Here is a 71,589-nt window from a genome sequence, read left to right as displayed (position 1 = left end):
GCATGTGAAGGTCACCTTGAAGTAATGATGTACCTCAGCACACTAGACCACACTAGTCTCAATGTTAAGAAAAGTGTTGGTTACACACCATTACACTGGGCTGCACGTGGAGGTCGCTTTGAAGTAGTGAAGTACCTCACCACACTAGACCCCACTAGTCTCAATGCTAAGACTAATAGTTGCATAGCTCTGACCCTTGCCAAACGGAGGGGGGAAGGCACCATGAGGTGGTACGCTTCCTAGAGCAGTGCTCATTGAATAAGTAAGTTACTTGAACACACAAGAGTAATCTAGCGTGTCTCCCTCTATCTGTAGTACGATCCCTACCTGCGCCTTGGAGGTGAGAAGGAGCCCTTCCTCCTCTCACGAGATTCAGTGTTACAACAGTGAGGGATCCTGCCGGTAACAAAGAACTCTGTGTTGTGTAGTTGCCTGGAAGCGAATGGTATTCTGTGCTAAGGCTTGTACCAATGTAAATAAATTGTTTCAATGTAATAAAACTGTTAAATATGAGTTAGTGTTGGCCCCAGAACCATCTTCCTTGTGATTAAATTAGCAGCTCTCTGCCTCCTTTGTTACTAAGGGTTGCAGACCATATGACGCTCTCTAATTGGGAGTTGAGTAGAGCAATATACTTGCACAGTATCGTCGAATTAAGTGGTTGAAGCCGGTCTACAAGCTGAGAACAGTGTGGATAGTCAGCACCATAGAACATCCAGGTATGTGACCTCGAGGAACGTTTCCGTTAAAGACACTGGCATCCAAGTATATAGCTTGATCTCACTTAGGTGTTTAACATTTCAAAGGTTAGCGATGCAAGATGGCGGATGACAGCTGTCAAAAAAGCACGTGGATTTGTTTACCGATTCAAATCTTGCGCTAGTAAGGTTAAGTTGGCAGCACTGAGGTTTAGGCCCGTTAAGATGGCAGCACTGAGGTTAGCGATGCGTTGTTGTCGAAGACAGCTATCAAATAGCACGTGGCTGTCAAAAAAGCACGTGGCTTTGTTTACAAACAAGAGCACGTGGCTTTGTTTACTAACAATAGCACGTGGTGATGACGTCATAGTCACGTGACCGGAGTCAATGATCTCAGGGTCAATGACCTCGGTGCTGACTCAGCAAAAATAATGCTGACGAGGTGGATTTTGACGCCCACAGCTCCCCTACTTCTACTGACTGATAAAATACAATATAAACATAGACTATCAAGCTGGAAACGTGTTGAAATCTTGTTCTAACGCCAGCTTGGAAGATTTCCAGAAGTTTACTATCATTCTAAATGATGATAAACTTTTATAAAATTAATTAATTAATTATCACATTACTAATTCATCTTACATTTGACAATGCCTTAATTGTTATCTCGATCATCATTGATGTAAAGTGCATTACAATAGTTTAATAACCACCATTTAAATGTTTATTACTGACAATTAGTGTCACCAATTATTGCATTATAATAAACTAGCAAATGTACCCGTGCTTCGCTACGATATTCTACATTGTACACGGATATCGACGTAAAGACTGTGCGTGCAGCAAATGAGATTGTTTTAAAATTGCATGTCTCTTAGCCTTATCCGAGAAATAGCATGGGGAGGTCCACATACGTTGTTTCCAATGTAAAGTGAGGGTTGCGGAGTTGTGATGATAACGGCAGGCTCACTTGCCTACTGCCATTCACAATCGAGTTGGCAAGTTTACATTATAATTGCAGGCCCCAATGCCTACTGCGCGGTCACAATCGATTTGGGGAGTTTTAGTTACAATGGCAGACCCATTTCCTACTTTCAGACAGGTTACAGTTGAGGAGTTTTTATTATAATACCAGGCAACTTCCCTACCACCAGTCAAAATTGAGTTGTGCAGTTATCATTATAGTGAATTAGTGAGTTTCCATGAAAATAGCAGGCCACTATGCCTAATGCTGGTCAAGTTTTAGATTGGAACATTTGTTTATAATGGCGGGCACCCTGGCCTAGAGAAAAACACAATATAATAGGGGACTTTCGAACAAAACTGCATGATCCCTTGCCTTCTGCAAGACAAATCGAAAAGTGAATTATTCATTAAAGTGGTAGGGCCTCCTTACTAATGCCAGTTACACAGGAGTTGGAGAAGGACCCAGCAGTCAAAGCGGTGTAGGGAGTACTGATTACAATAGCAGACACATCCTTTCTCGATCGCTACAAATCAATGAATATATACAGATGGACATACGAAAGTATATGAATGTTTACAATATTGCAGACCTTCATTTACAGATTAACTGCTGCTAAACGGTACGTCATATCGACAAAGGATTGTACCGTAAGGCGCAGTATTTAGCGATCTAAATGGATGGTCCTATGATATTTTCTCGCATCTAATCTATTCATGGGTCAGATTGAATCAGAAATGTTGAATGGGTTGAAATTTGTGTAAGATTATCTTACATTGCATTACTTTTCGGATAATTATGTGACATAGCATTTGGCTCACATATGGGTACTGGGTGGGCCAAGGTTCGTATAGAGTTTGATCATACTATCTTTCCTGTAAGTGATTGAAATGATGCACATGAGAAGAAAAGGTTTAGAAATTAATTTCCATTAAGGCAGGTAGATTTCCATTAAGTTTGGTTGTGTGTATTTTGAGGGAGTGTAAAATCACGGTTTCGGTTTCGCATAAACCCCCAATTAGTTCAGGGATTTAGAAACAATATTTGCCCTAAAACCTCCCCAAAGGATAGGTGGATTCTAAATATGAAGTTTGGTGGAAATATCTCCAGTAGTTTTCAAGTTAGAGAAAGACAAACAGACCAAACAAACAAACAAAGAAACAAACAAACAAACAAACTAACTAACTAACAGACACCAAGGAAACCTACCCTTGGACAGATGGATGCTATATATAAAATTTGGTTCAAATATCTTGTTAGTTTTCAAGTTTGTAAGAAGTACGCTTTACACGCACCCGCTCTTGCGGTAAGTCCGCTGGGATTTGTACCGAAAAACAGTCCGTTAATGATATCTCCCTTACTAAATCCTGTTATCGAAATGATGCACATGAGAAAAAAAGGTTTAGAAATTAATTTTCATTAAGGCAGGTTGATTTCCATTAAGTTCGGTTGTGTATACTTTGAGGGAGTGCAAAATCACGGTTTCGGTTTCGTAAAAATCCCCACTTAGTTCAGGGATTTAGAAACGATATTTGCGCTGAAACCTACCCAAGGAGAGGTGGATTCTAAATATGAAGTTTGGAGGAAATATATATTTAGTAGTTTTCAAGTTATAGAAGGACAGACAAACAGACAAAGAAACTAACAGACAAACAAACAGACAAACAGACACCAAAGCTAAAAATGATGCAGATGGTCACTATTAGACCTGAAACGGATAACTATACGGAAATTTCGCCAAACTAATCAATGTACAGACACACAGTCGTTACGATTTTTTTTTTCGCTAAAACCTACCCAAGGACAGGTGGATTCTAAATATGAAGTTTGGTGGAAATATATCCAGTAGTTTTCAAGTTATAGAAGGACAGACAAACAGACAAACAAACAGACACCAAAGCTAAAAATGATGCAGATGGTCATTATTACACCTGAAACGGATAACTGTACGGAAATTTCGCCAAATTAATCAATGTACAGACACACGGTCGTTACGATTTTATTTATATAGTTGACGGATAAACATGAGCACGTTGAAAAGTGCAGACTTCCACTTCGAGATTCATAACTCCTAAACGGTTTATGATATTAAGAAACGGTTTGCGCCATCAGACGCCTCATTTATCGCTCTACATGTTTGTTTCTAAACCATATCCTCGTATCTCCCATATTAAGGGGGTATATAGAGTTTAAGTTTTGAAAAGGGTGAAATTTGGGTGCATTTTTAAAATTTTACATTACTTTTGCTTACTTATGTATAAGCTAGAATAATAAAATTTGGTACACATATGTCCCGTAATCGTGCCAATGTGCGCACACAACGTGATGATCCTATCATTCCTACAAGTGTGTCAAACAATGAAATATACTTGTAAAAATCACCTAATATACCAACAATCCAGATATACGGCCAAATTTAACGTATAAGGGAGAGAGATACGACAAAATGTCACAGGACCAAAGTTGTAGATCACTCCGAATTGAAGCGACATTGTGCAATCCGTTTTGTGATACGACTTACCGTTTAGCCAAAAAATAGCTCAAAAGGAATGTCCGCACAGTCATTAAAATTGCCTCAATATTTCGATATCTTTGGGGATAAAAGGTGAAAAATTTGAACATCTTGGAATTTTCCCGTCGGTTAGGGACCAAAAGCTATAATTTCACCAATTTTTCAATTGTCTACCTCGTCTCGCAGGTTGTGCCGCCATCTTGTTTTGGGGGGATGGGGGATAAAAATGAGGATATTCCCGAAAATTTTTAAGCCCACGAAACCTATAGGTTATCGTTTTGGATATACTATACGACTGTGTTCTTACACTGAGCCCAAAATTTGAGCCCCCCCAGCGTGCCCCCTTGAGGGAATTTTGAGAATTTCCGATTTTTCTAGGGATCCTGGGGTCATCAGTTTCCCTCGTACCAAGTTTCAAATTTCTGAGATTTCTGGAAGTGCCTCATTAATTCACGTCTTTTTTCATTTTTAAATATTTATATATACATCGCTCCAGCCCGACTTGCTTTTATATATATAGATGACGGATAAGCATGAGCACGTTGAAAAGTGCAGACTTCCACTTCGAGATTCATATCTCCTAAAGGGTTTATGATATTAAGAAACAGTTTGCGCCATCAGACGCCTCATTTATCGCTCTACATGCTTGTTTCTAAACCATTTCCTCGTATATCCCATATTAAGGGGGTAAATTGAGATCAAACTGTGAATAGGGTGAAATTTGGGTGCATTTTTAACATTTTACATTACTTTTTGCCTACTTATGTATAAGCTAGAATCATGAAATTTGGTACACATATGTCCCTTAATCGTGCCAATGTGCTCACACAACGTGATGATCCTATCATTCTTATAAGTGTGTCAAACAATGAAATATACTTGTAAAAATCACCAAATTTACGAACAATCCAGAAATACGGCCAAATTTAACGTATAAGGGAGAGAGATACGACAAAATGTCACAGGACCAAAGTTGTAGATCACTCCGAATTGAAGCGACATTGTGCAATCCGTTTTGTGATACGACTTACCGTTTAGCCAAGAAATAGCTCAAAAGGAATGTCTGCACAGTCATTAAAATTGCCTCAATATTTCGATATCTTTGGGGGTAAAAGGAGAAAAATTTGAACATCTTGGAATTTTCCCGTCGGTTAGGGACCAAAAGCTATAATTTCACCAAATTTCAATTGTCTACCTCGTCTCGCAGGTTGTGCCGCCATCTTGTTTTGGGGGGATGGGGGATAAAAATGAGGAAATTCCCGAAAATTTTTAAGCCCACGAAACCTATAGGTTATCGTTTTGGATATACTATACGACTGCGTTCTAACAATGAGCCCAAAATTTGAGCCCCCCCCCAGCGTGCCCCCTTGAGGGAATTTTGAGAATTTCCGATTTTTCTAGGGATCCTGGGGTCATCAGTTTCCCTCGTACCAAGTTTCAAATTTCTGAGATTTCTGGAAGTACCTCATTAATTCACGTCTTTTTTTCATTTTTAAATATTTATATATACATCGCCCCAGCCCGACTTGCTTTTATATATATAGATAGATGACGGATAAGCATGAGCACGTTGAAAAGTGCAGACTTCCACTTCGAGATTCATATCTCCTAAACGGTTTATGATATTAAGAAACGGTTTGCGCCATCAGACGCCTCATTTATCGCTCTACATGCTTGTTTCTAAACCATTTCCTCGTATATCCCATATTAAGGGGGTAAATTGAGATCAAACTGTGAATAGGGTGAAATTTGGGTGCATTTTTAACATTTTACATTACTTTTTGCCTACTTATGTATAAGCTAGAATCATGAAATTTAGTACACATATGTCCCTTAATCGTGCCAATGTGCGCACACAACGTGATGATCCTATCATTCTTATAAGTGTGTCAAACAATGAAATATACTTGTAAAAATCACCAAATTTACGAACAATCCAGAAATACGGCCAAATTTAACGTATAAGGGAGAGAGATACGACAAAATGTCACAGGACCAAAGTTGTAGATCACTCCGAATTGAAGAGACATTGTGCCATCCGTTTTATGATACGACTTACCGTTTAGCCAAAAAATAGCTCAAAAGGAATGTCTGCACAGTCATTAAAATTGCCTCAATATTTCGATATCTTTGGGACTAAAAGGTGAAAAAATTTGAACATCTTGGAATTTTCCCGTCGGTTAGGGACCAAAAGCTATAATTTCACCAAATTTCAATTGTCTACCTCGTCTCGCAGGTTCTGCCGCCATCTTGTTTTGGGGGGATGGGGGATAAAAATGAGGAAATTCCCGAAAATTTTTAAGCCCACGAAACCTATAGGTTATCGTTTTGGATATACTATACGACTGTGTTCTTACACTGAGCCCAAAATTTGAGCCCCCCAGCGTGCCCCCTTGAGGGAATTTTGAGAATTTCCGATTTTTCTAGGGATCCTGGGGTCATCAGTTTCCCTCGCACCAAATTTCAAATTTCTGAGATTTCTGGAAGTGCCTCATTAATTCACGTCTTTTTTATTTTTAAATATTTATATATACATCGCTCCAGCCCGACTTGCTTTTATATATATAGATTATAATTTTACATCATGGGTTATTAACTTTATATTTTCTTGGAACATTCCAATATAGCGGTTCCATTATTGTATCGTGGTTGCAAAGTTGATCACTGAATTTGAAATAATTCTGACGGCTTGGGTTGGAATATTTCGGACTGAGTGACGTGGTTGAGAAATGGCGGCAATACTGATTGTCCCGTGTTTCACTCTATTAACTGTCGGCCACACATCTAATAAATTTTCTTCCTCCACTATTTACGCTTTATAAATCGGAGTGTTATTCCCACAAAATTATCTGTAACTTCTGATTGATAGCCTATAGTGACTAATAAAACTGAGCGCTAACACTGAAATACTTAGAATGGCGAATTTTCATTGGCTGAGGTATTTTGATGATTGTCTGTCTGGACGATTTCACTTCATTTTTAGGGGTTTCAGAAAGGTATTTCCAACTTCTCTCTTCGTTGCTCCGTGGTTCCTTGTCTCGCAACCAGCGGAAAATTCCCACACGTCTGTCTGGGTTGTCCTACTTTCTACGCTATCTAGAAAGTAGAAAGTGAGCTGTTTTACGCCGAGATAATTGTTTTATTGCCCAAAACAGAACGTGATTTTAAGAAACTTGAGTGACTTAAGGATATTTTTTGGCGGTCTTTGTCAAAATACTGCTGTAAGAGCACTGAATTTCGCTCATGTACAACCAGTGCCAATTGAACTAGTGTATTGTGTATTTTCCGACTGATGATAAGTGAACCTGTTTATCTTTTGCTCCTGAGAGTTCATCTGGTGGCGCTGTACGCTACTCGTGTAGCTGTGTTTGCGCATTGCTTGGTGTAGATATACTTCAGTACACCAAGAATGGTAAATACAGTTTCTACAGCTGTTTGTGAAAGTTATGAAGTGTTTATTTTAGATGTCATTCTCATTAATATTTAAAATTAGGCTACATTTCCTTATGAAGAACTTTCAAATGTTACCCTCAACCATTAATCCGAACTTTCAAATGTTACCCTCAACCATTAATCCGAATAATATGATGCGGTAATTGGAAAAAATAAATGTCCCTTATATTATAATAAATAATTGACATTAAACAACAAATACTTACAAAAATACGATCATAATGAGATTGTAATCTATGGTAGGTCACCTTCAGGAAGGACTTCCGCTGTAAATATCCATTTATGTCCACGGTTTTCATTGTAATTTACGCTTAACCAGAGCAGCTAAGTAAGTACCTCCCATGTTCCGAATTCATGACCTTTTCGAATGCCACTGTTTGACAATTAACCATATATCCCCTCGGAACCTATTTCGAATCCCCGATGATCTGATAATGATATTGGCCTCACGCTGCAACATTCACTCTGTGTATTAATGCTCTGAAGGTAGCATTGAAGTATAATTCTAGGTGATTCGCCGATGATTGAAGTTTAAGAATAATATCGCCTTGTCCACAAAGTGAGATAATGTTCAATTTACAATATTTTATACAAAAAGTCATGAAATATGTGTACCGGTGGGTACACCTGCCCCGCTCATTTAAATCATGCGCATTGTAGAACGACATCTTAAATTGAAGATGGCAACAATTAGTGCAATAAATTTGGACTTCTCCCTATAGATGTCTCTATTAAAAAAGAACTACTAAAATTCTGAAGATATTTGTTTTTCCTAGGTTTCCTAAACTGAGTTGATTATGTTTTGTGTTGTTATGTTCAATGGTTTACTACACTTCTGTCTCAGACCGCCGACTTCCAATATTGACCAATAGGAAATTTATATATTTATTTCAACCAGTAGGGATTTTCATGTACCTATGAAAATTACCCAAAAAGAATTGGGGGGTGTCGGGATTTACCCCAGTGTTTTCGGGAACCTTCTTCTTGAGTGTATAAGCTACCCATTTATCGTGCCGCTTTGTTTTGCTAATCGCTCTGGTCTAGTGGGTGTGTGTGTACAAAGGAGGCGGGCCTCGCCCATTGTCGAGTCGTCGAGCATCTACAGGTAATGACAGTCGATCCGTATTAAGTGAAAGCTTACTGGAGGGGAAGGTTTCCGAATTGAACGATGTAACATAAATTGTTAAGTTCTACTTCTACAGGTAATTTCTAACAGCTGTATATAACTTAAACTTCATTAGGGAATAGAGAATGAGTTACTCTCTCGACTTCCCTCTCATGTTGATTTTGAGGTGACTAGAATTATGTAACCTTTTCAATCTTTAAATTCTGTGACGTAAAGATTTTCTCCAGCTAGTCACTTCAGTAGTCAGCCTCTGTATCGTCGGGCCACGAGCCCAACTAGTGTTTTCAAGGAGTTCGATTGTTCGCTTAAACTTCACTTTGATTTTGGGATCATAACGTTAACCTGATGTGTAACTCAAGTAACTGTACAGGCTGGGATGTGAAGTATGTATTGAATGCCAGACAAAGTTAGTAGGTAAACGAGCATGCACTGACGTAAGGTATGGATCGATGGCCAGAAAATATTACTTATTAACTATTAAGCGTGAATGTGGCATTTTGCTATATCATTCAAATAACATATTTCATTTCAGATGAATGTTCGAAGGTTATGGGAAGCAGTGACTTGATAGTGCCCATTTGATGATTATTTCATTAATGCTGCAAGACCTAACATTCCAGTGGTCGCGTGAATCACAATGGTGATCCAGCCGTTTAGTTCTTTTCGCTACTGTTTGTTGGTATCACTGTTGACCTTGAGCATCTGTGTACCTTCCTCACACCTCGACCCCTCTCTGACACGCAGCAGTCTGCTAACCCTTGACTGATGGCCGTTGCGTTATAAAACAATTTATTCTTGTGGATCACAACTGTGATCAGTGCGACCACTAGCGTGACTTCTTTTGACTTTGTTCGTTTCTTATTACGGTGTCTAATCTCAGTTCCTGTGCTTTTATAAGCACCGTGTCATGAGTTTATTGGTATATAGGAGCAAATTGGATGACTGTGAGAAAATAAATCTATGAACCAGACATTGAGGAAGGTAATGGAGGGAGTAAGTGAGACAAATCACAATGCCAGTAATTTTTCAGGTGTCTCTTATAAATTCACACATAATAATATTAGACTGTACAGAAAATAGAGTTCTTTTCACAATGCACAATCGTATTCATTGAATAAGTAGCACAAAACAGCCTCATATCACAAAGAAAGTATGGATCGCAATTGTGATCCGCGCGACTACTGACGTTACTTTCCTTCGCGCGACCACAGGAGAGTTAATTCCAAGTATTAATAATAAATATGATAATAATAAACATATGTATCGTGTTAGCTGAAGATGGAGTTGTTTACCTTTAAAAATTATATTCGTACTTCCTTTGGACATAAATGTCTTATGGCCGGAGATCATCAGAAATAAGTCGACAAATGCGTAACTCTAGCAACTGTACAGGCTGCGATGTGAAGTATTGGTGGCTGGGCGGGAAATGCTTCCAGGAAACAGTACAGGCTGTAACGTGAAGTACGGATGGATTGCAAGACAATGTTACCTAGCAAACTTGCAGGCTGTGATGTGGGGTATGGATTGATGGCATAAAGTGTTACCTACTAACCGTGCAGACTGTGATGTGAGGTATGGATGGAGGGCCGCAAAATGTCACCTGGCAAACAATAAGGATGTGATTTTAACTATGGGTTGATGGCCAGACATAGTTATCAGTAACTGCGCAGGCTGTGATGTGAAGTATGTTCGGATGGCCAGATGATTTTATCCAGTAACAATTCTGGCTGTGATGTAAGGTATAGATGCATGGCCAGGAAGTATTACCTACAAAATCGAAGGTTGTGATGTGAAGTATGCGTTGATGTCCCGAGAATGTAACGTGGTAACCGTGGAAGCTATGGTATGAAGGATGGACGAATGGCCAGAAATTGTTACCTACAAGACAATTTTACCTGGGAACAGCGCAGACTGTAATGTAAAGTGTGGATGGATGGCCATCCAATGTTACATGGCAAGCTTGCAGGCTGTGATGCAAGGTATGGATGGATGGCCAGACAATATGCAGTAGTAACTGTGCAGGCTGTGTTGTGAAGTATGAATGCATGACCAGACTATGTTACCCAGAAACTGTACAGGCTGTGTTGTGAAGTATGAATGAATGGACAGACAATGTTACCTAGAAATTGTTCAGGCTGTGTTGTGAAGTATGAATGAATGGACAGACAATGTTACCCAGAAATAGTTCACCACAGGGGGTGCGATCCAACTAGGCCGTTAATTCTGCCATTTGACTATTGCTATGCCAATGAATGGGCAGACAATGTTACAGAGAAACTGTGCAGGCTGTGTTGTGAAGTATGAATGAATGGATAGACAATGTTACCCAGAAATTGTACGGGCTTTGTTGTGAAGTATGAATGCATGGACAGACAATGTTACCTAGAAATTATACAGGCTGTGTTGTGAAGTATGAATGCATGGCCAGACAATGTTACAAAGAAACAGTGCAGGCTGTGATGTGGAGTATGGTGGATGACCGGACAATGTTTCCAAACAACCGTGCACGCTGTGGTATTACGATGAATGGATGGCCAGAAAATGTTAAGTAGCAAATATTAAGGCCGTGATGTGAAGTATAGGGGATGGCCAGACAATAATACCTAGCCACCATGCTGGATGTGATGTGAAGTATGGGTGGTTGGCCAGAAAAGGTTACCAAGAATCTCTACAGGCAGTGATGTGAAGTATGGATGGATGGCCAGACAATGTTGTCTACTAACGGTACAGGCTGTGATGTTAGTTATGGAAGTATGGCCAGAAAATATTACCTACCAAACGTGAAGACTGTGATGTGGAGTATCGATGGATGGCCAGAAAATATTACCTACCAAACTCGAGGGCTATAATGTGAATTATGGTCAGGAAATGTTACATAATAACAGTACAGCCTGTGAGGTAAACTACGGATAGACGGCCAGAAAATGTTACCTAGTGTAATACAGGCTGTGTTATGAAGTATGGATGGATGGCTGGACAACGTTGCCTAACAAACGTGCGGGCTGAGAATTGATGAGCAGAAGATGTTACCTACCAAGCATTAAATCTGTGATATGAAGTGTGGGTTGATCGCCCGTAACTGTGCAGGTTCTGATCTGAAGTATGGGTGGATGGCCGGACAAGGTTACCTGGCAACCGTGCAGGCTCTGGTGTAAGGTATCCATGGATGGCCAGAATATATTAAATACTAAACATGAAAGCTGTGATGTGAAGTATTGTTTGATGGCCACAAAATGTTATCAAGAAACTGCATGGGCTGTGATGTGGAATATGGGTGGATGGCCAGAGAATGTTGCCTAGTAACTGTGTAGGCCGTCATGTGGAGTATGGATGGATGGCCAGACAATGTCACCTAGCAACCATGCAGGATTTGATGTGAAGTATGGATGCATGGCCAGATAATGTTACCAAGTAATTGTACTGCCTGTGATGTGGAATATGTGTTGATGGCCAGAAAATTTTACCAAGAAACTGTATTGGCTGTGGTATGGAGTATGCATGGATGGCCTGAAAATGTTACCTGGCAAAAGTGCAGTCTGTGATATAAGGTATGGATGGATGGTCACAAAATGTTACCTAGCCACCGTACAGGCTGTGATGTGAAGTATGGTTTGATGGCAGGAATATGCTACCAAGGAAATGTACAAGCTCTGATATGAAGTTTGAATGGATGGCCACACATTGTTACCTCGCAATCGCGCAGGCTCTGATATAAGATGTGGATGGACGGCCAGACAATATTACCTAGAAACTGTGCGGACTCATAAATGTGAAGTATGTTTGAATGGCCAGAAAGTTTTACAGAGGAACTGTACAAGCTCTGATACGGAGTATGGTGGATGGTCAGTCAATGTTACCTACTAAGTGTACAGGCTTTGATACGAAGTATGAATTGATGGCCGGAAAATGTTACCTAGTAAACGTGCAAGCTCTTATGTTCAGTATGAATAGATGGCCAGAAAATGTTACATAGTAAACATGAGGCTGTGACGAGAAGTACTTCTGGATGGCTATAAATAGTTATCTGGTTACTTTGAACGCTCTGTTGCAATATGCGGATGGAAGCCACAAAGTGCCATCTATTAATCTTTCAGGCTGTGATGTGAAGTATGAATGGATGACCAGAGAGTGTTACAAAGAAACTGTACCGCCTGTGATGTAGAGTATGGTGGATGACCAAAAATTCTCACCTAGCAAATGTGCCGGCAGTGACATGAAGTTCGGATGGATGGCCAGAAGATGTCACGTAGCAACCGTGCAGGTTGTGATGTGAAGTATGGGTGGATGCCAGCCAACTTTACATAGTAATTGTACAGGCTGTGATGTAAGATGTGGATGGACGGCCAGACATTGTTACCAAGAAACTGTACAGGCTGTGATGTGGAGATAAGATGGATCGTCAGACAATGTTTACATACAACCGTGCAGTCTGCGATGTAAGATTAGAATGGATGGTCGGAATATGTTACCTGTCCACAGTGCAGATGTCAATGTCAATACTGGTAAGTATGGGTTTTAAGGACCACTCTACCGCCCACACGTCGCACAATACACGGACACCTTACACACCACACCTCAATACGGTAGCATAACAGCCTTCCTCTCAGGCCTACGAGCAAGTGTTCAACGCCTCACCGCTAGAACATTGATCTTAGTCTGTCATGAGACCGATGATGGACGGCCGTGACTGAGAGACGTACAGAGCGAAACTTTGATTTTCCTACAGAGAAACGTGACACCAGTTTTAAACAATTTACAGGCGGAAAGCTCAAGACATGTGTACTTCATTACAAACTGAGCTGTTATTAGTTCTGAGGAGATGTGTTGCTTGCAGAGGAATCTCGCAGAAAGTACCGTTTGCTATTTAGCGAAAAAGCAACTTTGAAAGTATTTAGGACCTGTCTGCTGTGTATACATTCTCTGTTACTGCGACGCACAAGGTTGGATTCATAAAAATTAATTGTTTCCCTTTAAATAGAAATATGTAACAATTCATCACAGCGACACAAAGACCCCAGATGTCAGAGATTATCTTGTGAAAAACGAAAATGAATTCTAAAGATCGAGACCGCAGCCCTGAGGAGCTGCTCTGTTATCCGGCTCACCAGACCGCCACCAATAGTCGCACAGTAGATCCATGCAATTTTTCTCTCTTCAGAATATCGCAGTTGTTTCTGGGGTCGCTGTTTGCTCTTGGCTGGAAGTTGATCCTGTTGCTCCACAAAGCAAGATCATCTGCTTGTCTTCAACTAGGAGCTGGATCTAGACCTGCAATATTATAGACGATCCCGCTAGAAAACAGCTGTGTTCCACTGAGAGTAATAAAATCCTCGGTTTCCATGAGACTAATGGTTCAGGGCGTAGCGCTAATATCACCCCCTGTGTCATGTAATGTGTCGTCTTTGCTGGGAATGCTGAAAACTGCACACTCGGACAAAATCGGACATTCCAGAAACTGAAAAGGCACGACGTGACTGTAAATACATTAGAAACTGCTTCCGAAAACAATGATGTGCTTCAGATAGAAGTCACTGCCTTCGGACACGTTAAGCAGATGTTAAAGTGAAATATCCGTCAGAACCGAGTTTTGTGGCTGGTTAAACCTCTGTCCGGAATGTGTCTCTGATCACAGTTCCCCGCAAAACCACCGTAAAGCTCTACTTCGGCATCTGCTCAAGATGAACCATTTCCAGAAGAGCTAAGTAACATTCAGGTTCACTAATTCTTCAGTGACAATCCGACAGAAAGTCAGTGCTGAAGTAGAAGACGTTGGTTTTACTTTTGTTACAATAACGACACACAACAATCCTCCATCTGTGCTAAGCGTGGAAACTCTGCTTCATGGGGTGGTGGTGGTAGTGGTGGTGGTGGAGGAGGAGGAGGTTGTGGTGTTGGACGTGGTGGTGGTCGTGGTGGAGGTAGTTATAATTTAACCACCCTCTATTAACACTAAACAGAAGTTAAACTGATAATGTAGAGAAATGAAGGTATCAGCGAAAGAAAGACACGGGCCACGAAGCCTTGAAAATGAAAGATACCGCTGGCTCCGATACCTAATACCTAAGGGGTCAGAAAATAACTAGTGTTGGCCAAGGAAGGTGGGTATGACAGATGAAAGTGAGGAGAGCTCCTAAAGTAAGTTGAAGCAGTGCTAGAACTCAGCTAAGTGTACAATGGTCGTCAACCAGCGATCCCAAATCAAGAACCTCTAGGGCTCCTTTTAGTCGTCTCTTACGAAAGGTAGGATTAACTTGGTTGTTATCAATCGCCTCCACCCACAGGGGGTGTGACACAACGAGGCCGTTAATTCTGCCATTTGACTATTGCTATGCCAATAAAAATTGATGAGTGTCCTTTTAGTGTCAGACGTACATTGCCCCGCAGAAGCTCAAGAGGCTGTAGCAAAGCTGCAAAGTGGAAGTCTGTCAGCTTAATGATAGAGAACCATCCTAAACCCAGCAATGTTCAACGTCAAAAAGACGGTACAAAATTCTTCTAACGAGAACATTGCGAGAGTTCAGTCAGTGGAACTGTGCATCTCAGCACCGGCTTACTCAAGCCTAAACACATCAACCCAAAAAGGAAATATAATTCTCCCGCATGACCACTGTCTACCTGAAGGTCAAGGAAAGGCTTCCTCAGGTTCCTCAAGGCTCCATGGAACCAACTGAGTCAGTAAGTGGCAGGAAAACGGAATGACAAGACCAACAGTTCTAACTTAGTTTTAAGTAGAAAAGTAAAATAATTTCATCTTTTTCATCATTGAAGAGCCCTCACTTTGGGAGTCCTGCAGATTTCAGTGATGCAAGCAAATGATTAGGCAATTTGCTGAATTTAGGTTGTGCTACTTTTGACTTGAAACCTGAAGTACGTAATTCGTCTTGGATCCCCCGTAGTTACACTGGAGAACTTTCCAGTTGCGTTCTTTCTCTAGCTCTTCAATGTAACGCAAACTCAGATAACATCACCATAGCAAATGGATCGTGACCATTTGGCGATAACAAAGACAGTCCGAAGTGTCGAAACACGGCCTGCCTCATGGGAAAACTGGCCGTAATTTTCCAAACGCCAAGTGATTGCGGGTCTGTTGAAAACAACGCTGGATTTCTTACAATGGGAATTGCAACTGCGGCAGAGCAAACAAGTGTTTCATCCTCCGGCATCTCTCGCAATTAGTCAGATGACCAAACATATAGCAATTAAACACCTACGGCCTAAAGGATTCGAGATGGCAGGTATAGTATGTGTCTTCCGTGACGGCACATTCTCCATCATCGCAAGTGTGGGCAGAACTCCCGCGTATCGTCGGAGTACACAATTCACCTACTCATCTCCATCTCCCGTCACTTTCGGCAGGTATGTTCAGTTTTGGCTATAAAGCGCGAGGTTGTGGCACACCATCTCAGGCGCCCTTCATGGAGATGGACTTGAGGAGTGCAGCAAAGCGTCTCCTGGGCCGTACAAAATCATAACCATTTGAGTGACTGATCAACAGCATATGGCGTAAGGGCACTGGGATTCCAATTGCCAAGCCAGGTAAAGATTATGCCCAACAAATGGCCTCTGAAAGCTGCCTGTAGGGATGGATAATGGGAGACTTTTGCGGGCCTTCGATGAGCGAGGTTTCTTGACGTGTGTGACGGTCTGCCGTGGATCACAATTCAGGGGGCTGCTCCTCGGCAGTAGCACTTAGTCGCCGTGTTTTATTTTTACCTGGGAATGTCTCAGAACGGTACCTGGTGGTATTTTCACCATAAAACAGGGGGGATTGCGGGGACTTCATGTCCCTCATGCGTTTTCCGGTTCGTATATTACGTTCAAAATCATGGAGATCTTTACTGAATGCCGCTCTGTTCGCAGTCGTTCCATCGCTGTACGTAAACTGTCAGCTCTACATTTGAGCTCCAGAATGATGACGGTCCCTGAGTAAAGTGTCGAACGAGTCGAGAGACAGTAGAGAAAACCGCAGTTGCACACTTCTATCAACAATGGCGTGAAACCTCAATGCCCAATACATATGCCAGATGGTCTTGTATTTTTAAAAGAAGGTAACCGATAACATGTCTCATAACTTTGTTGTTTTAAGGGAAAGCTGAACGTTACGTGTCTGATGACCTTACTGAGTTTCAGGGAAGGTAGAACATCATGTGTCTGGTGACCATGTTGTTTTTAAAGGTTGGTAGAGCATTACATTTCTGATGACCTTGTTGTTTTTAAGGGAAGGTAGAAGATTACATGTCTCATAACTTTGTCGTTTTAAGGGAAGGCTAAAAATTACGTGTCTAGTGACCTTGTTGTTTTAAAGGAAGGAAGAACATTATGTGTGTGATGACCTTGTTGTTTTTAAGGGACGTAGATAATTGCATGCCTGATGACATTGTTGTATTTAAGGGATGGAAGAACTTTAGATGTCCCATGACCTTGTTGTTTCTAACATAATATAGAACATCACATGTCTGATGGCCTTTTTGTTTTTAAGCGAAGGTAGAAAATTACATGTCTCATGACATTGTTGTTTCTAACGGAATATAGAACATGTCATGTCTGGTGACCTTGTTGTTTTTAAAGGAAGGCAGAACATTACATATCTGATGACCTTGCTGTTTTTAAAGGAAGGCAGAATAGTACATGTCTGGTGACCTTGTATCTTTTGAGGGAATGTAGAACATTACATGTCCGATGACCTTGATTTTTTTAAGGAAAGGTAGATTATTTGATGTCTGATTACCTTATTGTTTTTAGAGGAACTTAGAACATACACGACTGATGACCTCGCTGTTCTGTAAAGTTTCCCTGTAGTTAGTGTTGAAACAGGGGAAAGAACTTCACGACTTATTAACAAGTATCTTTATTGTACACCAACACTGTACATGTTCACAGCGGGATCTCGCAGATGAAGGGCTGGAGTTGTGCACAATCGGTGTTCGCCAGCAGACCTGTCTCGTAAGCAACGGCGCACTTCCTACCAGCACTGTTATCCGGTTCACCAGGATACCACCAACTGCTGAGAGCAGACTCATCTGAAACACAGGACATAAGTGTCGTACACTCGATCCATAACACTTTATCTTTCTTCAGGTTATCCCATTTATTTCCGAGGTCACTGGAACACCCCAGGCTCATTTTGGTTTTCGCCTCAGATTTACGGCCAGATGGACTTCCTGACAACACGCGCATTTCTGGATGAAAATATCAACCCAGTATAGAGCGGGATTCGAACCTCAGCCTTCAGGACCCCCAGTGGATTTGGGAGTTAGAAGAGCATCGACGTTATCCCCTGTTTGTCGTAAGAGGACACTAAAAGGTCAACCACTGGATCTCACTTGAGACCGTGGTTTGACGACCACGGTTCCTCTAGCTGAGCCTGGCATTTTCCCCACTAAATTCTTATCAGGCTCCTCTCTCTTATCTTTCTTGTGCGACCTCTCTGGGTCAACACTTGTTCTAGTCCGACACCGATGGCCTTGGGAGTCTTTCATAATCACGACCGTCGTGGGGCTTCTCTATCTTTCCGGTACCTTCAATTTTTAGAAGTGCCGGACCGCTTCTCATTGGTGTTAATAGAGGATGGTCTCCCAGTGGTATTCCTATTAAAACAATATTCACTGATCTACTTGACTGCACTGTTAAGCCACCAGTAATCTTATTCTAAAAATAATTTCTATTGATGGCAACAACTTACCACGTGAGCGGTTCGTCAAACTGGTATTACATATTGCTATCATGAAGTCAACCAGGTCCGTGTAAATGAGATCGGAATATGTTCACAGATCCACGAATTGGAGCAATGTCAATTTTATGTACGCTTTTCACAGGCAGCTGAAGCACTTTGTGGAAATTTATAAAGAAGTCTTGGATGTTATCTCGTGCTCCAGTTTTCAATCCGATAACTTTGATGTTACGAAGCTGGTACTTCATGTCGATACGCCGTGTGCTGCCAGTCAACTTCTTCCTGCACCTGGACTCTATTACGTGCATTTCCACATTCTGTTCCGCTCTTCTATATTGAATTGTATTCCCTATCATTACGCACCGCGGTATTTCAATTCTGATTTGATGTACTTATTCTTACAATTCTATTAATAAATAGTCTGTCCCTTATAAGACACAGTCATCGCTTTCGGTATATTTTCAACATTTTCAAGTTTCGTAATTCTTATTCGTGTGTCTTGGGGTTGCGACAACATTGTTGTTTTATTTTCCCGATAAGTACGACCCCGTGCGTAGAGACCATAGAATACATCCATGGTATTCAATGCCAATCGTAAGGGGATAACAAAATGCGCCCAATGAGCTCTTCATTTTGGAGCGTGACTTAGTGACCGTGGGGAAGTTAGCTGAGTCCTGGCATTACTTCCACATAATTTTGTCAGGCTCCTCACTTTCATCTATCCTTGGTTAACTCTCGTTCTTGTCCGACCACGGCGTTATTACATTTTCGATACCTGAGGAGACTTTCATCTCCCCCTTCCCTTTCTTTAGCCGATACCTTCATCTCTCGAAGTGTCAGAACTTTTCATTCTTTTGCTCCATTAGTGGATGGCTGCCCAATTTTAGTTCCTCATAAAATACAAATACCACCATACCACATTCCAGTAATTAAAAATAGTAATAAGTAACAAATGCCGACATGAAATATTGATCAAGCTGCCTCAGAGACGATGAAGTCTTGTCGCTATAACGCACCACAGTGGTTCGAGTGATTGAATAGGCCAGAGAAGAAGTTGAAGTACATGCTGATGCTCCTCAAACCAAGATCAAATCCACTATGCCTGGAGCACTGTCGTCTGAAGAAGTTGTGGCACTGCCTTTTTATACATCTGTTGACCTAAAATGTCCACTTAGTAAGAATCGCGCCGTGCTGTCAGAAACTCACAACATTATAAACGACTAGTGCTGTACGACAAGTAATTGGAAATAAGAACCACACATGTTAATGTATTTATGAAACAAAAGACAGATAGTCGTTACCCCTGGAAGTACTGAACGCTGAAAGGCATAACAGTCTATAATGATAATGTATGTATGTATGTATGTATGTATGTTAATAGTGTTTAATACATACTATGGAGATAACATGGTTCGCATAGTGCAAATGATCCATTCACTGAGAGATAGTATTTAACACTTAACAGTTCGAGATCTTGTAATGTGTAACTGGTGCCAATGATTCCCGTTTCCTCAGTAACTTTGTGTAAGGCAACAGAAGTGCCGTTGTAGCTGTGCACATCATCACACGAGGCAATCACTTCGCAGAAATGAGCGTCTGTCTATAACTGTGGAAACATTCTCATTATTTCAATATCGTCCTGAATGACAAACAAAATAGGGATTTAATACATGAAAGATCTGGCCAAGGTATCCTCACAGCCACCGACCTCTAGCACTTGGCGTGCTGGTAGCACCTGGATATCGTAACGTGCCATCCTGTGTTCCACTGAGTAACATCAGAGATAAACAAGAGTCCTTCATGCGATGGCTTTCTAAGAGGTTCCTTCCCATCTGTAATTTTTCTGCTTTCATTGAGCACGCCCACTGACGAAACTATGCCCATCCCGATCTGTCACCCGTAGTGCACATTTTATAACAGACACAAACATATCTAAAGTCAGTACAAACCAGTGAACCACCCAAAAGTCAGCCTAAGTGCAGCGATGAGAATCATAATTGCGATGAACGAAATACACAAAGGCACAGTGCAAATATCACCCCCAGTGGAGTGATAGTGTCAGACTGTACTTGTTGGTGGCTGCAGGGAATACAGTGATCCGAAACGTGCAAGTCGCAGACTCAAAGAGAAACGGAGATTGTAGTAGCTGCAATAAGGAAGCTGAAAAGAGAGCACAGTGAGATTCACAACAAATTCGAGCACTTTCTTTCATTATAACTGAGAAGAAACGGGAAGGAGATGGCTTCAAATATCACAAAAAATATGAAAATTCAAGCGCACCAGAAAGTAGAAACTGCTTCGGGAGTCGATGATGTGAAGGTGAAGAGAGCAAGTACATATGTACCGATTAGTTAACCTGAGGTCAAGTGAAGACACCGCGGTTCACGTCTAGACGTCATCTGTTCAGAAGAAAACATTTCCGGGATAAAATCGCAGAGATTATTAGAACAGCGAAGTTGGCTTTGGTCGTCTTACTATCGACGATGTCACTACTTGGTCTGAGGTTCAGGAGGTTCCGTAGTCGTTAGCAGGGATATGGATGACATTGCCACACAACTTTCATTCTATGTCTCTGAAGTGTTAGCATCTCAATTTGTAAATTACTGTTCACGTTCGAGTACAGAGAGACACCATTGAGTTCTTGGCGATTACGACGAAGTTAGGAACACTACGTATCTATTATACATTCACGACGAGACATGTGGTCACTTTTAATTAATTAATTAATAAGAGCATACAAATGCACATAGGGAAGTGTGGGTGTTTATTCTCAGGTATAATGTAGTAGGTTTCCCTTGCGATTCTTGCAACAGGAGAAGTATTATTTGTCACACAAACTACACGAAGAGTCCTTGTTGGGTTCATGGTATTTCGTATTCTTGCATATTCTGTGGTGGTATCCACGTATCGCCAGGCTTGTCAGTGCAGATCGCACGTTGTGGTTTCCTTTTGTCCATCCTCTATCAATCATGGCTTGTCTCGTCGGCGGGTCAATAATTATTTTCTTGTCTCGTTGATGGCAGCATTAAGTGACATCTCAAGTCCTCATTGAAGGAGGTTTCTCTTGCAGGTTCATACGCAAGCCTTGAGGGCGCTTTTTGGCAATTCCGAGGGCTCATTTTAGGAAGCGGACTTTTACTTTTTCTATTGTCTCTAGAAATTCCCAGATCAGTTCCAAGTCGTACGTGATAATTGGTACTATTTTAGCGCTGAACAGAGTCATAGCTCTTATCGCTCTTTCCCTGATGTGGATGCTGTATGACGTTCCCGATGTCTCTAGAGTTAGTCCTAAGTATTTGTTCCTAGTAAGATCTTGTCTTCGGTCGGTAACCTGCCCCTCTTCGAAAAACCATATGTATACTTTTTCCAGGTTTATGACGAATTTGTTGTTTTCAGCTCAAATGTTCAGTTTGTTTAAGGCTTCTTTAAGGTCATTATCGGTTTGCGAACCTAGGACCATGTCATGAGGATACATATAGAGCGACACCGATTTCAGATTTTCAATGTATTTTCTGCGTCAGATGTGGCAATGTTAAACAGGAGGGGACTAACTGGGTCACCTTGAATTACTCAATTTGTTTGAAGGATTTCTTTTGATATACTTATCCCGTCGTTTATCGCTATATTGCTTTGTGATAGGAGTTTACTATGAGTTTTACAATTGCCTTGTCTTCTGTCATGGGGTCCATACTGTTCCTGTCCCACATGTCGAATGTGAAGACTGTACAGTATTGGCCTTTGGGGTGTCTTAGCCGCCCAGATGTCTTCTTGTAGACATTTTATAGCCTGCGAAGGTGATCGTTTACTTCTTAATCTGAATTGATACTCTTATATTTGATGGTCAGTGAAGTTCGTTTGTCCTTCTGATATTATACTCCAGAGCAATCCCTCGTTATGAGATTGGTTTATCGGCTTGTCCTTTCCTTTATATCATGTCTTTATTCTAAATTCCCTCCAGTCCTCGGAGATTACTCCGCTTTGTAGACATTTGCTGAACAAAATGATCCATATATTTGCAAGGTGTTGTGCACTTCTTGAGACCGAGGAATCCTAATTCAGATGGTCTGAAGATATGAATACCTTATTTACATCAATAATTTAAAAAACTCAAGTACAAAACACACCAAGGAGTTTCTCAGCGGAGGTTTACGAACACTTGGTCTTTGTCCACTGTGAGATGCATTCGGTACTTCTCAAAATCTGGTTTCCGTTTTGTCCTCGCAAGAAAGTATTCAGCTCACACAATAGAGACACATATCCCATATCAGGGAGGCCATCCGGCTGTAAAATTGTGTGGCCCCACCAGAGAGTAGATATGACCTCCTATGTGTCTCAGGAGGATGTGATGACCAAACAAGTGCTCTTTCATCCCCACCGGAATTGTTCATCGTCTCTGAGTGCAAAGAGTAAGGACAAGGCCACACATTCTACCAATCAGAAATGAGAAAATCTGCGACAAAACACATGACTGCGTTTCTGCATTTGTGACGGAGATAAATCATCATATTGGAGGAATATAAAGTTCTGGCTATGATGTAAATGAGACATGGTAATCTGGCAATCTAGAAGTTGTTGCTTGCTGCTTGTGAGAACTGTTAAAGTCTGCGAGGGCTCCTCAAACATTTTCACGTGTCAAAGTAAAGACATTCCTGCTCTGGCTCTGCTCAGTAATATCAATCACGGTGATAATGGTGACACGCGTATCCTTCTAGGTAATTCACGGCGATATATATCCTGAAACAGAGACAGCATTTACGTACGGTCTTCATCATTCAAAACCGTTCGTTATACTTATATACAAATATTGTTTTCGAGATCATCTGAGAGAGTACCGAAAAGTACATTCTAGCCGTGAAAATGGAAATATGGATGTTCTAAGCAAGTTTCTGGGCCCTGCCTCACGAATTACTTCAAGTGATTCAGAGAAAATAAGGAAATGTTTAGTAAGAAATCGGTAAAACACAACGTCAACTATAAATAGAGATCGGAGTAACTGACAGCTGCTGGTGATTGGTAGTGTGTGTGAAAAAGAGAACAATAAAATATGACGACAGGCGGTACATTTAAACAGGAAGCGACACATACTAATTCACTCGGGCTGTTTGTCTACGAGCTTTACCTGTAATACTTTTCGTCGCACATGAGTGTGTTGATGATCAAGAAACACCCTGTACCGGCTAGTTGGTAGTAACATTTCTCACAACGAGAACTCCATGACGAGGAATTTTTATTAAATAGGATGTGCATCACTAAATGCAATTCACTTCTTCTGCGCGATGCAGGAGCATTCGCACCCGTTTCCCAGGTGATAGACCGTCTGATGGTGAGAAATATTTCCAAGGCGTTTTTGACGGCTGCTTCGTTGTTGAACCTCTTTCGTGTCCAACCATGACCACAGGGTACTGTTGTCGTGTGAGTGACTGCAGTCACGTCCTAGTACTTGAACTATGGGAAACGACTGAGGGGACGAGTAAGTTGTACTGAGAGTCGGGAGTAGTATTGAGCACCTCGGACATACTCTGAGTCATGTCCCTCCTTGAGTCGGGAGTAGTATTGAGCACCTCGGACATATTCTGAGTCATGTCCCTCCTTGAGTCGGGAGTAGTATTGGGCACCTCGGACATACTCTGAGTCATGTCCCTCCTTGAGTCGGGAGTAGTATTGGGCACCTCGGACATATTCTGAGTCATGTCCCTCCTTGAGTCGGGAGTAGTATTGGGCACCTCGGACTCATGGTCCTCCTTGAGTCGGGAGTAGTATTGGGCACCTCGGACATATTCTGAGTCATGGCCCTCCTTGTGCTCAAGAGGCGAGGACTATAAAATCAACCGTAGGTCGCTAACTTGTCAGAGGAGAGACTCTCACTTGGACTATGTGTAAGTAGATGAGCAGCCTGCTTCACATAATTTACCGAGCTGAGAATATTTTAATCAAGCCTCCGGGAGTAAAGGATTTCCAATTAGTTTTGACAGTGCAGGATTCTTTGGAAGCAAAGAGGTGAAGGAAATGGTATTCGATATTAATCTATCAACCCACAGTAATGGGGAAAACATAACAAATAAAGTAGAAATGGGCGAGTTAGGAAGAGTTAGGAAATAATGATATTTCGGCAAGCGGTGATAACGATTAAGGGACAGGAGGAAATCAAATGCTTTTAACAAGCGTTGAAAAAGGATGGGCAGTTTGTGATGTACGGAAGGAAAAAAAAAACATTTTGGATTAACCTGGTAAACTCATAGTACTTCCGAACAGATAATGGTACAGGTGGATGGAATATAAGAGGAAATATTCATCTTGACGTCGCGAACCACCAAGCCGACAGAGTAATAAAATGAGCCTGGAAAGTTAGTAAAGTTCCTTCTGATTTGACGAAAACAGTAATTGCACCTATTTGTAAGCAAGAGGACTGCTAGAACCATCAAGGTACTTCAACGACACTGATGATGGTGATTCCTTCGTGCACCGGGCAAGGTATTCACTAGTATTTTTGGAGGGAGAAGCCAATAAATGTCTTATGCTGTGTTGGATGAGACCAGTGTGGTTTCAGACCTCAGAGGGGTTTTCATGGTCAGGTCTTCAGTATTCGTCACATAAGTAAAAAGTGCTATGATATGAATAGCATGTTTTGTTTTTGTTTCGTAGATCTAGAGAAGGCATATGACAGAGTACTTCAGGGAAGGATGTCAGCCACACTGGGAGAATATGGGATTAAGCCTAGATTATTGGGAGCAATAAAACTCACTTATGATGACATTGAAAGTTGATGGTAGAACGAGTTCTTGATTCAAGGTACTTACAGGGGTGGGATATGGCTGCAATCTTCAATGTTGTTGTTCATAGTTTACAAGGATCATCTACTGGAAGGTATAAAGCGCCAGGGATGCTGAAATATCGTAAGCATTTTGGTGTTAATGGCAGACAGAGCTGAAATCCTGCAGTCTAATTTCTTGGAAAATAAAATAGGTGCAGTGAGTCCGACATTAATATTCGCATTACCAAGAATAAAGGGGCTCCCTGGCCGAGGCGGTAAAGGCGTACTCGGTTCGCCCGGAAGGACGTGGGTTCGAATCCACGTCAGAAAGTCGTAAAATTTAGGAAATTAGATTTCCACTTCCGGAGGTGCATATGGCCCTGAGGTTCACTCATCCTACATCAAAAATGAGTACCAGGTTAATTCTTGGAGTCAAAGGCGGCCGGGCGTAGAGCTAACAACTCTACCCCATCAAGTGCCGAGATTACGAATAGTGGAAGTCTTTACCTGCCACCACTCCCAGGGCCTTCGTGGCCTGTACGGAGATGTCTTTACTTTTTTTTTATTGCCAAGAATAAAGTCATGTCTGTTAGTTAGGAAAGTTTCGAGAACTGAATGTCAGGTCGGAGATACAAAACTGGAACTTCTGCCAGGAAGCAACGTGCTGCAAAATTAATGCAGTGAGCTCTGGGATGGAACGGTCTGTTTTCAGGAAAACTTCGCTGTGTGGGATTGCAAGCTGGGAGGACTCTGGATATCTCGTCCATACGTTAGTTGTAATATACATTGCGATAACGAGAATGAAGTCCAGAAAAAACGGGTGGGAACAATGACAGGAAGGTACCCAGAATGAGAAGATAAATTCTAAGTGATGCATAAGCTCCATTGATGAAGCGGTACTCCGGTGTTGGGGTCGCGTAAGGTGAATGGAGGATGATGGGTTACCTGCGAGAATAACGTAGTCAGCCATCGAGGGTAAGAACAGTAGAGGAGATCAGGACTCAGTTTCTAATTATTTAAAGACAAGAGGTGTGGAACTAAACGAGGCTACAGCAGTCTATAATGATGATGTCCCTACCACGACCCCAGTGTGTCCTACTCTCTAGTTGACGTCCGTGATAAACCTGCACGCCTCGATGCGGCACATAGCCTACTCCTGTCAAAGAGCACCGAGAGGTTTGCTCAAGGATTAACGTCCCCATCCGACAGATGAATGTCCTCATACCCTCACTTTACGACTCTTTACCTTCATTTAGAAATAAGTAATATTATTCACTTAATGTTCCAGTAACTACATTCGTTTGGTTTGGGAGACGCTAACGTGCCGGAATTTTATCCATCAGGGTTTATTTTATGTGCCAGTAAATCTACCGTCACAAGACTGACATACCATCGAACTGAGCGAGGATCGAACCTGCCAAGTTGGGCTCAGAACGCCAGCGGTCTACCGCTTGGGCTACTGAGGGCAGGACTTCTTCATTCCTCCCCTGATTATAGGCAATACGGTGTGGTCGTCAGCCAGTGACATCGCTAACTACAGCTAAATGTCGGCTTCTGTTGTTTAATATGACAAATGTCTTCCGTCCGACATTCGGTAATTCATGAGGAGAAGAGAGCTAGAGAGAACTCACCTTTCACAGAGACCCAACGATCTTCACCTTCGGGCTTGTAAACTCCCATCCAGGGGTCCCAGTACCCCACACTCGTGTACATTGTAGGGACCACCTCGCTTCTCTCCCGTTCACTTTCCAATACCATGAGATCGCCTCCGTCTCTCTTGCACTGCTCCCTGGCGTCACTCCAACTCTTATAGCCACTGTACGTCTTATAACAGTTGAAACCTTCAAACAGTCGGTAACCTGTGGGCAGATAGAATATCACATTTAACAATTAGTTCACACTTTTAGATTTTAGACCATCCTACGAGTGAAAATGACGATCCTTCATTATTTGTCCTACTCTTGGTTGCATGACATGATCAGGAGACACCGTAGCGTAGAGAAGAGGAGATAAGATGAAGTGAAGGACACGAATTACGATAGCGGAAAAGGAGGGGGTGAAACGCGGTACCGACATGCAGCCTACTTCGGTCATAAAGCAGCAAGCGATTTGCTCATGGCTCAACTTCGCCATCACTCTAAATGAGCAATGTGGTGAGGTTTGTAATGAATCCAAGCTTTTGTACGCAATCTACCAGCACCTCTCCCACCCGGCTGGCCAACATTGTGATGGTGAAACTTGTTTCGACCAACGGGACGCCTTAAGCATCTTGCCCAGCAGGCGGACCAGTGCTTCTATCTACGTGATAAACTGATTTGTGCAACTCATTTCAGGAGCTGGACCGTGTGGAGTATTTTCGAGATGATTTAGCTGACTTGGAAGTAGCCAGCTCTCTTCGTATTCCGGAGATGTGAAAAATGAATAATCAACAACATCACCGTCGTATTTCCTGTACTTGGTCATGGATACTTAAATATGTGTGGCGCGTCTGAAAGTGCCCGGTTTTCAGCTGAGTAACTTGGATTGGAAATTGGACATATTAGATTCTTTATGTTGCCGGATATTCCTGACGATTTCCATAACGTTTTATTCTACTGGCTACCATGTGACTTGAAACCAATGATCCCTACACACGCCTGCTCTAATTGTATGAAGATATGAATTAGAATGTTTGCAATTATATCAACAGGGGGTGAAGTTCAGTCCAGCATGCATTGCTTTGGGCACTTTCAGACGCGCCACACATATTTAAGTATCCATGACCAAGTACAGGAAATACGACGGTGATGTTCTTGATTATTCATTTTTCACATCTCCGGAATACGAAGAGAGATGGCTGTTTCCAAGACAGCTAAATCATCTCGAAAATACTCCGAACGATCCAGCTCCTGAAATGATTCAGAGTTAAACATACTTCCTTCTGTAAACTTTAGCTCGTGTAATATCAACGTCCATGCTCCTTCTTCCACTCAAACATTGCACTATGGCAGCAGTAGCACGATCATTTAAGGCCCTTCACTCAAATGAGAGGCAAAGTGGCGGTAAGTCGTGATGATTAAGCGGTGCCGAAAACCACTGGGAGATTTCGTTTTAAAAGAAGAGAATCCAAGACAATGCATTCCATTCTTAACTTTCAGTTGATATTTCTTTAACATTGTATAGAATATAATTATTTCCTATTCTTGTTGATTTATGTTCAGGTTCTGGATTTTTATAGAGACATCTGTCCGCGTGGATTGCCCCTTCTCTGGAGAGTTACGTTTCCTAACTGTCCTCGGGAGAAATTTCATCGATCTCCGTAAATTACTTTATTTTTATCAAGAAGTAATGCTAAAAATTGGTATCACACATAAAAACAAATTATGAGTCGGATGTGTGTCCTTTCCTCGGACAGCCTTCTCCCACTGCTCTAAATGGCTACCTGAAGATGATCGGTTATGTGTACGAAACATGCGGCACTGTCTTCAAGCGCAGTAAGACATAACGCAAGACGCACTATGTATTAATGACTTCCTCTTGAATTTAGTTGCATTTCCTCTGTTTTGTTGCCACCTCCATTTGCTTACTATTAATAACTCTGGAGCCGCCTAGATCTACATTAATCATTCATTAGAGGGGCTTTTCTCCAACTGCAAAGTTTCTACTATGTACAGTATTTCCAATAGTTGCGATCAATAGAATCACTAGAATGTGGTCCACATTGGATTTCTTAAAAGTGAACGACATATTACTAACTTCATCATTTGTACAACTTTTGGTTAAATTACACGAGACATTATTTTACTATATTTTAAAAGTTAAATCTCAGCGGTTGGCAACACTGCATTTATCAGTATTTCTACCTCATTACGTCTTGATTAGCCACAAAATGCAGCTGTTTTGTGTTGGCCTGCGAGATCCATGTTATACATTAGTGTAGAATAAACGAGCACTCACACAAAACAGGAGCACATATGACAGTCAGTAAAACTGAGAACATCAGCACTGATCAACGGCATCCACACTTGGGAAGAACCGTCGTTCTCAGACCGAATTATAATAATACTGTGAAAGAGAACAAAGTCCAGGTCATGTCGTCTTAGAACGTCCTGAACCCGCACATATTGTGCCACTCATCGGAAAGGCATCCGCAGTTGTACCAAGTAAAGTAATAAGAGTTACCGAGCGCAAGAGATAAATGGAGAACTTCTGCTTGACCACTGTCTACCTCAAGGTCTACAAAGAGCTTCCACATGTTCTCCACGTGCCCAGGGAACCGCGAGGGAAGAATGGAATAACTGACAGAGGGATGACCTATAATTCAAACTTCAACAAGTTTTATATATTAAAAAATTCACAAGATTCACGTGTCTCTTGATTTAATATTTTAGAAAAATGTCTTGATAATTATTCTTTTCATACGTAATATTGATCATCTTTATGTTTGTGTAATTCAAATTGAAATATGGAGGGACATGCGTCACTGGTGTGTAACCATTTAGGGTTCTGCGATAGGGTGCATGTGACTTTAGGGTCTTCAAAAGGAGTAATTCTCTATAGGGAGACACAAACAGTTATCCGCGTTAACGTTATGTTCAATGAAACGTATGATGAAGGAGAAGTTGTAGCAATTACAAGTTTCGATCGAATCGTTCACATACGACTTAAGTCAGAAAATGATGTTCTGAGAAAAACACGATCAAAGTTTTAGAATCTCAGCCAAACGAACACGCATATATACCGGCTATTATTTTTTGTTATATCACTAGTATAATTCTTTCCTAGGGTTAGTAGGTATTTACTTTAACTCGAAATATTTTTTATTTAGTACATATGTTTAATCACAAAAGCAATCAGTAAATTAACTGTTATGGCATCTCGCCCAATTTTATAGTCTTACTCTGTCATTTTGATGAAGGCGGTGCCATTCAGAGTTTTTCTTAATGTTAATATTATTTAGTCACCGAATCTACCAAAAGGGCACTTAGCTACCTCCTGCCTTTGGTGTATTTATCAATGTTAAACTTTTTCTTTAATTAACTGCTATTGGCATTTTACCAGTTTTTCTCTCTTGTTATAACGAAGGCTGTGCCTCCAACTAAAATTATCAAATATAAAATTTATGCAGCGCAGGTTTTGACAAATTGCAAGTCATTGAATTAAACTTAACCTGGCAACGTTTAATGTAAAATATTATCCTCTGTTTTTGTCAGACATATAAGACGACTTGTTTTCAGGTGGTGTTGTAAGGCTTTCGACTTATTTACTATTCAATTATTCGTGTGAAAAAATGTCACTGATAAAACATTTTTTGTAAACTAAGTGATAATTTTAAATCTGTGGTTCTGACATCCTTTCTCTCCAGTGGATCCCCCGGGGGTTTTGTTTCCTATTTCAGTCAAAAACCCCTACAAGTGGAATTCTCCATTCGAGGAACGGTTACAATCCTAATGTGTACTGTTCGCAGCTCTCAAGAGCGCCCCGAACTAGTTGAGGAGGGAGACGAGCCTTTCTCTGAGAGTCATGCGGAGTTCAGCAAGAACTGGTAAGGATGGTTGCTAAATTTTGTACGTATTGCAATTCACCTGGAAACAAAAGGTAAGTATGGATTCCTGGTAGTTTTATTGAAGTAGTTTCCAGTTGCTTTCCTCCCCAAAATCGTGAATCTATCTTAGATAATAATATAATGACTGCGTGCCGTAGGAAAGAGCCATAAACGGGAAGGTGCCTTACTAAATGTGCACATCCAGATATTTGTCTCATGCAAAACTGAGAAGCCACGGAATCACCTTGAGGGATGTCGAACCCACAACCTCTACGTGATAGTATCATCGACTCGCGTGTGGGGCCGCTGTGCCGTACGCTGCGATATGTGGAACACTCACCGGGTCCCAAGACGCTCTCATTTCTCCTCCTACAACAAGTTTATCATATTCTCTCTACTCGTGCACTCGTTCTGCAGACTGCTGCTCCAAGCAAACACCTACACAGTAACTGCAGGGTGAGTACTTTATCTGTGGAACGTGTAATACAACGATTATGAGCTTTACTTTTCTATCTGAACAAACTAGATCCAAATCTCCAAGAAACACATGTACGTTCGTCTCTCGTACACCACTCATAGATAACATGATTAACTTCTTGAGAGTTTATCACTCACCTGAATGAGGACAGGACCTTGGTTTCGTAGTAGTAGCAGCTGTAGTAGTAGTACTAGCTGGTGTAGTAGTTGCAGGTATGACTGGCTTCATATATTGAGACGTCGAAGTAACTGGAACAAAAATACGCATGAAATATGCAATTTCTGATAAATAATAATCCTGAAAATCTATCCCAAACTGTGCAAATAAAATCCGTATGGAATCATTTTACGGTCTGCGACAAGACCTACTTCAGATTATGGTTATGTTCAAAAAATCGCCTGTACCAAGATTATTAAAATAGTGCGTGTGTCTCTTACTTGTAATGATTCTATTTTGTCCAGTTGAAACACTACTCATCATGATAATGCCGCTCCAGAAAGGTGTATATGGTTTGTTGTATCATTCATGAAAGTGAAGAAAGGTTAGATTCCTTACTTAGGTCCTTTTGAAAACAATCACGATTTTGAGAAGGAGGAGGTTAATTTTGATTTGATGACAAATAAAGATAAGTTGTTTACACTTTATATTATTACTGTATTTTCAAAGCAGAGTCATATAGCAACGGACATGATATAATTTAGGTCTCCTACACACATGGCATTCATTCCAGAAGGAAACTCAGTTTGACAGCCAGATCTAAATTGCCTACTGATGCCACGCTCCCCACATCGCTGATTACCTAGTGAAATATTTCCGCGTCTGCTTCAATTCATCCGTACCTGTACACCGCAAAGAGATGAGCCCTATACCTAGAACTTAATGTTTCTCATCTTTAACTTTTCCTTACCATAAAAATACTTCTTCCGCCGGTATAAATACTCCCCCAGCTATCGATTTGATCTCATCTGTACAATAAACACTCCAGTTTTGGAAGACATCCATTACGTCACTTCTCAACCATGAAACAATTCCTTATACAATATCTGGTAAATATGAATCTTATAACCACCATGTCCACGTACTTTCACTTCCGCTGCCTGGTCCGCCACGTATCCTTTCTAAACAACACACGCACTCCCAGTACCCCCACATAAATACCCCGTAGTTTCATTTAAAGTCCCACTGATAATAATTTCCTCTCCATTCAACTTCATAACAGATCCCACACTATGTCGTACGTTGTTCGTAGCAACATGGAAAACTACCACACCCTTTCCCCATCTTCTGTCTTAACGTAATTCCTCTACTTTGGTTCCCTTTCCTCCGTGCACTTTCTCCCCGAACCTAACTATGGAGTCCTCGATGACCAGAGTCTCGACATCACTTACTTCATTATATCCGCTTCCCTACTAGTTTCAACAGTCTTCCCTGATGTTTGCAGACCATACCTTCTCCTCCATTTCCTCCTCTTCGTGACCCTGTTCCACCCCCTCTTCACCACCTTTTCTCTTACCCCCACATTCCTGAAACAAGTTCATTTCCCCCTATATCCCTCTGTGTTTACCAGCGGTTGCTCACGGATACCCTAGTGATAACTGCCCTTGACTTTATCCCTTTGCCCTCAGTTTCCTCCCCCTTAAACTATTAGCATATCTGTCTTTCAGAACTTCTCTTCTCACCGCACCCTGTACATTGTTCCTGTTCTCCGTCAGCAGCCTAAACACTTTTTCATACTTATCCCATATCTCCCTCCCGTCACCTGCTCTTTGTTTGGGCTATGATCGTCCAATCTCACCTCAAACTCCGTAGAGTTACGGTTAGCACAATTACTTGCAAAGCACGTGGTCTACGCTTTTCCCACTACTTTGAGAAATGTAATGTTGGTAGGACTGCAGGTAGGTAGTTAAATATGATCACCTCGATTAGGAGTGCTGCTGCAAAGAACTGCATAACCTCGGAAAAGGACACGAGTTCCCATTATTACCAAAAGCATTCTTCTGTAACACCACATTTCAAAGGCCTCTACTCTATTTCTCTACTTAGCATGACTCTAACGTTACAGACAAATACTTCGGCAAACGACGGCCTGAATTGTATATTTATGCTGAGTAGAATGTTTCATATATATTTCAGTTATATTTAGCAAATATTCTTCTTCGGTAAATGAACGGATAGTTTCTCCTTTAATTCGTTATGGTACTTCTTAGCCACCCAAATTCCTCCACTTCCTTTATCAGTGCATTTCCTAGTCTTATATCACTTGCTTCACCTGACCTTATCTACTACATTCAACTGCCCTTGACATCCTCCAACAATGACGTTCCTCCATATCCAATACTGCCTGCTCTATATACACATTTAACTGAAGGAGAGGCAGACCACGCACCTGCCTCGCTCGCTGACCTCTGCAGTTTGTGTTACTCTTCGTTCCCTGTAATTCCAATCCTCTCAAGCATTTCAGAACGCCTAGTCCCGTAGACAATATCGAATAGGGAGGAGACTGATGCAGGCACGTTCTCTAGCTGATTGCCCCTGGACACGGAGGAGATACCACCCACAAACACTGCAGTCCTACTTCTTTGGGGTAAGGAACACCGAGTGTGAATGAGAGTTCTATGACAACGATCAGGAACTACAACACTTGGACTTACCGTGTACTGGTGGGTGTACAGAAGTCACCGAAACAAGCTGCTCAACTTCACTGCTATCACATGATCTTCTTTCTTGGTGGACATTCACGGCTAATTCCCATTGGTTCTCCGTCGATGTCAATCGCCGCGTATCAACCTGTAACGAATATTAAACTCTTAAGACATAGACAATTATAGCCCACATTCAGTTCACAATCCACTATAATTCCAAGGTGAGTATGAAGCACCCATTTGAAACAACCCTTCCTTCTCACATTCCTGTTTCCTACCTCGCACGTCACATGAGATGCCATTATGCCCAACTACCACACCACACAACCACAATTGGTGCTTTACTCGGGGTTTCGCCGCACCATATAGTGGCAATCGGAGCCGTAACTTACGGAAAACCTATAACGTACTCCCAGAGATGCTGTTTGTTCGTTATTCTTAGATATTACTAAAACATCCTAGTTTCATTTAATTCGGTACAATTGTTCGTGTGTTTTAGAACTGAATGTTTAAAGCACGGAATTTCGGTATTTCTTGACATCATTCTGCTGCTGTAAAAAGAGACAATATGTCCAAAAAGAAATTCATTTATCAAACGAGACTTCTGATGTCTCCAAGCCCGGCTTCAGTGACCATAGTTTCGAGATAAAGGAAGTGGAGTGGACGAAATCACAATCACATATCAGAGTGAATATAACGGAGAGATTCAGGGATCGGTTCGGGAATACGGTACCGAAGTCGTAGATGCGTTTCCAGACAGTGCAGCAGTAGATATGACCTGGCTCGACTACTTCTTACGGCTCCAGGCAGTGTAGCAGTAGATATGACCTGGCTGGACTACTTCCTATGGCTCCAGGCATTATAGCAGTAGAGATGGCCTGGCTGGACTACTTCTTACGGCTGCAGGCAGTGTAGCAGTAGATATGACCTGGCTGGACTACTTCGTACGGCTCCAGGCAGTGTAGCAGTAGATATGAGCTGGCTCGACTACTTCTTACGGCTCCAGGCAGTGTAGCAGTAGATATGGCCTGGCTCGACTACTTCCTATGGCTCCAGGCAGTGTAGCAGTAGATATGACCTGGCTCGACTACTTCGTACGGCTCCAGGCAGTGTAGCAGTAGAGATGGCCTGGCTGGGCTACTTCGTACGGCTCCAGGCAGTGTAGCAGTAGATATGAGCTGGCTGGACTACTTTTTACGGCTCCAGGCAGTGTAGCAGTAGACATGACCTGGCTGGACTACTTCGTACGGCTCCAGGCATTGTAGCAGTAGATATGACCTGGCTGAGCTTATTCTTACTGCTCAAGGCAATATTGCACTAGATATCGATTGGCAGGACTTCTTCATTAAACCCAAGACGGCGGCAGTCTCCACTTCCACGGAGCTCTTTTTTTTTTTCCTCAGGGTCTCCATCTGGGTCGGACAAACTTTTCAGACTTCATCGTAAATCAGGGGGGACCATTACGAGATATTTCCAGCCAGACCGATGTTCCTGGAATGATTTCTTAAAGGAAAGGTCTAGTTTCTACTTTATTTTCCATAAACCCACAACCTGTGTGTTACCGTTATTATATTATTTAACAAGTTCAGTGCGGGATTAACATAGGCTGTTGTCGCAAAGACAAACTGTGTGAAATGTCTGTGAATTATAAATTCAGTTAACGACTAAGTTCTAGCACCTCCTGTGACGATCTCTCGAAGTAGCTGGCTGCTTGTCTTGGGTCAAGCGTATTATCAACATGCAGATATTATTTTAAACACGGGATTTTTTCGCAGCAATAACACCACGATCGTGAGTAATTACGTCTGCTATGAGTTACTCCAGTTTCTTAAGCCGTTAGTGGTTAGCACATGCAAAGCAGGTTAGTGTTTGATGCACTATGATATCAAGGACATATTAGATTACATCCGCAAACTGTACTGTAGTTTGAAAGTTGGTTGAAATTTGAATGGTGCATGCAAATATTTATTATACACAGCACTAAGTTACGTGTATTAATCACATACAATATTATCCATCCAACACGGAAACACAACTCTGAATTTGATAATACACGGTACCGTTATTATCCAATGTCCACTGGCGTTCTTGTGGCCATGCACAGACAGGTCCAACTTCGAGCCCACAGACGATGCACAGTGGTCTGAGCTCGCCAGTGAAACTGCTAGCGTCAGGGGCAAGAGAACCTGGAACAAGTACAGAGTTCAACAGTTAACTATGACTAAAATTACAGCCTAAATGAGGTTATGACAGAAAATATGGTACTTCAATGCAGCATACTGATTTCAGCTTCATTCGCTATCCATCTCAGTCAAACAAACACATTACCTTAGATCGTCAGCCCCGCTTGGAAACTTTGATTATCAGTTAAGGAAACATCCCGCAATATTTTACTGTGTAAATTAATCGTCCGCTTCCGTTTACAATTTTAAGTATTCTGACAGGATTTATTAACATGTTCCTAAGTATTTGTTAATTATTGTGACGAGAGCTTCATGAACTTGGTTCTAAGTACATGCTAAATGATCTTACCATTTCACGGCCCTTGATACATTTTCCTCTGTCGTGGCCAATATTCCTATAACGGAGCCTTGAAAACTACAGCCCCGACTAGTCCAAGTAACTCACTGTAGTTAGGGACAATGGCTGGACTGTATTTTCTCTGAACGTGAACCAACAAGTTGAAATGTAGAATGAGGAGCTCGAAATCTCTGATACTTTACAACATATCTGCGTCTATCACAGTCTGATGACCCGCAGGCTTGCCTTTACAAATTTGAAAAGACATAATTCACAAAAAGAAGCCGTCGCTTCCAAAGCACATTACCTAGGTCGGATCTCGAATCGAGAAGTTCACTTTACATTTGGGTTTAAAAAAGGTACTCAGAATCGGTAGGAGCAGTTGCTTCTAGTTTTACATTAGACGGGGCTTGAACCTCCAATTTTAGTTCACAATGATTTTACAATACGCCCGTTGTCGGGGCTGTAAAGTACGTTACACAGACCCTTAAAGCAGAAGGAGTGTATTACATAATTAGTTATACCTGGTTATCCTCTCTGTATTTGTGGAACCAAACAACAGAGGATGGGACCTTCATAAATTTTAGGGAAATGCGGACACACTAACTGTTACAAGCTTACTAAAATTTCTAAATCCTCCCGAGTTTCACACGCAGAATTTTCACATAATTACATTTCGGCCATACCTTGTTAATAACCTGATCCGCCGCCTCCTCTCCCTTAATACACACACAAGTCAATCATTACAAGACAACTCTATCAGCCGATGTTTGCTGAAGGATTTACTTTCATACATTTTGAGTGAATAATCAATTTGATATTATATCATTTGATGGGCTGATTGAATTGATCACAGTTTTGATAACTTCTGAATGATTAAAAGAATAACTTACTGCCGATAGGTTACCCAACTTCAAAATACCACTTCTCTCCCAGGCTGATAAAGTGCTTTTAACACCAGGGAGCAGTCAAATCGATGCTAGGGACATATTGTCCCGGAAGTCAAACAACTAGAATATCTGACGGTTTAAGGCATTTCACACAGGTAACAGCATAGTCAACTTCACGAGGCCGCAATATCGAAACAGTGAACGTAAATGCCGGCAATGTCTACAAGTTTTCCTGTAGGATTCCACCATACACCTCTCTAAATGTGTCTATATTGGGCATAACAACTTATTTACCTTGGAGCACCTCCCCATTTACTGTACTTCACTGTTTGCTATATGAAATTAATTCAGAGTTGCTATAGTATCCACAGTTTACAAATGACTAAGTGACAAACATATAAAGGGGATAGTTTTATGCCAGACAGCTTGATATGTGATGGACGTAAGATAAGCAAAGCATTCCTTCTTGTTACATTGCACACAATGTTTCAAACTGTTCTGATAGAAGAAAATTTGTGTTTAGGAAAAGTCATTCCACTAAGGAAGGGTTCAAGCAAGATATGGCAGATATTTTATACTCAGGAGGCCAAATGGACTGCATCGGTATTGACCTAATCAAAGTCTATTGAGAGAGCAGAATAAGCAAGGGACGGCCCTTGGACCGGACAAGGTGTAACTGAATAGGTGGCAACATTTCCAGAAAGCAAACTCAATGCCTTAGAATAGGTGGGACGTTGTCGGGTTATACTAAGATTACGAGTGGATCCCGCAAGGCAATGTTACTGTTTTCTTGCATGTTAATTACTGCCTCGATGCTGTGAAAGCAGCACATGGGGGTCACTGCAAGTACCTAGGTGATCTTTACAGATCTCTTCATATGGTTATGGGTGTATTTAGAAGTTGTAGTAAGAATGTAAGCCAGAGGCGTATAAGTCACTGGCAAGACCCATTCAGCGTACGAGAGACTCACCAGGTTACTTGACTCAAGAACAACATGAAAAGATCTAGATGAGAACAGCGCAATTTGCTCTGGGTGGCGTCCGACAAAGAGCAGTGTTATGTTGGAAACTTCGTGCTGGGAGGACTTGAGAGTAAGGAGACGAACATTTTAAACATTATTTTGATTAGCAATACATCACCACACTTAACTCTATACATGGAAATTGTCAGGGATAGAGATTTAAGTGTCATGCCTGCATGACCTAAGCGCCATCACAGTCCTGGCTCTGTGGCCTCTTAGCACACTTTGTACTCATATTCTTTGAGGAAAGAATGCTGTGGAAACAGACTGATGACGTGCAGCAGATCTTGATGAAAGTTGTGGAGACATGTGAAAACCTTGGTCTACACCTGAACTTAAAGAAGACCAAGGCCCTGTGGGTCAACGGAGCTCCGATACTGAGAATATCGCCGTCAACGAGCGCTTAGGATAGCGCGGTGCTGTAGAGTCCTGGACTGTGAGGAAAGATTAGGAGCGTTTGAAATATGGGTCTACTGTATTGACCAGGATGTGTAGAAATGCGTTGGGCTGTTAAGATCATGAAGCTCCCCTACTCTGGTCATATCATGAGGCGCCCTCTTCCAAATAAATATGCAAGGGAACATCGAGAGAAGAGGGGTCCTGCGAGACCCCGCACGTCTTGACTGGGGAACCAGCGACTGTGGTTAAGCCAACGGCAAAAGTAAGATCGCCAACGTCCGATGACGGATACGGCACTAGGACTCTGTCCAGTGTGATGCTAATTATTCCGGTAGACTGAGCGTCCAAAGGGACGGGAGGATAAAAGTGGAACATGCATGGAATAATGTACTCTTAATAACGGATTGTCCCTCTATTACTCGGGTGGAGAGACCGCACTTAACTGTATAGCTTGGTGCCTGCTGAAAGACACATCTCCTACACTGACAGTACACTCACGTTCCCTTGTTTGAACATTCATCAATCACAAATTATCCCACTCAAATTCTATGAAAATTCCATTACTCTAAAGAGATATTCCATCCTTAAATTACCAAGCTCCATGGCGAAATGCTTTGGTACAACGGGTACCGGGTTCGATTAGCTGCCGTGTCGAGATTTAAACCTTATTCGGTTAATCGGGGCCCGGGTGTTTGTCACGTCTCCTTAAGTAGGAGCCGCATGCCCAGAGACATGGAGATCGCCCATAAGACCTGCACAAGGCCTGCTCGGGGGACTTTCGCCGTTATTAATATTATTATTATTATTATTATTATTATTATTATTATTATTATTATTATGATTATTTGTCCAACACTTGTCCCGTTTCACTACGAGGTCGGGTATGAGTTGAGATGAACCTGTCGTGGCGGGTTCTTTTTTCTTTTGACCGGATATCCTCTGACGTCAAACTTATCAGAGAAGTTAATGAGATGAAATGAATTACCTGATATGATAGTAAGGAAGGAGAGGCTGAAACCCGGTGCCGGCACATAGCCTAGTCGTGTCGAATAGCACCAAGCTGGCTGCTTATGACGGAAGATCTCCATCCGACGGTCGAATCAAAGGCAACAGAGTCATATGGCCTCACTCCGTATGAGCACTGCGGAGACGTTTACAATTTAATCCAGGCATTGGACACGCAATCTAGTGATTAGAAATTGCATGCCGCCAACATTCGTATTGTGAACATCTTATCGACCAACGGGACTCGAACCGAATAACCGCGGTGTCACAGCGTATATACCTCAAAGCCTCAACGATGAAGACCAAGAGGCGGGTTGTTATTATTATTAGTAGTAGTATTAAATTTCCAATCCAAGACTGACGTCACTTCTCCCTTGACCCCTTGTTATCAGCTACAGAGAAATAAACAAACACTCACCAAGAGAAGCGACATCCTTACGAGTTCTGATAGTGGTATCTTTAGCTCTGGCTTGCTATTTATTTCATTGACTTGAGTGTTAAGAAAGTCCCGCATGCTGAAAGCAGCCAGCTTGTTGGCCGACTCGATACCTCTGAGAACCTTTGCCGTCATGTTCCGATAACCGAGAGGAGATTTACCACGTAAAAAAACTCACTGTGCGAGCCTGTAACAAAAACTACGAATAATGAGCAGATTTTAACAAAACTCTTTCATTCTGTGACTAGGAAAGTTACATTTAGTCTATATTAAGTTAATTAGTTTAACATTAGGTTTGATTCTATCAGTAGCAAAATATGTGCGGCTCTTTAAACTGTGTAGGCCTGAACCCTCGGTGTCGGCATTCTTTCCTAAATTTACAACTTTGTGGCTTTGTTAATGAGTTCTCGAGCTTGGCTCACATTATTTGTACCCTAAACCAGCAGCGTCTTTGTCTGTGAAGTAAGATGTAGGTACGAGGGCGACCGAGAAGTTTGATTTGTGAAACATTGACAGGAAGAGGTGCAAGTGTAATTTGGTAGCGAATATTCCACGCAAAATCTTTGATTACCGCTGCCGTTTTTACCACCTACATTTACCTCAAAAACCAACTGAACAAAACCTGCGAGTCTTAAGATATGTCCGATCATCCAGCTTCTTCTTCTTCTTCTGATCAAATTTTGTTAAATCGTCCTTCTCTCGGCTATCCGATTCAGTATCCCTTCATTCTTGTGTCAATCTATCCAACTCATCTTCTATAGCACCACATTTCGAAAGCTTCTATTCTCTTTCTTTATCGTCCATGTTTCATTTCCGTACAATACCATGCTCCATGATTCCTATATTATTGTTAGAAGTACGACTTTCTTGCTTGCGCCAGTCTGCTCCTTACTTATTCCTTTCCTAATCTGCACTCCATTCCTTTGAACATCTTGTACTCCTCCAAGACTGTGTCCATACCATTCGCCAATTTCTCCAGATTCAGATAAAATATCATCGACAAACCTCAGAGTTATTACTTCTTCTTCTGGGATAGCGATTTATTTCCCAAATTCCCCTCCTGTTTCCTTTATTGCCTGCTCTATGTAGACATTGAAAAGGAGACGGGACGAACTGCAGCCTTTGCTGACTCTTTTCTGGACTCCTGCTTATTGTTTTCACAGCCTACGATTCCTATCTGTACAGACTGCTTTTTGTACAGATCGTAGAATCATTCTTGGTATCCGTACGCGATTAGCTTCAAAATATCGAATAACTTGGTCCAATCAACATTAACGATTTTTTTCTACATCTGCTAATGATTGTCTTCCTTAATTCGGTCCTGTAAGATCATAAGTAACGTCTGGATTGCTTCAGATGTTCCTACATCTCTTTTGAAGCCAAATTGATGTTCTGCCAACTCAGGTTCAACTTGTCTTTCCATTCTTCAGTAAATAATAGTGGTAACCTTTGGCAGGCGTGGGATACTGAACTAATGGTGCGGTAGTTTTAACACTTGTAAGCACCTGGTATAACAATATTCTGTATAAAATCGGGTGGCACTTCCCCTGTATCATACATCTCCACCTTCTCCTATGGCAGAGGATGTCATCAGTTCCAGGTGCCTTTTTCCTATTTAGAACTCGCAGAGTTCTGTCCAGTCCTGACCTCAAAATTGCGTCTCCCATTTCACCAGCATCAACAGCTTCTTCTTCTGCTTGATACAATTATTCAGTTCCCGCATCTTTCTGCCCTGTCTTATTTACCCAGAAGTGGTTACGAGCTGAGTTCGTTCTTCCTTAGCTATCCTGCACTTTATATCTTCTTCGTTCTTTAACCGCTTGCATTCTTTTCTTCCCTCCTCAGTTTTTGTGTTCTTGTTCATCAATCAGGTCGAATATCTCTGATTCTTACTTGATCCTAACTTCCTTCCTAAATTATTTTAAGCTGACCTACTGATCTTCTCCTTCACGATTGTCCATTCTTCCTCTTCAGCCTTGTTATGAACGAAATCTGACTGAATCTGAGCGTTATTAGACGCGATGCTCATTGTGTTACTCTTATCCTTAATTTTCTAGATACGTCAACCAAACTTCATATTTAGCATCTACATATACAAGGTATCTTTCGAGATTCATGGTACCGGAATGGACTGGGGATTTATTGGAAACCGAAATAGTGATTTAACTCTTCCACATTGTATACAAGACTTACCTGACTGGCAATCGACCAATGAGGAAAAGTGTTTAGAAATTTATTTCCATTAAGGCGAGCAGATTTCAATTATGTTTGGTTGTGTATATTTTGTGGGAGTGCAAAATCACGGTCTCGATTTCGTATAAACCCGCAGTGAATTCAGTGATATAGAAACAATATGTTTGGTTCTATAACATTTTCTCCTATCTCCCACATTTATGGGTTAAATTGTGTCCGAAAATTTGAATAGGGTGAAATTTGGGTACATTTTAACGCTTTGCAATATTTTTTGTGTACTGATGTATAAGCTAGATTCATGAAATTTGGTCCACATGTGGCCTTCAATCGTGCCAATGTGCGCATCAACCTTGATGACTCTATCTTCCTTATAAGTGTGTCAAACAGTGAAATATACAGCAAAAATAACCATATTTACGAACAATCCAGAAATACAGCCAAATATAATGTATAAGGGAGAGAGATACGACAAAAAGTCATAGGACCAAAGTTGTAGATCACTCCAAATTAGGCAGAGTTCGTGCCATCCGTTTTGTGATACGACTTATTGTTTAGCCAGCAAATAGCTCAAAAGAATGTCTGCACAGTCATTAAGATTGCGTCCACATTTCGATATTTTGGGGGGTAAAACATGAACATTTTTAACATCTTGGTTTTTTTTCCATCGGTTACAGGCTAAATTTAAATATCCTAGCTCGTCAGGCAGATTGTGCCGCGACCTTGATTTTTTGGGGGAAGGGGAAATTTAGGAAATTCAAGAAATTTTTGTAAGACGACGAAACATATAGGTTGTCGCTTTGGATATATTATACGACTGGGTTCTTAGGCTGAGCCCAAAATTTGAAGGCCTCCAACATGCCCCCTTCGGGGAATTTTGAGAATTTCCGATTTTTCTACGGGTCCTGGGGTAGATCACTCCGGTACAAAGTTCCTAATTTCTGAGATTTCTGGAAGTGCCTCACAAATTCGCTCCAGACCGACCTGCTTATATATAGATGACTAAGGGCCGTATATTTTGGTGAAATATACCTATTGATTTCGGTGTCAAAACTGACCTATTTCGGTCGGTATTTCGTGAAATAAATTGTCATAGTGATCTGTGCTTCTTGTGATTCCTTCCTTATAGTATGGGGTAAAACTAACTGACTTTGTGATTAGGGGTTTTAAAGTGAACTCTTGTAAAGTATTAAATTGTTATTGAATCATAGAACAACTAAATATACAAAATGTCATAGAAATAAGTACTGGTATATAAACCACTGACACCTCGAAATGAAGATAGTTGGTCTGCCTGTGATATGAATTTTTACATAGCATACATATTTTTCCATTTTGCATTACTTTTCTACAAAGTTCGAACTAAGCATGGTTTCAACGTTATGAGGATGCAGAGATGTGCGACAGTCAGAAAGTATCTTTGTGTGACCATATTGGAGACGAACACTTGGATGCAAATTCACTGTACTAATACTATCTTCGTCTGTACCAGATGTGCTTTCCCTGCCCTGGAAGATGTTCGTGGATAGGCTGGTGCTGCCCGACCAGGGATGTGTAGCTCAGACGGTTAAGGCGCTGTTCAGTCCGGTGGTATTTGAAGATGCTCAAATACGTCAGCCCTGTCAAGTACGGAACAACAGTTCGGCATCTCGGCGCCTCCGAGGACAAAAACAATAACATTATTACTACTAATACCGTCGTATTTTACGAGAAAGACAGTATGATTTATCTTTCCTTTTATAATCATCCATATCCTCATGCCAGGATTATCCACTTTCCCTATAGGAATGCTGGCTTGCATGAATGCTTTTGTTTGGTCTATTACAAACTGCTGGATATCACTTTTGAACTTCCTTGCGATGTGTAAAGTATCGCCGAATATTATTTGTCACTTATTTGCTTCATTCGTCTTTTTTTTGTTTCTGATTCTCTGTTTATCGCACCTGTCTTCTCGTTTCGACTTAATACGAACATTACAGTACTTACACATTGGAATCTTTCTTGCAGCACCAAACACATAGAACGCCTCGGAAAAAAAAAACTGTTGTGACTTTAGTTTTCGGCATTTTTATTCTTAAATGGTGGACATTTTCCAGTAGCGAAAGAGTATAATACGCACTGCTGTATCTACAACCGCAACGCCATTTGCTGTAATCGATAATATATACCGATTTTGATTGATTGCCTTATAGACCGCGGAACTGAATACACAGTCCTCATCGCTTTGTGTGGAGAATATACAGCCTATCAAGCAACAGACGGGAAACTAAAATATTCAAGTTGTCAGAAGCACTTCAACATTTATTGGAGAGCTATTCCGGAACTATTTAGCACTTTTCTTAACAAGTGGGGTATATTTCGTGATTATTTGCGTCATTCGCGCAGTAGATCATATTTAATTTTCCTGAAATACGGTACTTTAGTACATATAAAGTCATATATAGTAATGAAAGAAGATATGAAAAAATTTAGCTCCGTGTCGGTAGATTTACTGACAGAACTCCTATATATCGGCACCTCGACGTCTCCGAAAACAGCAGGTTCGATCATGACAGTCTAGTAGTGCTTAAATACGTCAGCTCCGTGTCGGTAAATTTACTGACAGAACTCCTATATATCGGCACCTCGACGTCTCCGAAAACAGCAGGTTCGATCATGACAGTCTAGTAGTGCTCAAATACGTCAGCCTCGTGTCGGTAGATTTAATGGCAGAACTCCTACATTCTGACACCTCGGCTTCTTGTGTTGTTAACATGGCAGGTTCGATCATGACAGTCTAGTAGTGCTTAAATACGTCAGCTCCGTGTCGGTGAATTTACTGACAGAACTCCTACATTCTGACACCTCGGCTTCTTGTGTTGTTAACATGGCAGGTTCGATCATGACAGTCTAGTAGTGCTCAAATACGTCAGCTCCGTGTCGGTAAATTTACTGATAGAACTCCTATATATCGGCACCTCAGCGTCTCCGAAAACAGCAGGTTCGATCATGACAGTCTAGTAGTGCTTAAATACGTCAGCTCCGTGTCGGTAGATTTACTGACAGAATCCTACATTCTGACACCTCGGCTTCTTGTGTTGTTAACATGGCAGGTTCGATCATGACAGTCTAGTAGTGCTTAAATACGTCAGCCTCGTGTCGGTTGATTTACTGGCAGAACTCCTAAATTCTCCGAATGAGACCGCATTGATGCGCTGCATTTGCCACTTATGTGGGTTTCTTCTTGTGCTTTCGCAATCCATAGTAATGATAGATGTCACCGAAGCGACAGTTTTGAGTGAGAACAAGTCTCAGGTAGACCCCAAGGCACCGGACTCCCCTGACACCTCAGCGTTTCCGGAAACAGCAGGTTCGATCCTGGCTCAGTCCGATGGTGCTCAAATACATCAGCTTTGTGTCGGTAGATTTACTGGCAGAACACATACATTCCGGCACCTTGGCGTCTCGTGTTGTTCTCGGCCCAGCACAACAGCCCTAAGAGGTTACAGGCAGGGGATATCGTAGATGATACCCCTTTACTTTACGGTCTCTGAGCCAGGATCGAACCTGCTGTTTGACCGCTTCTTTGAGGAAGAAAGTCAGTGCATAAACTTTTGTTACAACTGTACTGCATACGTATGCAACTTGGTTTGCTGCATAGTAACAAGTAGTGATGAGCGATACCGTGATTTGTGAGTCACAGCGTGATTTGATATCGTGATTTTCTGATATCAGTGATTTTTAGTCGTGACGTGATCACAATCACCGCATCGTCCGTGCTGCTTGGTGCTTGTTATTTGTAGCTTTTGATCAAGAGAATGCCTTGTTATTGTGACTAGGCTATCTCTGTGTAAACATTTATAAGAAAATCAGCCACCTAAGGGTTTGCATTTAATAAACAGCCTACATTTTGGTTACATTACAGACACGGTCGTTGCCGATTTACTTCTAGGCGTACAAACATAATCATTTTATTATTTACATTCGTTTTTTGTAGACATGCCGAAGTTCAACCAATATGTCAAGGAAAAAATAGGATCAACATTGGTAACAGTCGTGTTTTATACTGTAACCGATTATTTGGTATGTGCTAGGAAATGAAATTCTACACATTTATCTGGCACAAGTGAAAAATATAATGATGAATGACTATTCCCAGCCACCTAATGTAAGGTTAACGATACCAGTGCACCTTTCCCTAGATACCAGTACCGGCAGTAATTTAGAAAAATATATGGTATGGAAAGGCGTTGACCCAGCTGCGTGAGGGCAATTGGGAAGCTACAATGAGGAGCGGTCTAAGAGGCACGGCAATACACTTGAGGGATGTGACGTGCTGACCACACGGCTATCTAATATCTGCAAGCCTAGAGCTGCGCAGCAGCTGTAAATGAAAGCCAAGACATTTCGAGGCCTGGAGTGTTCTTGTTCTTAATTAACTTTAGAGTAGTAGTGGTTTAAATGAAATAATTAAAAATTACAAATTTTATTCATTAGCTATTCCTTATCTTAGTCTAATTTTCATCATTTTTAGATTTCACAAGAGCATGCTGATAGTGCTAGTCACAAAGCAAAATCAACCATGAAAAGTAACACTGGACAGACTCTGCTCACACAAAGTATACCTCCCACAATCCACAGTAGTTTCTATGCTCATATGTTTAGAGCCCTAGTTGCTGAAAATATCGCCTGGAATTTTGTGCATAGTACTGTTTTCAGAGATTTGTTTACAGAAATACGCCAACAACACATACCTTCAACATCTACATTAAATAAAAACTACTTAGATATAGGAGATAATTTTGCCAGTCACAGAGGATATTTGGGAGTCCTTACATAGGGTTGTATGTGGACAAAACCAGCAACTCTGTGGGCAGGTACATTGCTAATCTTATAGTAGGAAAACTGGAACCCAATTGGCATTTACTGCTCTCCTTTGTTCTAAGCAGCTTCAGAAAATAGAGCAAAGCATTGTGTACATCATCAACAAGGGGTTCCAGTTGTTGTATCCTGGGAGTGTTGATGATTATAAAGACCTTCTCCTTGTCTCCAATGCTGCTTCCTACATGATTGCTACTCTACCTCTCATTAAAACTTTCTACCCTTCTTTAATGTCCATGTTACTTGCATGGCCCATGCCTTGCACAGACTCACAGAAATAGTTAGGGCCAAGTTGCCTGCAGTAAATAATCTGATTTCAACAACGAAGAGAGTGTTCTGTAAGCTTCCATCAAGAATAGCCATCTTCTGAGAGAAATTCCACTCTATTCTTTTCCACCACAGCCGTTGGGGTTCCTCAATGGAAGCTGCCCTGTATTATATCGAACATCTGTGATAGACAATATGCCTTTAACAGACAACTCTGCATGTGTGTCGTATGGGCAAAGATCTGCTAAAGGATTATTCCAGTGTTCAGAGAGACATTGCATATATTCAGGCAAATTTTTCATTTCTTCCAGTCAATCATTACAAAAAGAGGAAAAAAAGTAGAGTCTCAAACAGATATATTTTGTAATTGAGGAAGCTGAGAATATTATACAAAGTACTAGGGGTAAAGTAAGGGATAAAATAAAAGACAGGTGGGCTAGTGTATTGCAGAAGAATCTAGGTAATTCAGTGCAGGAAAGGATATATCAGGTAATGGATGGGGAAAAGTAGACCTACCTAGTGAAATTGAACCGAAAAATGTAGGTAAATTTTGCTATGCCCCTCCAACATCTGTGAGTGTAGAGCACATTTTTTCTGCTTTAAAAATTGTTTTAACAGACAAAAGACGCAGCCTGACTGTGGAAAATTTGGAGAAGATTATTGTTATGTGCTGTAAAGCAAACTACGACTGAAAAGTGCAGTAGGAATGTTCCTCACAAATAAATACGCATACCAGTACTACGCATTTAATTTAATTTTAGTACAGTACTGATGAAAATTTTTTGTTTCCTAATCCATAGCTGTTTGTAATAAACGCCTGTTTAATTATGCCTTCATTTTGCAACTATTCCTATTTAGAAAGGGTAGCCTATACCACATTACTGTACTTAACGTAAATAAAAATATCACATTACAGTGTAGGTCTATATTGTCATATTTTAAAGTCGATTTTCTGCCTATTTTTAAAGCATATTTGAAGTGCCTATATTCTCTTTTAAAAACCTATTTACTTGTTTAAAAAGCCATTTTAGGTGCGTAAAACATTTTTTTAGAGTCTAAAATCCCAGGTCTGTATCATCAGATACATGCCGATTGTTGACTACAGCTTTCTGGCAAAGCAAGTGAGAGGTGCTCGCATTCCAAAAGTTTATTCAGATTTGAAGTACTTCTTTTTAAGACAATTTCTGTTTGCTCATATTACATATTGTGAAATTTTCATCCACTTCTTTAAAGGACTGCTACAGGTCACTGTTCCTTTTTCTAGAAAACGCCATTTCAGTCAACTTGCTCCTAATACTGAGCTTCAGTGACAATATGCCCTCGGGCATTCCAAAATACAGGAGAAATACATGTTTTTTACTATTCTAGGAGACTCCCGTGTACCACGATTTTTTTGAACGCGCGCTTAAATATAATACCACACTGCGAGTCAGCTGGCAATTTCCTGAAACTGATATTGCAAGCTATGCCGAGGATTATAAGTGTTTCAGTTGTTAATATATTCGGGAGGAATGTGCTCAATTCCTACAAATACATTATATACTGAACGATATGTTGACGTCCTTAAAAAATTAAATCAACAAATGTCCATACTGTTGGTAATCATGGCGATGCTGCTTCCTTGAACGCATCGCTTCGCATGGATACCGTTGCGGCAGCACATGTGATATCACGACTCATCACAACATCGATCACAGTCACAGTTTAGGTAGCAACATTCTAGTTCTGTATATGGAGTTAAGAGGGCGCACGATGATCACTTGAAGTGAAATCACGACTGATCACAGTGATAGCGTAGAAAGTAACAGTCGTTACTCGTGATTTCTTGATTTCAGTGAAAAAATCACAGTTCGTGAAATATCGCCCATCACTAGTAGAGGTGTGACAAACGGTTATTTTTGTGTAACTGCTACATCTCTCACTGCTACAATAAAGTAATTGTGAAAACTATCAGTGAAAAATAACGTCCACCGTTACTCACCTTTTACCGGTCACAGCCTGGTCACGGCTTCAAGCTTGTCCCCGTTTAACGTCCAACGTTACTCACCTTTTACTGGTCACAGCCTGGTCACGGATTCAAGCTTGTCCCCTTACAGCTGTGTTGCAAATTGCCATTCATTCACTGACACATGCGCGCACGCATCACTACACACACTGTTGAACAGCAAAACACGCATTCCAATTTGCTATAAAGTTATCAAGAGGCAGACAGGGGATGAAATGAGAAGACAACATAGCATCTTTTTCTGAAATCTAGAGTAGTGAGTTTGACAATGCCCCAGTTAAGGATGGAAGACAAGAAAACATGATGATCTGTCTGCCAAACCTTGCACAAACCGGTACAAGAGGATCGTTTAAGTAAAATGAAGAACCGATAATGTGTTATTTTGTTATACCGGTAATGGATTGTGTGAAATGAATTAATAAAAACTTAAGTGGGTGAAGAGACGTTATCACGTTCGTTTCATTCATGACAATCTGAAATGTTTATTTTACTTGTTATGAATATTCAAACAATTGTGCTCATTGTGTTCCACGGTGTAGGGGGCAACGCGCCCGCCTGTCACCTGGTGGTCCCGGGCTCGATTCCCGGCGGTTCAGGTTTATTCAATTATAATGATGTCAAAGTGAAATAGTATTACAAAATGCATTTTATCTACGTTCATTCTATAATATCAGTTCAGTATGGAAAGTTAGCATAATAATTTATTTATGGTACAAGAAAAATTATACGGGTGAAACTTATAATATTATAATGTAGGTAGCCTTGCACGAACAGTTGAATGTGTGATAACAGTTTACACTTTAGTTACCACTACCAGATGACAGCAGGAACTTAAAGCAATCTCCTACGAAACCGCTCTCACTTGGAAGACATGCGTACTATCTGAAGGTCACATTCTGTGTCTGTAAAGTGCTACTAGTGTGCAAGCTGCTACTAGTGACTGGTCCCCACTTCCCAGTTACTGTTTTCACTAGTATGTTTTTCTGTTGTCGTTACTCGATAACCTGTTATTTCTCGTCCTCGTTACATGTGTAACAGTGACAGATATGTAACTGGGACAAAGTAACTGCTACGTTATTTTTCATCCATCTCTAATCACTAGTAACAAGTCACAGTCCACCGGATGTAGTCTGTGTGAAACGCACGGCAGTTGCGGTCCACCCGTGTGTGTGTGTAATCGTGTGTGCATATAGGCAATATACTGGATACCCTCACCTACAACGAAGCTGGCTATCGAGATTCATATCTGCTAAAAAAAGGTAAGTTTAATTCTTTGATTATTATTATTTTTTTTTTATTATTATTATTTCGAATTTTTACAAAATTTTTCTTTTTTTTTTAATATCATCGTCTGCCGTCAACATTATTCAGTGAGCATTCTTCAGTTTGCAGTCTTCAACTTAAGGTAAGCCAAAGCTGTTGGTTGGTGCCAGGCAGTTCTGTTAACAATCCAACTAACGTTCGAGCGCTTCCATTACTATGTGCGATGCAAGTGCTGTGCTACTCTCAGGCAGTAACAACAGGCTACCTGTTAACAAGCTCGTGCCCTTTCCTATCCTATGATCGCTATGAGCGATGCAAGTGCTGTGCTACTCTCAGGCAGTAACAACAGGCTACCTGTTAAGAAGCTCGTTCCCTTTCCTATCCTATGATCGCTATGTGCGATGCAAATGCTGTGCTAATCTCAGGCAGTAACAACAGGCTACCTGTTAACAAGCTCGTGCCCTTTCCTGTCCTATGATCGCTATGTGCGATGCAAATGCTGTGCTAATCTCAGGCAGTAATAACAGGCTACCTGTTAACGAGCTCGTGCCCTTTCCTATCCTATGATCGCTATGTGCGATGCAAGTGCTGTGCTACTCTCAGGCAGTAATAACAGGCTACCTGTTAACGAGCTCGTGCCCTTTCCTATCCTATGATCGCTATGTGCGACGCAAGGGCTAAGTTTACCTTTCTAGGATATCTTTCAGACATACATTAATATTTTTTTGTTTTCTTCTAGGTAGATCAAGAATTATTGTTGTCATTGATCCGAGTTGCAGTTCGCAGTCTTTAATCGTCCCTCATCAGGGTCGCAGTCTTGAAACGAGCACGTCTTAAGGTATGTTTTAATATTTTTTTAACGATCTCATATGTTTACATGGTTTTTAAAAATCTAAAAAATAGAATTCCGCTTTTATTGTAGAAAAATCAAACGGATTATGCAGACGGCTCAGCATACTTCAGCGATTTAAAAATGGGAGGAAAGATTTTTCCGTGCCTGTGACGACTTCTACTCAGTGTGCTAACTGATTTTATAACTAAATCTTGTGTCATTAGTTTTGTTTGTGCGTAATTATGACCATGAATTCGGAAACTGTACATACATGTTTTTCATCGCGTATTCTAAGCGGCATGATACGAAATTCATTAAATATTCTAGATCCAAATTCATTTTTACTCTCTTGCTATAATGTTTTCGAAGAAAAAGTCAGTGTTTGCTGTCTATCTGTACGGCGCTTAAACTAAACGCTAGTCTTGCATGTTCTTTTATTCTTTTCAAAGATAATCATGAAAATCATGAAACATTTTACATTTCTTCTAAAATGACGAAACTTTTACGTTCAGACGATATTTCGATATGGTTTCGCAAACACATCGTTGACATACTGCTAGCTAAATTTCAAACATTTGAAGAAGGAGCGAGGAATAAGGCACTTGAAAGTGTTTTACATCTTCAAGTTAACGTGTGCAAATTTGACTCTTTCAATTCAGGTAGGCGACACATTAAACTTCCTCCAGCGATTGTAAATAAAAGAGCAGCCATCAATATTCAGATTAACGATGATTATTGCTTCTTATGGCGCATTGCCATGGTCTTGAAACCAGCAACACGTCATCATTCAAGAACTTCTCATTACAAGGATATGTTTATCCAGTTACAACAGACATTACATTTTGAAGGTGTTTCTTTTCCTATGGATTTACTAAACACATCTACGTTTGAAAAAAACCGAATTTTTCCTTTCCTGTATACGGTGTTGACGGAGACCGTATTGTAGTGCCACTTTAGTCCGCTTCTTCTCCCAAACAACATCATCTTCATCTTTTATACTTTTGCAATGAAACCACAAGGCACTACTGCTTTCCCGTCTGTTAAACTCTCATCTTTCAATACACCATGGGAAAAATTTTATTTGGGAGCGATGTTTGCAGTACTTTACGACAGATAGTTTGTTAGCTACACATGTCAATAATTGTACAACACATCCTGCCGTAAAACTTGTTCTGCCAACCACAGAAAATGCAGAAATATAGTTTGAGAATTATTATCGACAGGAACCTGTTCCCTTCACGGTATATGGAGATTTTGAATGTTTTACTGTTCCTTTTCAATGTTGCCAACCCGACTTGAGCGAACCTTACACGGATTATGTGCAAAAGCACACTCCGTTTTCAGTAGCTTACAAAGTCGTTTGTTCGTACAATGCATCTCTATCCTTTTTTAAGATGTATCGAGGCGAAAACTGTACGGCATGGTTTTTCAATGAATTGAAGGAGTTGGCGGAACGCGTTCATACGCTAATTTCGCAACCAGTGCCCATTCAAATGACGCTAGGAGAAATGATTTTGCATGATGAAAGTGATAAATGTCACATCTGTAAACAGTCCATTATTTCCCCACAGATTAAGGTTAGAGACCACTGTCACTTCACCAGGAAATATCGTGGACCTGCACATGATTCGTGCAATCTTTTATATCGTGTACCTAAATTTATTCCATGCTTTTTTTATTACTTGTCAGGTTACAACAGTCACTATATCGTTCGTGAATTTGGGCAATTAAATTGTACAAAGTTCACTGTGATTGCGCAAAATCATGAACGGTTTGTTTCATTCAGTTATCTTGTAGGCGATATTAGCATTCTCTTTCGAGATTCCTACAAATTTATGAACTTTTACTTGATACACTTGTAAATAGGATTTCCAGCGACGACTTGAAGTACATTCGTGAGTATTTTCCAGATCCTGAGGAAAGGGGCTCTGCCCTATGACTACATTCAGAGCTTTCAAACATTAGAAGAAATAAAATTACCTCCTCAGTCTGCATTTACAAGTGTGTTAAGTGAATGTAGCACGCTGTCACTCAGCTCATCGTCATACGATAAGCACACGGTATCTATTTCTGATGAAGACTATTTGCATGGTCAACGTTTCAGCTACAGATCTTAGGTCAATATGCTGACTTGTATTTGAAGGTAGATACACTTTTACTCTGTGATGTGTTTGAGAAGTTTCGTAAAAGGTGTTTATCTATTTACGGATTAGACCCTTGCTCTTACTACACAACACCAGGTCGGTCGTGGGATGCGATGCTCAAGTTTACCGGTGTTCAACTTGATCTTCTAACGGATGTCGACATGCTTTTGTTTTTTGAACGCGGCATTCGCGGCGGACTCGTTTCGCTTGTCAACAGGCATGCTATCGGTAATAATCCCTACCTCGACAACTATAATCCAGAGAAAGAAGATTCTTACCTGATGTATTTCGATGTCAATAATCTGTATGGGTGGGTCATGTCACAGCCATTACCGTGTAAAAATTTTGTATGGCTAACAGAAACTGAAATTCGACATTTAGATGTTTTTGAGGCTGCAAAAGATCCTCATCGCGGCTACGTGCTGGAAGCTTCTCTTGCATACCCTTCTCATCTGCATGATTCACATTCTGACCTTCCTTTTTGTGTTGAAAATATGATTCCACCTAACTATACGTCGAAACACACCAAACTGCTAGCCAATCTTTTTCGAAAAAGCGCTATGTTATTCACATACAATGTCTTGTTCAATGTCTCGAATACGTCTTACAGTTAGAGTGTATTCATCGTATCGTTGCGTTTAAGCAGGAAGCATGACACATTAGACAGCGGCGTGTTGGGAATAAATTTAAACATGAGAGAGGCGGGAGTGAACTTGTGGGACTCATGAACAGCCGAATTTAAAGTAAAACCTAACCAATGCAGATAAGTATCCCACTTGGAATGATCTCCATGAAGAAAAGCGGTCAACGCAGATCGAAGATTACGATTGATCCCCTTAGCCAGAGATGGTTGAGGGTTATAAGCGGAATTTGTTACATGGGATATGGACAGATTAAAACAGTATTTCCGGAATAGGTTAGATGTGAAAGCCTTTGCATTATCAGAAACTATATTTTGACAGGGACCAAAAGAACGGTAGTCAGCTTAGTGGGGAACAATCATGAAAATCTAGTGAAGCCGTCTACACATTACAATAATAAATTTATTCCCCTGCCCCTGTGATCCCTAATGGGGTCTCATGATAATATTTGAAGATCATTGGCACAAGAACTGTCATCTTCTGATCATGCCTCGAGGGGCAACACAAAACCCCGTTACTCAATACATAAGGGACAACACGTTCCCCAGAAGAAATGGTTTCCATTATCGGAGCCAGCACGGGATCTTCTGGTTGATAATTCTCAGTGTCACGAAACAGAGTAGGGGCATCCGTCAGAATAGCATTAATACTAGGAGGTGTGGGCATAGAAAGAGAAGAACTAACTTCCGGTTCACTGGTCTCAATATCACTAGAAAACATGTGACTTAGTCCATCACCAACTGCATTTTCTGATCCCCTAATGTGTCGTACATCACATAGGAAAGCTGAGAACCTGAGAGCCCGACGGGCGTTACGAGGCCACCTTAAGGTGCTTGTGTCTTTCTAATTCAAATTTGACATGTTCCAGATAAAGGCGTAACTTCTCCAGGGCAAACAAGACTGCCAAAGCCTCTAATTCATAGCTAGAATACTTTACTTCTCGAGCCGATAAGGTCCTAGACGCATAGAAGGTATGCCGCCTTCCTGTTCCGTCTCCTGGAAGAGGACAGCAGCCACAGCAGATGAACAGGCATCACTTTGGAGAGTGAATTTCTTAGAGAAATCGGGCATGGCTTGTACAGGGACGTTACAAAGAGCTAATTTAAGGTCTTCAAAAGCTGCTGGCTGCGACAGCCCCATTCAAATTTTACACCTTTCTTGCGAAGTAAGTTCAAGGGCGCCGCCCTAATAGCAAAGTTAGGAATACATTTCCTGAAAAAATCACTATGCCTATGAATCTAGCGATTCCCTTTATGTCCTTCGGAGGCTTGAAGTCTGTGTTCTTGAATGGTCGATATATACACCATCGGCCGACACAGTATGCCCTAAGAACAACATAGAAGGATTAGCAAAGGCTACCTTACATAATTTAACAGTCAACCCAGGCTTCCGAAGGCGATTGAGGACTTCCGTCAGATGATCTAAGTGCTCTTCGGAGGTCACTGAAAACACGACGACATCATCGAGGTAATGTTTCAGATATTCGAATTTGATATCGGAGAAGACCCTCTCCAGCTGTCTAGTAAGGGCAGCTGCACACGTGTGGATCCCGAAGGGGCGCGGTAGTATTGATACAGATTCCAATCCGTGGCGAAAGCCGTCAGGTGTTTGGATTCTTCTGCCAGAGGTATTTTATTATATGCCTGGTTAAGATCTAATATGGTAAAGAACTTAGCCTTGCGAAACCATGAAAAACAAGAATGAACATTCAGAAGGGGTACAGATTATAACAAAACCGATATATAAGGCCCTCAGGCCTCCTCTTCCATCCAACCAGGAAGTGAAATATACATATATTACATTGTATTACTTACAATAAGTAGATCTCATAAAAATTTAATTAATAAAAATACAAGGATGGTGATATTACATTAAGATGAAATAAATTAAGATTAAATTAAGATGAAATAAATCAGATATAATGAAAGGATAAATTCTTCAAACTAATATTCTACATGTAAAAGTAAGAGGCAGTACATAAAACTTGATTTTAAAAACAAATCGGATAAGAATTTTAGACTCTCTACCAGGACATCCATAACAAGAGAATGGTTGTAAGTAGCAGCATCAAGTTTACAGATGATCCTTACTAGTGCATAAAATGTCTCCAAAGTGCTTCCTTGAAAGTGCGAATAGCGCTTAACCCCTTGATACTTTCGGGAAGGAGGTTCCACTCACGGCAGGCAATTACTGTGAATGATTTATCGTAGATGGCAGTTCTATGGGTAGGTAAAGCAAGGATGGAATTATTAGCAGATCTGGTGTTAAGACTATGATAAGAGGATAGGTATTTGAAATATGAAGTAAGGTAAAATGGCTTTGAAGAATTAAGGATTTTATGGAGATGGCATAGGGTATGCACAGTGCGACGGATTTCTAGTCGGGGCCAAGATAGGTGGTTATATGAAGGAGTTACGTGGTCATAGTACCGCAGGTTACGGACGTATCTCACACATGCATTTTGACCACGTTGTAATCTGCTCAATAACATGTTCCGAGTGTGTCTATAAATCGCGTCACAATAGTCGAAATGAGGGAAAACCAGAGCTTCTACCAGTATTTTTTGAGTTTTTCAGGGAAATAAGTATTTATACCTGCGCGGCATGTGCAATGCAGAGAATGTTTTCTGGGTGATGTTTGTAATATGCGTTTTCCATGACATGTCATCATCGAAAGTAACACCTATGACTTTTACTGATGACATGAATGGTATGTTAGTATTACACAACCTTATAGATGGAATCTCTGGTCGATTGACTTTCGCGAGTAGTTTAGGGTATCCAAGGATGCGTGCTTGCGTTTTTGCTGGGTTTAACCTAAGACCACATCCCAAAGGCCAAGAAGAAAACGATGTTAAATCCTGATTGATTTTGTCTACGGCCAAAAATATTAGATTTGGAGATGTATGGAGGTACATTTGTACACCATCAGCATAAATATGGTATTTGCAGTGTGTTAGGATTTGGGAGACGTCTTTAATGTAAATAGAAAAAGGAAGGGGTCCTAACACCGACCCTTGGGGCACACCACACTGCACAGACCGCCAAATTGAGTTGTTTATTCTATCTGTAACACACTGCCGACGGCCTTATAAGTAGGAATGCAACCAAAGGAGGGCGCTGTCCGAGTAATAGAGGAAATACAATTTCTAGAGCAAAATGTCAATTTCAACAGAGTCAAAAGCTTCATTCAAGTCTAGGAGTATTAAAACTGTCACTTCCTCATTGTCCATAGCTTCTCGGATGTCTTCTGTGACCTTCAGTAGTGCCGTTGTAGTGCTGTGTGCTTGACGCAAACCAGATTGTAGTGGGTCAAATAAGTTGTAAGTCGTCATGTAGTCTGTTATTTGTCTATGAGCGATGAACTCTAGCGCTTTGGATAAAGCAGAAAGTATGCAGATGGCTCTGTAGTCAGATGGTTCAGAAAGGGATGCTACTTTTTTAGAGGACGTATAATGCCCACTTTCCATATTTCGGGAAATGTGCTCTCTACAAGGGAAGAGTTAAATTTGTTAATTAGTGCAGGAAATATCACATCCAGAATAATTTTTATCATCTCTATTCCTATACTGTCATTTCCTTTTGCCGCTGATGTTATCCGATTTATAGCAAACCTGACTTGTGAGTGGGTTGTTGGACGGAAGTAGAAGCTTTCTCTATCTGTTCGCGTCTTTGCATAATTCCCGTCTAGAACTATCTGTTTCAGGGCTGCATTTAATGTGTAGTCAGATGAAAAATAATCGTTCAGTTTTTCCAAGGGTATATTTTTTTCGTCGTCGTCTCGTCCTTTGGTAATTCCAAAGTTCTTTATGGACTTCCACAATACAGCTGTTGAAGCATTTCTTTGAATTAAACTGTGAGCGTGTCGTAGTTTAGCGTTTCTAATCTGTTGGGTCGTAGCGTTTCTTAGTCTCTTATAGTTCAGTAGATTGTCAGCAGTTCAATGTTTCTTAACTCGTCTATAAGCAGCATCGCGTTCAGCCATTAGTGCTCTAATCTCATCTGAGAGCCAGGGAGCTGGCTTTCGCGTAACTCGAGCCTTTTTTCAGGGGCATGTCTATCGTACAGTTCAGTCATATGTTGATTGAAGAGAGTCACTTTGTCATTTAGTCTTTAAATTTAAAAATGTTTGCCATGGCACTGCAACTGTGTCTTGTAAAAAGTTTATTCTTATCAATTCTTCGTAGATCTCTATATGAAATTATTTTCGGTTTGAACTTGGGACTTTTAATAGAATAGGCCATAAATATAGCATCATGTCGCGATATGCCTGGGGCACTAATTTGACCGCGATGAAGAACTAATTCAGGTTGGTTAGTGGTAATGAGATCAATTAAAGTGTGTGATGTGTCTGTGTGATGTTTAGCGTTGAGAGGGAGAAACGTTAAATCGCAAGCTTTAAAAGAAGTTAATAGGTGGGTTGTCTGAGGAGAGTTAGGTTCAAGAAGATGTATGTTGAAGTCGCCCGTTCTAATTATATTTGAGTAATCAGGGACTTAATCTTGTATTTGAGTCTCTAGATCGCATAAAAACCCCGCTTTCGGTGGTTTATATACTACACCCAGAAGATATTTCACTTCACTCAGTTATTTCCAACATGAACTCAGGTTTTCATTCGTTCGGACCTGGAGACCTACAGATTATTTTAACCCTCTACTGCATACTGTTGCCATTAGGCAACAAATAACTTTTCACCTGTATACATGGATAAATATTGTAGGCAGAGGTAGTTTTACGCCACACCTTCAACTGTACAATCAATCCAACCAAAGGTACTCCTTCCACCCCGTCAACATCCACGCGTACCAACCACCGTTTATTTTACGTGGGCCCTCCCCATCACATTACCACAGGCTTCAGGAGTACCTCTGGCTCAACCTCAAAGACATTACCGACCTACGGTCATGCAAGTATACTTGCGCCTTGCAATACGTACCCATGGCCAGTAGGCAGTAATGTTCGGTCTTTGAATGTTAAAAGCTTAGCGAAAAATCGTATATATATTCTGATATGGCAATCCACATCACATACGAGTGTTAAGCTATTAGGCCCTGTCAGAAATTGCTGGTTCATCTAAAACACTGAGCGTATGTTGAACATTAAAGCTTGACATTTTCTTCACCAAACGGAAACGAAAAATAATTCATGCAGTAGAGGGTTAAGGCGTAAGCCGGTCATAACATACAGTATGCGGCAGAACCCCCGGAGGGATTACTTAATCTGTCGGATCTGAGAAATGTATAACCCGCCAGCTGGAGTCTTTCTATTGCGTGGTGTGGTTTTAACCAAGATTCAGTGATTAATATTGCGTGGAAACTGGGAGGCTTTTATTTCATCCATTCGCGCCTCCGCAAGGAAGCTTTGAGCGTTTATATTGCAAATATTTAAAGCATTACTGTACGCAGAGAGCTGGTGGTTCATGATGTCCCTTGTCGACTGGGAATGGCAAGAAAGATCAGATGACAATAGGTGTGTGTTGCCTGCACAGCTGGTTCTAGCGACAGTGTGGGAGGGTGGAGAAAATGAAAGGTTTTGAGGAATGTTTGAAAGGAAGAGGGGAGCCTGTTCGTTTGTCTCAAGTTCATCAGGGGGACTGTAACTTACGTTGTTCTCAGTTACGTTGGACATGATTATGACAATACTGGGAATGGGAATAACAATATACAGCGATCAATACGATAATGGCAATGTGTCAATAATGCAAGTGGAAATAAACACGGCAAAAATAAGGCACTGAACCAAGTCTGCTGCTACTAACACCAATCTACCACTACGGCAAGCAAAAGTAAACTATATTACTAATTACGTTCTAATAGAGAGTTAATGTTAAAAATTACTATATACTATAAGGATAACTCTAAAATTAAACTACAATAGAAAGTTACAAAATGTTTTGACCATTTCTCCCGCATATCACTTTAGTTTATTTAACTGTTCCATAGTGCACACTTTATACTTATTTGATCCTATTTTTATATTAATTAGTCCATCAATGGTCCGTACCTGGCACAGAATAACGCGAAACACAAACAGACAGTTCTTGAATTAAAATAGAACAGAGTGTTTTGGGCAAGTAGAAATAATAAGTTAGGTGTATGGCCTCCAGTAACTTAGAAGTAGTCGTAGAGAACCAGTTTGAAAGATGAGCATGATGTGACACTAATTTCTACAGCGATAGCCAGTCCAAAACATAAATGGGGAAGGCTAAAATCGTTACCTCGGTACCAGTGTGAGACACCTCCACGGTTCTGCTAGCTCAGTCTTGTGTGAGCCCCTCCATGGTTCCGCTAGCTGAGTCTTGTGTGAGGCTCCTCCACGAATCCGCTATCTGAGTCTTGTGTGAGGTTCCTCCACGATTCCGCTAGCTCGGTCTTGTGTGAGGATCCTCCACGATTCCGCTAGCTCAGTCTTCTGTGAGGCTCTTCCACTGTTCCGCTATCTGAGTCTTGTGTGAGGTTCCTCCACGATTCCGCTAGCTCAGTCTTGTGTGAGGCTCCTCCCAGGTTCTGCTAGCTGGCTCTTGTGTGAGGCTCCTTCACTGTTCCGCTAGCTGATTCTTGTGTGAGACTCCTTCACTGTTCCGCTAGCTGAGTCTTGTGTGAGGCTCTTCCACGATTCCGCTAGCTGGCTCTTGTGTGAGGCTCTTCCACGATTCCGCTAGCTGGCTCTTGTGTGAGGCTCCTCCACGGTTCCGCTAGCTCGGTCTTGTGTGAGGATCCTCCACGATTCCGCTAGCTGAGTCTTGTGTGAGGCTCCTGCACTGTTCCGCTAGCTGGCTCTTGTGTGAGGCTCCTCCACTTTTCCGCTAGCTGAGTCTTGTGTGAGGCTAGTCCTCTGTTCCGCTAGCTGAGTCTTGTGTGAGGCTCCTTCACTGTTCCGCTAGCTGAGTCTTGTGTGAGGCTCCTTCACTGTTCTGCTTGCTGAGCCTTGTGTGAGGCTCTTCTACGATTTCGCTAGCTGGATCTTGTGTGAGGCTCCTCCACGATTCCGCTAGCTGAGTCTTGTGTGAGGCTCCTGCACTGTTCCGCTAGCTGGCTCTTGTGTGAGGCTCCTCCACTTTTCCGCTAGCTGAGTCTTGTGTGAGGCTCCTCCACTGTTCCGCTAGCTGAGTCTTGTGTGAGGCTCCTTCACTGTTCTGCTTGCTGAGCCTTGTGTGAGGCTCTTCTACGATTTCGCTAGCTGGATCTTGTGTGAGGCTCCGCCACGATTCCGCTAGCTGGGTCTTGTGTGAGGCTCCTCCACGGTTCCGCTAGTTGAGTCTTGTGTGAGCTCCGCCACGATTCCGCTAGCTGGGTCTTGTGTGAGGCTCCTTCACTGTTCCGCTAGCTGATTCTTGTGTGAGGCTCCACCACGATTCCGCTAGTTGAGTCTTGTGTGAGGCTCCGCCACGATTCCGCTAGTTGAGTCTTATGTGAGACTCCTCCACTGTTCCGCTAGCTGATTCTTGTGTGAGGCTCCTCCACTGTTCCGCTAGTTGAGTCTTGTGTGAGGCTCCTCCACTGTTCCGCTAGTTGAGTCTTGTGTGAGGCTCCACCACGATTTCGCTAGTTGAGTCTTGTGTGAGGCTCCTCCACTGTTCCGCTAGTTGAGTCTTGTGTGAGGCTCCGCCACGATTCCGCTAGTTGAGTCTTGTGTAAGGCTCCTCCACTGTTCCGCTAGTTGAGTCTTGTGTGAGGCTCCGCCACGATTCCGCTAGTTGAGTCTTGTGTGAGGCTCCGCCACGATTCCGCTAGTTGAGCCTTGTATGAGGCTCCGCCACGATTCCGCTAGTTGAGTCTTGTGTGAGGCACCGCCACGATTCCGCTAGTTGAGTCTTCTGTGAGGCTCCGCCACGATTCCGCTAGCTGAGTCTTGTGTGAGGCTCCGCCACGATTCCGCTAGTTGAGTCTTGTGTAAGGCTCCTCCACTGTTCCGCTAGTTGAGTCTTGTGTGAGGCTCCGCCACGATTCCGCTAGTTGAGTCTTGTGTGAGGCTCCGCCACGATTCCGCTAGTTGAGCCTTGTATGAGGCTCCGCCACGATTCCGCTAGTTGAGTCTTGTGTGAGGCACCGCCACGATTCCGCTAGTTGAGTCTTCTGTGAGGCTCCGCCACGATTCCGCTAGCTGAGTCTTGTGTGAGGCTCCTCCACTGTTCCGCTAGTTGAGTCTTGTGTGAGGCTCCGCCACGATTCCGCTAGTTGAGTCTTGTGTGAGGCTCCTCCACTGTTCCGCTAGTTGAGTCTTGTGTGAGGCTTCGCCACGATTCCGCTAGCTGGCTCTTGTGTGAGGCTCCTCCACTGTTCCGCTAGTTGAGTCTTGTGTGAGGCTCCACCACGATTCCGCTAGCTGGCTCTTGTGTGAGGCTCTTCCACTGTTCCGCTAGTTGAGTCTTGTGTGAGGCTCCGCCACGATTCCGCTAGCTCAGTCTTGTGTGAGGCTCCTCCCAGGTTCTGCTAGCTGGCTCTTGTGTGAGGCTCATCCACGGTTCCGCTAGCTGAGTCTTGTATGAGGTACCTCCCAAGTTCCGCTAGCTGGCTCTTGTGTGAGGCTCTTCCACGGTTCCGCTAGTTGAGTCTTGTGTGAGGCTCCTTCACTGTTCTGCTTGCTGAGCCTTGTGTGAGGCTCTTCCACGATTCCGCTAGCTGGCTCTTGTGTGAGGCTCCTCCACGGTTCCGCTAGTTGAGTCATGTGTGAGGCTCCTTCACTGTTCCGCTAGCTGAGTCTTATGTGAGACTCCTCCACTGTTCCGCTAGCTGATTCTTGTGTGAGGCTCCTTCACTGTTCCGCTAGCTGAGTCTTGTGTGAGGCTCTTCCACGATTCCGCTAGCTGGCTCTTGTGTGAGGCTCCTCCACGGTTCCGCTAGTTGAGTCTTGTGTGAGGTTCCTTCACTGTTCCGCTAGCTGAGTCTTATGTGAGACTCCTCCACTGTTCCGCTAGCTGATTCTTGTGTGAGGCTCCTTCACTGTTCCGCTAGCTGAGTCTTGTGTGAGGCTCTTCCACGATTCCTCTAGCTGGCTCTTGTGTGAGGCTCCTCCACGGTTCCGCTACCTCAGTCTTGTGTGAGCTCCTCCACGATTCCGCTAGCTGGCTCTTGTGTAAGGCTCCTCCACGGTTCCGCTAGCTGAGTCTTGTGTGAGTCTCCTCCACGGTTTTTTGGGGTGCTCGAGTCCTATGGAGTCCACTCTTTCTTTTGCCGATACCTTTAAATGTCATATCTCCTCCATTTTCCCTCTGCTTAGTGTTAATAGAGGATGGTTGTCCAGTTGTACTTCCTCTGAAAACAATAATCACCACCACCGTCTGAACAATGTAGTACACGATTACCTAAATCTCAACAAGCTGCGAGTGCTGGGGCTCCAAAGTTACCAAGCTTTTGTTGCGATGTATCTCGATTACTACAATGTAACGATTACAATGTTAATTTCAGATGTGAATTACGAGTAAAAATTACAAATAAAGTCATTTTTACATGTAATTCAATAACTTGCCAATTTTGGAAGCGAGCTCTTCATAAATGTAGTGTTCGTGCTCCTTACAAAGTATGGATTGTGACCAGGACGGTACAGCGTGCAGGTAAAACAAAAGAGAAAATAGAATGCAATAAAGACATGTCCACAGAAAATGAGGGATTCACTGTGCGTCAGAAGAGACCAGGACTTTACCAAGAGATATCGGACAGGGAGAGGGGAAAAATTGTCTTACCCAGCTCGTGATTCCACGGTTGCCACTCTGACCTAACACCCCTTCTCTGGCTACAATACGAAGCTCATCATTTTTAAATGTAGTATACAAACAATCAGACTGAACAGAATCACCCTGAGCGCGCTCGTAAGAAAGGACTTAAAGGGGTGCCTAACTCTATGTAACCACTAAGTTGTCTGATTAGTGATGCGACATGTTGAACTGATAGGGGACAGCTGTAGAAAAGATCGTCCGTCTCTGAATCACATAATCCTAAGTAGGAGAAAGAAGAGGTAACCTCTCCTTGACTCTACGGTTGGTGACCACTAAACTCGTAGCTGAGTCTAACACACTATCTATTTATTTTTGTGAGCCTCCTAACTTTCGTATTCACTGCCCGATCTTCCTTACTCAACTCCTAATCTTTTCCGACTCTGACGCTATTAGGTTTGTGTCTTCCCTTCCTTTTATCGATAGCTTCATTGTCCTCCGATTGGTGTTAAGAGAGGAAGGTTGTCATCAGTTCTGTAACAATCTGTTCCCGATCTCCTGGTGCTCTGCCATGAGCATAACTCTCTCTTCCTATCGTTCAATTACTTGACTGATACTGACAATCTTGTGCTCTCAGCCCACACACTGCCTGTGACTGATCAACGAAATATCTTCCCTCCATCTCCCTTGCTCATGGATTGGTGTTCGCTAGAGGATCTCTTTCCAAATGCCCAATACAAAGGGCACTAGGAAAGTTTTGCAATGTGAGTGAACGCTTTAGACTTTTTCAAAATAATTTCCACCCCACTCAATTTACTTCTACATACGTCGAAACCAGTCACTGAACCAACTCTGCCACTTTTCTTCGATTACATTTTCGCACTCTTGATCCCATGCTGCCAGAAGCTCCTAGTCGGATGCAAAATGCCGCCCTTTCAGTTTCATCTTCACTTCTGGGAAGAGTGCGAATTCACAAGGGCAAGATCAGGACTGTATGGACGGCGATCAAGCACAGACAACCCTGATCTGGCAAGAAAATCCATTGTTGCATTAGCACGATGTCCCTCTTGCTGCAACATTTTCCTCACAGCTTCAATGTTTTCCCCAGTCAGACGGTCGTCCAGAATGAAGATCGTTTTCAACCCCAAAATTTCCCCTCTGGAACTCCTCATACCAGCCGAAAATTGTATGTGCTGGAGCATTGTCGTGATGTAAGAGCCAAGTGTTGAGCCGTGACCTTGGACGGAGCTGCTTCAGAGCCTGGGTGACCTGAGGCAGACAAGTCTCACTGTACCACTTCGCAGTAACTGCCCTTTTTGTTTCTAGCACAACCCCAGTCAGAATGACCCTTCAGTGAAGAATACTGCAATCATCCTTTTCTTCACTGACCTTGACTTTCGCTCAGTCGCAGGAGTACACTCATCTTCAAACAGGCACACCTTGTTCTGGGATTTTGTTGGGACAACGTAACAGTAGAGTCAAGTTTTGTCACCTGTAACGATGCTATTGGCGTTACGCGAAGTCTCATTTTAAAACTGTTTAAGCATTTTTCGGTACCATTTCACTCGATGTGCCCTTTGCTCTGAAAGTGAATGGGGCATCCAAAGGGAACAAACCTTTCTAGCATGGAGATGGTCGTGTAGAATTGAATGAATAGCTGGTGCAGGAATGTGGAAGGTCTCTTCTACCTGCCGATATGTCATCCGCCCCTCTTGCTTCAACATTTTCCTCAGAGCTTCAATGTTTTCCTCAGTCACTAATTCAAAGGGTCGCCCAGAATGAGGATCGCCTTGAACCCCAAAATTTCCCCTCTGGAACTCCTTATACCAGCGGAAAATTGTTGTCCGATGTGGACAGTCTTTCCCCGGCACCGGAGTCATTTCCTCCAGGCACTGGTCAACAGTTAATACACGAGCAAAATTGTAGCGGATATTTGCGCGATATTCACCCTTAGACCACCCTTAGAACAACTGGTGTGAAGGTCGTGCCTTGCTGTCTTCTAGACCGGTTTTAACCCCTCTTTTCATCCCTCACCATAAATGCGGTGTCCACCCAACTGGTTCTGCGTATTGCAAAACTTTCCTAGTGCCCACTATTAAGTTCATCATCCGAGTGAGTGTTTCTATTATTCGTATCAGAAGTGCTTACAATCGAGTAATATAACTAATATAACACGAAAATAAACAGTGTGGACCATTACGGGATTTAGAAGTAGTTAATTATATTCTAAGTGGTTAAAACAAGCAATTGCCGCACCTGCTCAATGTCCGCTGTGCTATGAATATCTTGTTATTGTTTTCATTGTGATGTATGACTGCTTCTTTCAAGAGATGAGTAGCTCGTGCGGTAAAATGTACCTGAGTTGCAGTTTCTTCAACGTTTGTTACAAGAATATATCTGGATATACTTGGTAGTTCTCATTCCTCTCACGATAAAAACAGATCTACACATTTTCTCATTACAGATACCGTAATGTCAGCTACTTTAAGAAGTACAATCACACCCGCGGTGTACAACTGTTTATTACCAACGCCTTTCTTACGACCAATCTGAGGTTATTTTCTAAAACACCTGTTTGTTCTTGTAACTGCTAAACGCGCAGGGTAAAGTTAAACATTCTTTCAATGTCAAATTACGACGAATAATATGCAGTCTTATTATCTATGAACTCTTGTGTTGCCCGTTAGGCACGCGTATTAAATCGCCTAACACTTGGATGTAACTCATTGGTCGTCCGAGAGAGGGAGAAATATCCTGAATTTACACCAGTCACCTGTCTTCACAGAATTGAGACTCACCCTTACAGTAAGAACTCTATTTAACAAGGGCTGCATAGCCGAGGTTGCCAACACGTCCTTGATTCTCCTGGAAGGGTGTGAGTTCGAGAAACGTGAGAAAATAGATTTCATTTTCTGGAGCAGCACATGACCCAGAGGTTCACTCAGCCTGCTCCAGAAATGAGTAGCAGGTTAATTCATTGGCCCAAAGTGATTTCGTTCTTCCTCGTAGCTGTACTAGGGAATGCACCATGCGTTTTGTTCACTTGTAGCCAAATTTCTCTCACTGGTGATGGAGGACATTTATACTCGTATCTCAAGGAACAGGAAACATCTAAAAGCAATTGGATTCTCATTCAAAGAGAACTGAGGCGTTGTAATTGGCTTTGTTCATTTCTTAGCGCGACGATGTTTACCTTTCCATGGAACTTCCGGTAAGTTGTACGTTCCTAGTAACGGCTAGACTTGATAACGTTACTGAGAGTTCCTCGTTCTCCTGCTAGTAGTTATCAAAACGAACTGAGTTCTCTCACCTCTGGAGTCAGTGCCTGTGGTGAACAGAAACTTTCTCCTGACGTAAGTCAAGCTGAGCGATTGGCACTGACTGAGTCGGTCATCTGGAAAAGGGGACACGTCCAAAATATTGCATTTAACAGGAGAGATACAAAAAGGAATTAACAAACGAATTTTTTGAATTTGCATATAATTAGTAAAAGGCCCTTTATTCCTATAATACGGATTCCAGATCCCATCCCTGAAGGTAAGAAAAATCAAATTTTGTTTTCTGGATGCATACAGTTTTCTAAGTGAAGAGAATTTTCTTAGAAAATATAAACGAAATTTTCATCCCTGTCCTTTAGTTTTGATTTTAATTTGAGTTTCCGTTACAATGTCGTTTTTCAATCAAACTATGACATTTAGAAATCAGAGAATTATGAAGTGATCCTAAACAACGGACATATTATGGTTTTAACAAAAAAATCAGCAAACATATTCATTCCGTCTTATAGGACATTATATTCTTCAATACGGTTCATGTTCTCTCATCGAGAACTGACCTTGTAAACATTGTAATGAACATATTGCAGTCCATGACCTTAGGTTAAGAATATAAAACAATAACTGCAAGTAGCTTCTCTTTAAGAGGATCAGAATTCTTCTTCATGCAGAGCTTCCTGCTCAGTAATTGGACAGTTGTTGACAGTGTCATGTTAGAAACTGGCATCTTACCACCAATATACACTATAAGTTTCCTCATGTCGTTGACCTTCTTAATATTAATGGGACTTAGTATACCGTATACTGAGAGAACGAACGGAGAATAACGTAAAATAATTGAAGTATTATAAGAAAATTAAGTTTCAAACTTGACAACTGTTTTGACAACACCAAGTATGTTGTACTTTTCATAAGAATGCAAGTGTATTTTGCACAATTACATCTTCTGACAGGGCACACTTACATTCAGTGAATTCATCTATATCAGGAAGTGTATTTTCAGCTTCCTCAGTGGACTTCAACTTCGAAGACTGTGTCAATCAGCGGTAAAGGACTAACAGATCCTTGTTATTTTCCTTGGAAATAGGAAGTGCAGTGATGTAAACATATTCGGCTGTAGTTTATTCGATACAAGCAGGTTTGTGTCATCATTCTGTGTGTATTCTGATTTCAGCCGAACTGAAGGATTCACCTGATGAAGAAAAATTTCATTTTTGATCTCTTGTTCTCCTTAATCCTTGGCTAGCTTCAATTTCATTTGTAGAGTTCCACACTTGCGACAAGTTTGAAAGATATTCCCTAGAATATAGAGTGCGACCGACACGGAGTACATAGTGAGATTCAAACGAACGAACCTCAGCCACACATCGCATCACCAGGTGACTTTAATATAGAAAACATTTCTCAGCTGACAATGTAGGGTCCCCATACTGCGAAAACCATAAAAGTAGGGAATATCCTCAATTGTGCCGAGAGTTGAGGGGCTAACGTGTTATGTTGTGAGCACTGTAGAGCTCTATCAAACTAAAAAAGCAAATTTCGAAAATCACTTCGAGCCTAAAATCGCTTGGTCATTACTCGTTTTCCTCCTTGTTCAAATCCTAGCCCAAATATTCTTTCTGTAATGCGTTCCTTGGTTCAGCACTCTCAGGGATCTTTGATTTTTTGAAAATTGGATCACGTCCTACGCAGGTTTTTCTATACCGGGACATCGATCCTGTACTACGCACTAACCAAGGGGTGGAGGATGGCTGTCCAGGTGGACAACGCCACCGCTGATGACCTGGTCAACTTGCCGCCCGGTTTCCAGTTTCAGAACCTCACCAGGCTACCCGCGGTCAGTCGCGGCAGAGGTCGCGGCGCTCGCGGGGCCCGTGGGGCGCCATCCGGAGGAACAACCTAGTGACGACGTCTGGAAAGTGCCTGCCGCCCAGCACGCCGTACATCAGCCATCACCAGTTGTGTCATGGACTTGTGGAGTGATTCTGTGCATTGTTTTGTTCATTACAGCCTATGCAGCCTTGATCTTATTCTTTTGTTAATGGTATTCTCATGCATAATTTGTTTGTACTAGGTCTTCGGACCGCCCTCCTGTATTCTTTCATGTTAATAAAGCACTTGAGGGTCCCAACTTGATGCCACAATCGACGTGCCGACTAAGCGAGTTTGGGGAGTACCCTCTGGTCGGACGCCCGATTGTAGGTCTCCAGCGGAGCCTCTCGCCACCGTCGCCCGGACGCGCGCGGCTGCGCCGAATGCTGCCCGGCGGTGGAAAGGTGACGCCCCATCGCCCCGAACCGACAGCCGACTGACGTCCCTCCCGGGGAGAGCCTCCTTATATAGAATTGAGGCTCGCGTGTACTGAGGACAGCACTTCCCGGGAGGGAGCGTCAGCAGGATTATCGGCCGACGCGATGGGCTTTACTGAGAACTTGTACATACAAATCAAGAAGAAATACATTATAATGGAGGGCAGGTCCGCGGCCCGACTACAAAGTGTATCGGGCCACGGAACTGTCCGTATACACAAGAACATGATCATAGCCCAAGTGGGCAAAGTCCTGTACGAAGTGATGCACTGCCACGACCGCGGCCACATTGATCCGATGACGCTGGTGGAATGCCTGTGCCCAGGCCTGGTTCACTGCCGGGCAGACTGCTGCAACGCTTTGTGGGGTGGCGTCGCTGTAGAGAGCCACCGGACATCTCGCGGGGCGTCGACAGGAACTGAGGGGTGAAGAGTCGTCCCCAGAAGAACTCGCCTGAAAGGATGTGTTTAGGCAGGGAATACCGGCCACCCCATGACCCAGCAGAGCCAAGAAAAGTAGCCGGCAGCCTGTTGGAGTTGATGTGGGGACAGGTCGGGCAGCTCGCGCACAAGGGAGAGGGCGCGCTGCTGGGTGACATGATGAATGGCCACCTCTTGGCTGGGGATGTCGATGTTGACGCCAAGATACGTCAGTATGGGAGTCGGGTGCAGCACCGACTTGGAATAGTTGAGGGTGATGCCCAGAATGTGGGTAAGATAGACATCGATCTCGCGCATGAGAGCGTCCGTGAGATCGGGGCTATGGATGAGCCAGTCGTCGAGATAAGGGATCATCTGAACACCGAACTCAAGGGACAGAAGTTACTGCACTGCAACGGCGCAGCGTTGCATGACGGATGGGACCAGGCTATGTCCCATCGGCAGGCGGGTCCAGCGATACCGAACCCCGCGGTAGAGTATACCGTAGGGCTGTCGGGTGTCGCGGGAGATCGGGATCCATGTGGGGCCATATGGACGAAGGCGTAAGTGAAACTCTGCATAGACTCACATTAGCGCTCGTAGTGGTGCTTATGTGACACAATGCACTGGCTCACACTAGCACTCGTACTGGTAGACAAAGGCAAACTGATAAACTAATCGACCGGGTAACGATGATTAAACAAATGGTTGCAGTTTTTAGGAATCAATATAGAATATATTCTCATAGTTTATTATATTTTATTTACTTAAGAGTCGTAGCTCATATCCCTAGGATATTTTCAGCATTGAGTTGCTTGTCAGAGGCCTAGAACTGTGGATTTTCCTCCCTTTTCTTCTTGAGTTATGCCAGATGTAGAAGCATTTTTGTTCATTACTGCCGATTTGTTTATAAAACATCCTCCGCACACTTTTATTCATACCCCATCTGTCTTAAGATATGAAACATATGACACAAGTCTAAATGTCCCCTCATCAGGATCTCCAGTAGTGTATCAACAAGTGGTGTTCTCCCCTGCGCACTTTTACCCATACTACATCTGTCTTAAGATATGAAACACATGACACTATTATAAATGTCCCCTCATCAGGATCTCCTGTTCTGTATCAACATGTGGTGTTCTCCCATGCGCACTTTTACTGATACTACATCTGTCTTAAGATATGAAACACATGACACAATTCTAAATGTCCCCTCATCAGGATCTCCTCTTCTGTATCAACATGTGGTGTTCTCCCCTGCGCACTTTTGCTCATACTACATCTGTCTTAAGATATGAAACACATGACACAATTCTAAATGTCCCCTCATCAGGATCTCCAGTAGTGTATCAACAAGTGGTGTTCTCCCCTGCGCACTTTTGCTCATACTACATCTGTCTTAAGATATGAAACACATGACACAATTCTAAATGTCCCCTCATCAGGATCTCCTCTTCTGTATCAACATGTGGTGTTCTCCCCTGCGCACTTTTGCTCATACTACATCTGTCTTAAGATATGAAACACATGACACAATTCTAAATGTGCCCTCATCAGGATCTCCTGTTCTGTATCAACACGTGGTGTTCTCCCCTGCGCACTTTTACTCATACTACATCTGTCTTAAGATATAAAACACATGAC

The 71,589-nt window shown here is 42.0% G+C and overlaps 1 protein-coding gene across 1 annotated transcript; it reads right to left on the bottom strand.

Annotated features, from left to right (window-relative positions):
- Nucleotides 1-17,627: 17,627 nt before the first annotated feature.
- LOC136886125 (hemolymph lipopolysaccharide-binding protein-like) lies at nucleotides 17,628-40,224 on the bottom strand. Its single transcript, XM_068230889.1, has 6 exons — nucleotides 40,072-40,224; nucleotides 35,879-36,004; nucleotides 33,828-33,963; nucleotides 31,314-31,424; nucleotides 26,806-27,033; nucleotides 17,628-17,773 (listed from the first exon to the last, which is right to left on the bottom strand). Exons 1-6 carry the CDS (start codon nucleotides 40,222-40,224, stop codon nucleotides 17,628-17,630), a joined length of 900 nt encoding a protein of 299 aa, XP_068086990.1.
- Between the last annotated feature and the right edge of the window lie 31,365 nt (nucleotides 40,225-71,589).

The sequence above is a fragment of the Anabrus simplex genome, chromosome X, assembly GCF_040414725.1.
Source record: "Anabrus simplex isolate iqAnaSimp1 chromosome X, ASM4041472v1, whole genome shotgun sequence".
Lineage (NCBI taxonomy): Eukaryota > Metazoa > Arthropoda > Insecta > Orthoptera > Tettigoniidae > Anabrus > Anabrus simplex.
This window is presented reverse-complemented; position numbering and strand designations above follow the sequence as displayed.

Bases quoted from the DNA above. Each gene is read 5' to 3' on its own strand.
- LOC136886125 (XM_068230889.1), bottom strand. From the start codon at position 40,224: ATGACGGCAAAGGTTCTCAGAGGTATCGAGTCGGCCAACAAGCTGGCT. The intron at 36,005-40,071 runs GTGAGTGTTTGT...TACTTGTTCCAG, and splicing joins TAAGGATGTCGCTTCTCTTG to GTTCTCTTGCCCCTGACGCT. The intron at 31,425-33,827 runs GTAAGTCCAAGT...TTTTTGTTCCAG, and splicing joins TGTACACCCACCAGTACACG to TTACTTCGACGTCTCAATAT.